General features: G+C 35.7%; 5 protein-coding genes and 1 pseudogene across 6 annotated transcripts; 2 read left to right on the top strand and 4 right to left on the bottom strand.

Annotated features, from left to right (window-relative positions):
• Positions 1 to 18,983: 18,983 nt before the first annotated feature.
• LOC146915487 (GPI-anchored adhesin-like protein) lies at positions 18,984 to 27,598 on the top strand. The gene is made up of 10 exons (XM_085717860.1): positions 18,984 to 19,278; positions 21,030 to 21,116; positions 21,236 to 22,224; positions 23,901 to 23,989; positions 24,106 to 24,209; positions 24,295 to 24,394; positions 24,623 to 24,698; positions 24,795 to 24,909; positions 25,071 to 25,602; positions 26,720 to 27,598. The coding sequence occupies exons 1-10, from the start codon at positions 19,008 to 19,010 to the stop codon at positions 27,222 to 27,224; spliced, it is 2,868 nt and encodes a 955-aa protein (XP_085573986.1). The 5' UTR covers positions 18,984 to 19,007; the 3' UTR covers positions 27,225 to 27,598.
• Positions 27,599 to 28,867: 1,269 nt separating this feature from the next.
• On the bottom strand, positions 28,868 to 31,301 carry LOC146915486 (large ribosomal subunit protein eL36x-like). The gene is made up of 3 exons (XM_085717859.1): positions 31,009 to 31,301; positions 29,292 to 29,491; positions 28,868 to 29,182 (listed from the first exon to the last, which is right to left on the bottom strand). The coding sequence occupies exons 1-3, from the start codon at positions 31,108 to 31,110 to the stop codon at positions 29,152 to 29,154; spliced, it is 333 nt and encodes a 110-aa protein (XP_085573985.1). The 5' UTR covers positions 31,111 to 31,301; the 3' UTR covers positions 28,868 to 29,151.
• Positions 31,302 to 32,417: 1,116 nt separating this feature from the next.
• On the bottom strand, positions 32,418 to 37,948 carry LOC146915485 (putative prolyl 4-hydroxylase 12). Of its 2 annotated transcripts, none has more exons than XM_085717857.1 (7): positions 37,793 to 37,948; positions 37,591 to 37,704; positions 35,629 to 35,686; positions 35,050 to 35,115; positions 33,632 to 33,689; positions 33,366 to 33,538; positions 32,418 to 32,985 (listed from the first exon to the last, which is right to left on the bottom strand). In XM_085717857.1, exons 1-7 carry the CDS (start codon positions 37,861 to 37,863, stop codon positions 32,632 to 32,634), a joined length of 894 nt encoding a protein of 297 aa, XP_085573983.1. In that variant the 5' UTR covers positions 37,864 to 37,948; the 3' UTR covers positions 32,418 to 32,631. The 2 variants fall into 2 exon arrangements, with proteins under 2 accessions (XP_085573983.1, XP_085573984.1); XM_085717858.1 differs by having other exon boundaries at positions 37,591 to 37,701.
• Positions 37,949 to 44,002: 6,054 nt separating this feature from the next.
• Positions 44,003 to 50,607, top strand: LOC146915484 (ATP binding microtubule motor family protein). The gene is made up of 20 exons (XM_085717854.1): positions 44,003 to 44,267; positions 45,426 to 45,582; positions 45,713 to 45,913; positions 46,008 to 46,194; positions 46,304 to 46,509; positions 46,615 to 47,381; positions 47,483 to 47,528; positions 47,843 to 47,899; positions 48,035 to 48,079; positions 48,170 to 48,226; positions 48,432 to 48,488; positions 48,631 to 48,700; positions 48,784 to 49,049; positions 49,135 to 49,242; positions 49,327 to 49,434; positions 49,517 to 49,563; positions 49,814 to 49,835; positions 49,918 to 49,986; positions 50,123 to 50,161; positions 50,280 to 50,607. Exons 1-20 carry the CDS (start codon positions 44,122 to 44,124, stop codon positions 50,322 to 50,324), a joined length of 2,700 nt encoding a protein of 899 aa, XP_085573980.1. The 5' UTR covers positions 44,003 to 44,121; the 3' UTR covers positions 50,325 to 50,607.
• Positions 50,366 to 52,922, bottom strand: LOC146915483 (uncharacterized; annotated as a pseudogene).
• A 5,441-nt stretch (positions 52,923 to 58,363) lies between these two features.
• LOC146915482 (uncharacterized) lies at positions 58,364 to 60,924 on the bottom strand. The gene is made up of 3 exons (XM_085717852.1): positions 60,651 to 60,924; positions 58,764 to 59,528; positions 58,364 to 58,656 (listed from the first exon to the last, which is right to left on the bottom strand). Exons 1-3 carry the CDS (start codon positions 60,658 to 60,660, stop codon positions 58,622 to 58,624), a joined length of 810 nt encoding a protein of 269 aa, XP_085573978.1. The 5' UTR covers positions 60,661 to 60,924; the 3' UTR covers positions 58,364 to 58,621.
• Positions 60,925 to 71,201: the final 10,277 nt, after the last annotated feature.

Raw genomic sequence — 71,201 nt, 5'->3', positions numbered from 1 at the left:
TTTGTGATGAAAATTAGTAATGGTATTAGATGATTGTATTTGTTATGAAATGAAAAATATGCTAATTGTTGATATGTTATTAATGTTTAAGTTATTAAATGCATTTTATTGGATTATATGCTTAATGTATTGATTATGAAATCTCACCCCTTCTGCGTATATGTTGCCTCGACCGTGGGTAATGTGCAGGTAATAAAGATTAGAGGCATTCGTGAGTGGACTTCTCACTTGGTGTCTAGGTGCTCTGATACGTAACGGGATGGGGGCTTGCTTTTACTTCTATTCCTTACGTGTCTCTTTTATGAACTAATTTATGAGATTTTCCAATAAGGCCTGCGTGCCAAGACTTTTAAATGTTGAACTATTTTCCGCTGCAACAGTTTTAAGATTTTCATGATGTTGAATTTGAAGGATAATTATTATTATCTGTTTGAGATGTTAAAGTAGTGTGTGACATTCCGTTATGAATTAAATACTCTGATTTTAAATGAAATTTTTATGTTGGGAAAATGGGGTGTTACAATTGGTATCAGAGCAGGTCGGTCCGTCCGGCCAAGTAGTAGAGTCGCGTTGTGTCGTATTACAATTTTGTACTGTATTTGAGTTGTCCTGTTTGTTGTTTGTTGTGTAATCCCTAGTATAAACTGGTTGGAGTACAACCATGTTCACATTAATTGTTTTAGTAAGTACGTGTATTTTTTCTTCTGCCGCAGAAGAAAGTGGGGCAGAGTTTTTGTCTACTAAGCAGCTGAAGCAGTTAGAACGCGATGGAATCTTGATGTTTTCGTTGATGGCGTCTTGTCCATTGAGAATCAAGCAGTGATTGATAGGTTGCAAGTGGTATACGATTTTCCTGAAGTTTTTCCCGATGAAATTCCTGATGTACCTCCAGAGAGAGAAGTTGAATTTTCGATTGATCTTATTCCGGAAACAAAGCCTGTGTCTATGACACCTTACCGTATGTCGGCATCTGAATTGGCTGAGTTGAAGAAACAATTAGAGGATTGTCTTGCAAGTGCTGAAAGAGAAGAAGTTATATGCTAAGTTATCTAAGTGTGAATTCTAGTTGAAAGAAGTAAGTTTTCTTGACCATGTTATTTCTGGCAATGGTATTGCACTAGATCCGTCTAAAGTTGAAGCGGTATCGCAATGGGAGACTCCTAAGTCGGTTACAGAGATTAGAAGTTTTTAGGGATTAGCAGGTTATTACCGCAGATTTATAGAAGGATTTCCTAAGTTGGCACTTCCGTTAACGCAATTGACTTGTAAAGGAAAAGCTTTTGTGAGGGATATTCAGTGTGAAAACAGTTCTAATGAATTGAAGAAGCAGTTGACGACGGCTCCAGTTTTGATATTGCCAAAGTCTGATAAACCTTTTACAGTATATTGTGATGCGTCCAAGTTGGGCTTAGGTGGTGTGCTTATGCAAGATGGTAAAGTGGTTGCTTATGCATCAAGACGGTTGAGAATTCATGAACGAAATTATCCTACTCATGATCTTGAATTAGCTGCAGTTGTATTTGTGCTTAAGATTTGGAGACATTACTTGTATGGTTCGAGATTTGAGGTGTTTAGTGATCACAAGAGCTTGAAGTATTTGTTCTATCAAAAGGAATTGAATATGAGACAGCGAAGGTGGCTCGAATTGTTGAAGGATTATGACTTTAGTTTGAATTACCACCCGGGTAAAGCTAATGTTGTTGCGGATGCCTTAAGTAGGAAGAGTTTACATATGTCTGCTATGATGGTGAAGGAATTTGAATTGCTTGAACAGTTTAGAGATATGAGCTTAGTTTGTGAAATGTCGTCTCGGAGCGTTAAGTTAGGAATGCTGAAAATTGATAATAATTTCTTAAAAGATATTAAGGATGCGCAGAAAGCTGATGTTAAGTTTGTGGACTTGTTGGTTGCTAGTAATCAAACTGAAGATGGTGACTTTAAGGTCGATGATCAGGGTGTGTTGAGGTTTCGAGGTAGGATTTGTATTCCAGACAATGATGAGATAAAGAAGATGATTCTTGAAGAGAGTCATAGGAGTAGCTTGAGTATCCATCCGGGAGCTACAAAGATGTATCATGATTTAAAGAAGTTGTTTTGGTTGTCTGGATTGAAACGTGATGTAGCACAATTTGTGTATTCTTGTTTAATTTGTCAAAAGTCGAAGGTGGAGCATCAGAAGCCTGCTGGATTGATGACACCGTTAGATGTACCAGAATGGAAATGGGATAGTATATCCATGGATTTTGTGACGAGTTTGCCGAATACTCCTAAGGGAAATGATGCTATTTGGGTGATTGTGGATAGATTGACGAAGTCGGCACACTTCCTCCCGATTAATATTAGTTTTCCTTTTCCTGTGGCTCAGTTGGCAGATATTTATATTCGAGACATAGTGAAATTGCATGGTGTTCCTTCAAGCATCGTGTCAGATAGAGATCCAAGATTTACTTCTAGATTTTGGAAGAGTTTGCAAGAGGCTTTAGGCTCTAAGTTGAGATTGAGTTCGGCTTATCATCCTCAAACAGATGGTCAGTCGGAAAGAACAATTCAGTCACTCGAAGACTTGTTGAGAGTTTGTGTACTTGGGCAAGGTGGAACTTGGGATAGTCATCTCCCGTTGATAGAGTTCACATATAATAATAGTCATCATTCAAGTATTGGGATGGCACCTTTCGAGGCCTTATATGGTCGGAAGTGTAGGACTCCGTTGTGTTCGTTTGAAACAGGTGAAAGTGTGGTTTTAGGTCCAGAAATTGTTCAGCAGACTACTGAGAAAGTGAAAATGATTCAAGAAAAGATGAAAGCGTCGCAGAGTTGACAAAAGAGTTACCATGATAAGCGTAGGAAAGACCTTGAGTTTCAAGAAGGAGAGCACGTGTTCTTGAGAGTTACTCCGATGACCGGTGTTGGTCGTGCATTGAAGTCCAAGAAGTTGACTCCGAAGTTTATTGGTCCTTATCAGATATCTGAGAGAATTGGCACGGTGGCTTATAGAGTTGGCTTACCACCGCATCTATCAAATTTGCATGATGTGTTTCATGTGTCGCAGTTGAGAGAGTATGTCCCAGACCCGTCCCATGTGATTCAGAATGATGATGTGCAAGTTAGAGACAACCTTACGGTGGAGACCTTACCTTTGAGAATTGGTGATCGCAAGGTGAAGACGTAGAGGGGCAAGGAGATACCTCTAGTGAGAGTTGTTTGGAGTGGAGCAACTGGTGAAACCTTGACATGGGAGCAAGAGAGTAAGATGGTAGAGTCTTATCCAGAGTTGTTTGCTTGAGGTAAATTTTCGAGGACGAAAATTCTATAAGTTGGGGAGAGTTGTAACGCCCGTCTTAATTATTTAACTAATTCGATGAAGTTTAGAATATATTTATAAATATATGCTTATATGATTTATGATTTAAGTAATTTATATGACTAAGATGTGTGAATTATATGATTCGTGAGGTTGAGTAGTTTATATGATTTATGAATAAATTATGTGGAGTATATGATGTTGTGAAGTTGTTATGTTGGTGTGATTTATTTTATTATTAAATAAATAAAATATGAGAAATAAAATAAAAATATTAGAAGTTGGGTTGTGAGGTGGAAATAGTAAGTTTATAGGTGAGATGAGCAATAAGGGTAAATAAATAAGACAAACATAAGTGGGAGACGTTTTTACGTGAAACGCTTTTGGAAAAGGGAGAAAAAGTCAGAAGAGGAGATCAAGAGGGAGAGAGAGCTGCGATTCTGCTATAATCAGGTAAGGGTGAGACTAATGTTCAATATTATTAAGGGTATAATTATGTAGAATGAATTTAGCATGATTAGGTTAAGTTTTGGTGAGAATTTAAGAATTAGGGTTTTGAGGATGTTATAGATTATTGATAGTATAGAAGTTGCTAAAACTATGTATAGATGATTTACAGTTCATAGATTAATCCTATAACAATGTTCTAATCAGTATTTTGGGATTTGGGTAGATGAATTCGGGATTTCCATGTGAAATATTGATGTTAAGCGTTTTTGAGAATAAGTGACTAAGTGGGGTTTTGGAAAACGATTTTTTTGAGTGGGTTAAACTTGAATTTTTCTATAGAATATGATAGAGCTTAGTGTCAGGAGCGCGTAGGCGAAAACGGCATCGAAAACGGATTAACGGTTTAGGTTTTATGCACGAAAACGTGAAAGGTAGAAAATCTGATGTTGTCTGTCGAACTAAGAACGTGCCACGATGGAGGTCCAACGTGCCACGATTTTTCCAGAAACAAAACCATTTTTAGACTGTCCAAACGTGCCACGATGGTACCTCAACGTGCCACGATGAAGTGTTGACTTAGACTATTTTTGATCTATTTTCATGTCTCTAAAGGGGTCCTAAGATGTATAGTAAGACCCCAAATCAATAACCTTAATGAGAGGGATTGTAATTAAGGGTTATAGTAGTAGTTTCTTTTGCCATAATGTGGTATTGTTATATGAGTATTATGTGGATTATATAAGACGTTTAAGATGTTTTTGATTATCATTGATACTGTTATATTGTGATGTGGTTTCTGTGCTGCCATGTTGATGTCACTTACTGAATTAAGCTGTATGAGTCTATCCAAGATGTTGTCCTAAATGTTGGTTATTAATGTCATGAGGTTTTATATGTTGGTCTAAGTTGTAAGTTGTAAGAAGTTGTCCATGATTATGAGTCGTATGAGTTGTTCATGTTGTTGTCTAAGTTGTTGGAAGTTTGAGTTCATTGCATGCTCATTAAAGTTGGGGGCTTTAGGCCCGGCAGCCTTTGTGCTCATTAAAGTTGGGGGCTTTAGGCCCGGCAGCCTTTGTGCTCACACGTTGAGGAGCCTATTATGCTCATTATATTGTTGATTGGTACCACATGCATTTGCATATCAAGAAGTTTCATGATGTTTAAGATTGTTAAGTTGTTGTTGAGTTGATAGAGTTGCATTGTCAAGATGAGTTGTGTTGTTAAGTCGTTGTTGAGTTGGTAAAGTTGCATTGTCAAGATGAGTTGTGTTGTCAAGTTGTTGTTGAGTTGATAGAGTTGCATGGTAAAAGGTGAGTTGTGTCGTCAAGTTGAGTGTTAAGTTGATTATGATTTGTGATGAAAATTAGTAATGGTATTAGATGATTGTATTTGTTATGAAATGAAAAATATGCTAATTGTTGATATGTTATTAATGTTTAAGTTATTAAATGCATTTTATTGGATTATATGCTTAATGTATTGATTATGAAATCTCACCCCTTCTGCGTATATGTTGCCTCGACCGTGGGTAATGTGCAGGTAATAAAGATTAGAGGCATTCGTGAGTGGACTTCTCACTTGGTGTCTAGGTGCTCTGATACGTAACGGGATGGGGGCTTGCTTTTACTTCTATTCCTTACGTGTCTCTTTTATGAACTAATTTATGAGATTTTCCAATAAGGCCTGCGTGCCAAGACTTTTAAATGTTGAACTATTTTCCGCTGCAACAGTTTTAAGATTTTCATGATGTTGAATTTGAAGGATAATTATTATTATCTGTTTGAGATGTTAAAGTAGTGTGTGACATTCCGTTATGAATTAAATACTCTGATTTTAAATGAAATTTTTATGTTGGGAAAATGGGGTGTTACAATTGGTATCAGAGCAGGTCGGTCCGTCCGGCCAAGTAGTAGAGTCGCGTTGTGTCGTATTACAATTTTGTACTGTATTTGAGTTGTCCTGTTTGTTGTTTGTTGTGTAATCCCTAGTATAAACTGGTTGGAGTACAACCATGTTCACATTAATTGTTTTAGTAAGTACGTGTATTTTTTCTTCTGCCGCAGAAGAAAGTGGGGCAGAGTTTTTGTCTACTAAGCAGCTGAAGCAGTTAGAACGCGATGGAATCTTGATGTTTTCGTTGATGGCGTCTTGTCCATTGAGAATCAAGCAGTGATTGATAGGTTGCAAGTGGTATACGATTTTCCTGAAGTTTTTCCCGATGAAATTCCTGATGTACCTCCAGAGAGAGAAGTTGAATTTTCGATTGATCTTATTCCGGAAACAAAGCCTGTGTCTATGACACCTTACCGTATGTCGGCATCTGAATTGGCTGAGTTGAAGAAACAATTAGAGGATTGTCTTGCAAGTGCTGAAAGAGAAGAAGTTATATGCTAAGTTATCTAAGTGTGAATTCTAGTTGAAAGAAGTAAGTTTTCTTGACCATGTTATTTCTGGCAATGGTATTGCACTAGATCCGTCTAAAGTTGAAGCGGTATCGCAATGGGAGACTCCTAAGTCGGTTACAGAGATTAGAAGTTTTTAGGGATTAGCAGGTTATTACCGCAGATTTATAGAAGGATTTCCTAAGTTGGCACTTCCGTTAACGCAATTGACTTGTAAAGGAAAAGCTTTTGTGAGGGATATTCAGTGTGAAAACAGTTCTAATGAATTGAAGAAGCAGTTGACGACGGCTCCAGTTTTGATATTGCCAAAGTCTGATAAACCTTTTACAGTATATTGTGATGCGTCCAAGTTGGGCTTAGGTGGTGTGCTTATGCAAGATGGTAAAGTGGTTGCTTATGCATCAAGACGGTTGAGAATTCATGAACGAAATTATCCTACTCATGATCTTGAATTAGCTGCAGTTGTATTTGTGCTTAAGATTTGGAGACATTACTTGTATGGTTCGAGATTTGAGGTGTTTAGTGATCACAAGAGCTTGAAGTATTTGTTCTATCAAAAGGAATTGAATATGAGACAGCGAAGGTGGCTCGAATTGTTGAAGGATTATGACTTTAGTTTGAATTACCACCCGGGTAAAGCTAATGTTGTTGCGGATGCCTTAAGTAGGAAGAGTTTACATATGTCTGCTATGATGGTGAAGAAATTTGAATTGCTTGAACAGTTTAGAGATATGAGCTTAGTTTGTGAAATGTCGTCTCGGAGCGTTAAGTTAGGAATGCTGAAAATTGATAATAATTTCTTAAAAGATATTAAGGATGCGCAGAAAGCTGATGTTAAGTTTGTGGACTTGTTGGTTGCTAGTAATCAAACTGAAGATGGTGACTTTAAGGTCGATGATCAGGGTGTGTTGAGGTTTCGAGGTAGGATTTGTATTCCAGACAATGATGAGATAAAGAAGATGATTCTTGAAGAGAGTCATAGGAGTAGCTTGAGTATCCATCCGGGAGCTACAAAGATGTATCATGATTTAAAGAAGTTGTTTTGGTTGTCTGGATTGAAACGTGATGTAGCACAATTTGTGTATTCTTGTTTAATTTGTCAGAAGTCGAAGGTGGAGCATCAGAAGCCTGCTGGATTGATGACACCGTTAGATGTACCAGAATGGAAATGGGATAGTATATCCATGGATTTTGTGACGAGTTTGCCGAATACTCCTAAGGGAAATGATGCTATTTGGGTGATTGTGGATAGATTGACGAAGTCGGCACACTTCCTCCCGATTAATATTAGTTTTCCTTTTCCTGTGGCTCAGTTGGCAGATATTTATATTCGAGACATAGTGAAATTGCATGGTGTTCCTTCAAGCATCGTGTCAGATAGAGATCCAAGATTTACTTCTAGATTTTGGAAGAGTTTGCAAGAGGCTTTAGGCTCTAAGTTGAGATTGAGTTCGGCTTATCATCCTCAAACAGATGGTCAGTCGGAAAGAACAATTCAGTCACTCGAAGACTTGTTGAGAGTTTGTGTACTTGGGCAAGGTGGAACTTGGGATAGTCATCTCCCGTTGATAGAGTTCACATATAATAATAGTCATCATTCAAGTATTGGGATGGCACCTTTCGAGGCCTTATATGGTCGGAAGTGTAGGACTCCGTTGTGTTCGTTTGAAACAGGTGAAAGTGTGGTTTTAGGTCCAGAAATTGTTCAGCAGACTACTGAGAAAGTGAAAATGATTCAAGAAAAGATGAAAGCGTCGCAGAGTTGACAAAAGAGTTACCATGATAAGCGTAGGAAAGACCTTGAGTTTCAAGAAGGAGAGCACGTGTTCTTGAGAGTTACTCCGATGACCGGTGTTGGTCGTGCATTGAAGTCCAAGAAGTTGACTCCGAAGTTTATTGGTCCTTATCAGATATCTGAGAGAATTGGCACGGTGGCTTATAGAGTTGGCTTACCACCGCATCTATCAAATTTGCATGATGTGTTTCATGTGTCGCAGTTGAGAGAGTATGTCCCAGACCCGTCCCATGTGATTCAGAATGATGATGTGTAAGTTAGAGACAACCTTACGGTGGAGACCTTACCTTTGAGAATTGGTGATCGCAAGGTGAAGACGTAGAGGGGCAAGGAGATACCTCTAGTGAGAGTTGTTTGGAGTGGAGCAACTGGTGAAACCTTGACATGGGAGCAAGAGAGTAAGATGGTAGAGTCTTATCCAGAGTTGTTTGCTTGAGGTAAATTTTCGAGGACGAAAATTCTATAAGTTGGGGAGAGTTGTAACGCCCGTCTTAATTATTTAACTAATTCGATGAAGTTTAGAATATATTTATAAATATATGCTTATATGATTTATGATTTAAGTAATTTATATGACTAAGATGTGTGAATTATATGATTCGTGAGGTTGAGTAGTTTATATGATTTATGAATAAATTATGTGGAGTATATGATGTTGTGAAGTTGTTATGTTGGTGTGATTTATTTTATTATTAAATAAATAAAATATGAGAAATAAAATAAAAATATTAGAAGTTGGGTTGTGAGGTGGAAATAGTAAGTTTATAGGTGAGATGAGCAATAAGGGTAAATAAATAAGACAAACATAAGTGGGAGACGTTTTTACGTGAAACGCTTTTGGAAAAGGGAGAAAAAGTCAGAAGAGGAGATCAAGAGGGAGAGAGAGCTGCGATTCTGCTATAATCAGGTAAGGGTGAGACTAATGTTCAATATTATTAAGGGTATAATTATGTAGAATGAATTTAGCATGATTAGGTTAAGTTTTGGTGAGAATTTAAGAATTAGGGTTTTGAGGATGTTATAGATTATTGATAGTATAGAAGTTGCTAAAACTATGTATAGATGATTTACAGTTCATAGATTAATCCTATAACAATGTTCTAATCAGTATTTTGGGATTTGGGTAGATGAATTCGGGATTTCCATGTGAAATATTGATGTTAAGCGTTTTTGAGAATAAGTGACTAAGTGGGGTTTTGGAAAACGATTTTTTTGAGTGGGTTAAACTTGAATTTTTCTATAGAATATGATAGAGCTTAGTGTCAGGAGCGCGTAGGCGAAAACGGCATCGAAAACGGATTAACGGTTTAGGTTTTATGCACGAAAACGTGAAAGGTAGAAAATCTGATGTTGTCTGTCGAACTAAGAACGTGCCACGATGGAGGTCCAACGTGCCACGATTTTTCCAGAAACAAAACCATTTTTAGACTGTCCAAACGTGTCACGATGGTACCTCAACGTGCCACGATGAAGTGTTGACTTAGACTATTTTTGATCTATTTTCATGTCTCTAAAGGGGTCCTAAGATGTATAGTAAGACCCCAAATCAATAACCTTAATGAGAGGGATTGTAATTAAGGGTTATAGTAGTAGTTTCTTTTGCCATAATGTGGTATTGTTATATGAGTATTATGTGGATTATATAAGACGTTTAAGATGTTTTTGATTATCATTGATACTGTTATATTGTGATGTGGTTTCTGTGCTGCCATGTTGATGTCACTTACTGAATTAAGCTGTATGAGTCTATCCAAGATGTTGTCCTAAATGTTGGTTATTAATGTCATGAGGTTTTATATGTTGGTCTAAGTTGTAAGTTGTAAGAAGTTGTCCATGATTATGAGTCGTATGAGTTGTTCATGTTGTTGTCTAAGTTGTTGGAAGTTTGAGTTCATTGCATGCTCATTAAAGTTGGGGGCTTTAGGCCCGGCAGCCTTTGTGCTCATTAAAGTTGGGGGCTTTAGGCCCGGCAGCCTTTGTGCTCACACGTTGAGGAGCCTATTATGCTCATTATATTGTTGATTGGTACCACATGCATTTGCATATCAAGAAGTTTCATGATGTTTAAGATTGTTAAGTTGTTGTTGAGTTGATAGAGTTGCATTGTCAAGATGAGTTGTGTTGTTAAGTCGTTGTTGAGTTGGTAAAGTTGCATTGTCAAGATGAGTTGTGTTGTCAAGTTGTTGTTGAGTTGATAGAGTTGCATGGTAAAAGGTGAGTTGTGTCGTCAAGTTGAGTGTTAAGTTGATTATGATTTGTGATGAAAATTAGTAATGGTATTAGATGATTGTATTTGTTATGAAATGAAAAATATGCTAATTGTTGATATGTTATTAATGTTTAAGTTATTAAATGCATTTTATTGGATTATATGCTTAATGTATTGATTATGAAATCTCACCCCTTCTGCGTATATGTTGCCTCGACCGTGGGTAATGTGCAGGTAATAAAGATTAGAGGCATTCGTGAGTCGACTTCTCACTTGGTGTCTAGGTGCTCTGATACGTAACGGGATGGGGGCTTGCTTTTACTTCTATTCCTTACGTGTCTCTTTTATGAACTAATTTATGAGATTTTCCAATAAGGCCTGCGTGCCAAGACTTTTAAATGTTGAACTATTTTCCGCTGCAACAGTTTTAAGATTTTCATGATGTTGAATTTGAAGGATAATTATTATTATCTGTTTGAGATGTTAAAGTAGTGTGTGACATTCCGTTATGAATTAAATACTCTGATTTTAAATGAAATTTTTATGTTGGGAAAATGGGGTGTTACAATTGGTATCAGAGCAGGTCGGTCCGTCCGGCCAAGTAGTAGAGTCGCGTTGTGTCGTATTACAATTTTGTACTGTATTTGAGTTGTCCTGTTTGTTGTTTGTTGTGTAATCCCTAGTATAAACTGGTTGGAGTACAACCATGTTCACATTAATTGTTTTAGTAAGTACGTGTATTTTTTCTTCTGCCGCAGAAGAAAGTGGGGCAGAGTTTTTGTCTACTAAGCAGCTGAAGCAGTTAGAACGCGATGGAATCTTGATGTTTTCGTTGATGGCGTCTTGTCCATTGAGAATCAAGCAGTGATTGATAGGTTGCAAGTGGTATACGATTTTCCTGAAGTTTTTCCCGATGAAATTCCTGATGTACCTCCAGAGAGAGAAGTTGAATTTTCGATTGATCTTATTCCGGAAACAAAGCCTGTGTCTATGACACCTTACCGTATGTCGGCATCTGAATTGGCTGAGTTGAAGAAACAATTAGAGGATTGTCTTGCAAGTGCTGAAAGAGAAGAAGTTATATGCTAAGTTATCTAAGTGTGAATTCTAGTTGAAAGAAGTAAGTTTTCTTGACCATGTTATTTCTGGCAATGGTATTGCACTAGATCCGTCTAAAGTTGAAGCGGTATCGCAATGGGAGACTCCTAAGTCGGTTACAAAGATTAGAAGTTTTTAGGGATTAGCAGGTTATTACCGCAGATTTATAGAAGGATTTCCTAAGTTGGCACTTCCGTTAACGCAATTGACTTGTAAAGGAAAAGCTTTTGTGAGGGATATTCAGTGTGAAAACAGTTCTAATGAATTGAAGAAGCAGTTGACGACGGCTCCAGTTTTGATATTGCCAAAGTCTGATAAACCTTTTACAGTATATTGTGATGCGTCCAAGTTGGGCTTAGGTGGTGTGCTTATGCAAGATGGTAAAGTGGTTGCTTATGCATCAAGACGGTTGAGAATTCATGAACGAAATTATCCTACTCATGATCTTGAATTAGCTGCAGTTGTATTTGTGCTTAAGATTTGGAGACATTACTTGTATGGTTCGAGATTTGAGGTGTTTAGTGATCACAAGAGCTTGAAGTATTTGTTCTATCAAAAGGAATTGAATATGAGACAGCGAAGGTGGCTCGAATTGTTGAAGGATTATGACTTTAGTTTGAATTACCACCCGGGTAAAGCTAATGTTGTTGCGGATGCCTTAAGTAGGAAGAGTTTACATATGTCTGCTATGATGGTGAAGGAATTTGAATTGCTTGAACAGTTTAGAGATATGAGCTTAGTTTGTGAAATGTCGTCTCGGAGCGTTAAGTTAGGAATGCTGAAAATTGATAATAATTTCTTAAAAGATATTAAGGATGCGCAGAAAGCTGATGTTAAGTTTGTGGACTTGTTGGTTGCTAGTAATCAAACTGAAGATGGTGACTTTAAGGTCGATGATCAGGGTGTGTTGAGGTTTCGAGGTAGGATTTGTATTCCAGACAATGATGAGATAAAGAAGATGATTCTTGAAGAGAGTCATAGGAGTAGCTTGAGTATCCATCCGGGAGCTACAAAGATGTATCATGATTTAAAGAAGTTGTTTTGGTTGTCTGGATTGAAACGTGATGTAGCACAATTTGTGTATTCTTGTTTAATTTGTCAGAAGTCGAAGGTGGAGCATCAGAAGCCTGCTGGATTGATGACACCGTTAGATGTACCAGAATGGAAATGGGATAGTATATCCATGGATTTTGTGACGAGTTTGCCGAATACTCCTAAGGGAAATGATGCTATTTGGGTGATTGTGGATAGATTGACGAAGTCGGCACACTTCCTCCCGATTAATATTAGTTTTCCTTTTCCTGTGGCTCAGTTGGCAGATATTTATATTCGAGACATAGTGAAATTGCATGGTGTTCCTTCAAGCATCGTGTCAGATAGAGATCCAAGATTTACTTCTAGATTTTGGAAGAGTTTGCAAGAGGCTTTAGGCTCTAAGTTGAGATTGAGTTCGGCTTATCATCCTCAAACAGATGGTCAGTCGGAAAGAACAATTCAGTCACTCGAAGACTTGTTGAGAGTTTGTGTACTTGGGCAAGGTGGAACTTGGGATAGTCATCTCCCGTTGATAGAGTTCACATATAATAATAGTCATCATTCAAGTATTGGGATGGCACCTTTCGAGGCCTTATATGGTCGGAAGTGTAGGACTCCGTTGTGTTCGTTTGAAACAGGTGAAAGTGTGGTTTTAGGTCCAGAAATTGTTCAGCAGACTACTGAGAAAGTGAAAATGATTCAAGAAAAGATGAAAGCGTCGCAGAGTTGACAAAAGAGTTACCATGATAAGCGTAGGAAAGACCTTGAGTTTCAAGAAGGAGAGCACGTGTTCTTGAGAGTTACTCCGATGACCGGTGTTGGTCGTGCATTGAAGTCCAAGAAGTTGACTCCGAAGTTTATTGGTCCTTATCAGATATCTGAGAGAATTGGCACGGTGGCTTATAGAGTTGGCTTACCACCGCATCTATCAAATTTGCATGATGTGTTTCATGTGTCGCAGTTGAGAGAGTATGTCCCAGACCCGTCCCATGTGATTCAGAATGATGATGTGCAAGTTAGAGACAACCTTACGGTGGAGACCTTACCTTTGAGAATTGGTGATCGCAAGGTGAAGACGTAGAGGGGCAAGGAGATACCTCTAGTGAGAGTTGTTTGGAGTGGAGCAACTGGTGAAACCTTGACATGGGAGCAAGAGAGTAAGATGGTAGAGTCTTATCCAGAGTTGTTTGCTTGAGGTAAATTTTCGAGGACGAAAATTCTATAAGTTGGGGAGAGTTGTAACGCCCGTCTTAATTATTTAACTAATTCGATGAAGTTTAGAATATATTTATAAATATATGCTTATATGATTTATGATTTAAGTAATTTATATGACTAAGATGTGTGAATTATATGATTCGTGAGGTTGAGTAGTTTATATGATTTATGAATAAATTATGTGGAGTATATGATGTTGTGAAGTTGTTATGTTGGTGTGATTTATTTTATTATTAAATAAATAAAATATGAGAAATAAAATAAAAATATTAGAAGTTGGGTTGTGAGGTGGAAATAGTAAGTTTATAGGTGAGATGAGCAATAAGGGTAAATAAATAAGACAAACATAAGTGGGAGACTTTTTACGTGAAACGCTTTTGGAAAAGGGAGAAAAAGTCAGAAGAGGAGATCAAGAGGGAGAGAGAGCTGCGATTCTGCTATAATCAGGTAAGGGTGAGACTAATGTTCAATATTATTAAGGATATAATTATGTAGAATGAATTTAGCATGATTAGGTTAAGTTTTGGTGAGAATTTAAGAATTAGGGTTTTGAGGATGTTATAGATTATTGATAGTATAGAAGTTGCTAAAACTATGTATAGATGATTTACAGTTCATAGATTAATCCTATAACAATGTTCTAATCAGTATTTTGGGATTTGGGTAGATGAATTCGGGATTTCCATGTGAAATATTGATGTTAAGCGTTTTTGAGAATAAGTGACTAAGTGGGGTTTTGGAAAACGATTTTTTTGAGTGGGTTAAACTTGAATTTTTCTATAGAATATGATAGAGCTTAGTGTCAGGAGCGCGTAGGCGAAAACGGCATCGAAAACGGATTAACGGTTTAGGTTTTATGCACGAAAACGTGAAAGGTAGAAAATCTGATGTTGTCTGTCGAACTAAGAACGTGCCACGATGGAGGTCCAACGTGCCACGATTTTTCCAGAAACAAAACCATTTTTAGACTGTCCAAACGTGCCACGATGGTACCTCAACGTGCCACGATGAAGTGTTGACTTAGACTATTTTTGATCTATTTTCATGTCTCTAAAGGGGTCCTAAGATGTATAGTAAGACCCCAAATCAATAACCTTAATGAGAGGGATTGTAATTAAGGGTTATAGTAGTAGTTTCTTTTGCCATAATGTGGTATTGTTATATGAGTATTATGTGGATTATATAAGACGTTTAAGATGTTTTTGATTATCATTGATACTGTTATATTGTGATGTGGTTTCTGTGCTGCCATGTTGATGTCACTTACTGAATTAAGCTGTATGAGTCTATCCAAGATGTTGTCCTAAATGTTGGTTATTAATGTCATGAGGTTTTATATGTTGGTCTAAGTTGTAAGTTGTAAGAAGTTGTCCATGATTATGAGTCGTATGAGTTGTTCATGTTGTTGTCTAAGTTGTTGGAAGTTTGAGTTCATTGCATGCTCATTAAAGTTGGGGGCTTTAGGCCCGGCAGCCTTTGTGCTCATTAAAGTTGGGGGCTTTAGGCCCGGCAGCCTTTGTGCTCACACGTTGAGGAGCCTATTATGCTCATTATATTGTTGATTGGTACCACATGCATTTGCATATCAAGAAGTTTCATGATGTTTAAGATTGTTAAGTTGTTGTTGAGTTGATAGAGTTGCATTGTCAAGATGAGTTGTGTTGTTAAGTCGTTGTTGAGTTGGTAAAGTTGCATTGTCAAGATGAGTTGTGTTGTCAAGTTGTTGTTGAGTTGATAGAGTTGCATGGTAAAAGGTGAGTTGTGTCGTCAAGTTGAGTGTTAAGTTGATTATGATTTGTGATGAAAATTAGTAATGGTATTAGATGATTGTATTTGTTATGAAATGAAAAATATGCTAATTGTTAATTGTTGATATGTTATTAATGTTTAAGTTGTTAAATGCATTTTATTGGATTATATGCTTAATGTATTGATTATGAAATCTCACCCCTTCTGCGTATATGTTGCCTCGACCGTGGGTAATGTCCAGGTAATAAAGATTAGAGGCGTTCGTGAGTGGACTCCTCACTTGGTGTCTAGGTGCTCTGATACGTAACGGGATGGGGGCTTGCTTTTACTTCTATTCCTTACGTGTCTCTTTTATGAACTAATTTATGAGATTTTCCAATAAGGCATGCGTGCCAAGACTTTTAAATGTTGAACTATTTTCCGCTGCAACAGTTTTAAGATTTTCATGATGTTGAATTTGAAGGATAATTATTATTATTTGTTTGAGATGTTAAAGTAGTGTGTGACATTCCGTTATGAATTAAATAGTCTGATTTTAAATGAAATTTTTATGTTGGGAAAATGGGGTGTTACAATTGGTATCAGAGTAGGTCGGTCCGTCACCCATGAGGTGACTTTACACTGACAGCCCGCAACGAACACAACAGGCAGTCACCCATGAGGGGCTGCCTTGCTGCGCTCAAGCGTGGAAAGCTGCGCCCAGGCGTGGGAAGGTAGTAGCCAGTGACCTGCGCTGCAGCTCTGTGCAGTCCTGGTTTTTCCCCGGTTTTACCGTTTCGTCCGTAAAAACCTAACTGTTACCCCGATTCCAATTTCATTTTCGCCTACGCGTTCTATTCGACAAATCCTATCATATTTTACTGAAAAATCATATTTTTAAATCTCCAAAACAGCTTATCCTAGAATCACTTATTTCTCAAAAACACTTAATCGCTTTTTCTCATAATCTCAATTTTCATCAACCCAACCCCAAAACTGGTTCTAATCATTGTACTATGAAAGTTCTAAGGTCTGAACACTATTTCCCTACATCAATTCAACAGGTTTCCGTCTTCTAATTAACAATCTACAACTTCTGACCTTAATTCCCAAATTCTTAAAAACTACAACAATTGATTAAATTTCATGAATTAAAACTTGATACTAATGAGAGTTAGTCTCACCCTTACCTTAGATTGTTTTTCTGAAATCAAAAGCAGCGTTTTTCGTTCCTAGGGTTCTCTCTCTCTGAGTTCTCCTCTTTCTCCTCTTTCTCCAAAAATCGGTTTAACGTAAAAACTCTTTCTAACCTAAGCTTCCTTATTTATAATACTAATCACTCTTCCTAAATCTATTTAGGCCCAATAACTTATTCTTATTTCTATTCTAACCTCCAATTCGACTTTACACTAATAATTCTCATATTCTAATAAATAATAGAATAATGCCACATAATAAAATACTAACACCTCATATATATATATATATAAATAAATCACATAAATAGATTCTAACTTAATAAAAAATAATTAAATAAAAGAGAGTGTGTTACAACTCACAACCTTGTTATTATATATTCCTTTTTTACATTCATGGATCATTAAAAATACAGAATCACTAGCAAGCTTCTCTCTCTAAAATTTCTCTGACTTCTCTCTAGACCAAACAAACCTCCTCCCCCTTGTATCCAAATCCGGATGATATCAATGTAGATCCCTGGCGGTGGTGGTGCGACGAGACCTCGTCTCCGCACCACCGTTCTCATCCCCTTGTTTGCCCTGTTTCGCGTCCATTTTTTCCATGTTCCTGTCCAGTTTGTTCCGCGTCTGATTTTTTTGTTTTTTTCCGGTTTAAGTCGCGATCTGTTACAGATCTAGGCGAAGATGTTTAGAAGGTCACATTTTTTGTGGTTTTGGAGGTGATGGGTTGCAGATCCGGTAGTGTGAGGCTTGGGTTCACCGTGCTTCAAACCTGGCTGGCTAACCACTAGTTTTTCCAAGCTACTACCATATGTTTCTGGTGCTGTGATTGTCTTCAACTGGCTGAAGATTTTTTCCTGGTCTGTGGTCACGTGAACTGCTCTCTCTACAAGGATGTGGTTTTGCTTGAAAACATTTAGGTGTGGTGGATCTGTCACGGATCCAATGGAAGTTTCTTTGTGAGACGATAGTGCAATAGCAGTTGGTGTTGTTTGATGGTGCTGTTTTTGGATTCTAGTGTCGTGACTGTTAGGGGAGAGGCCGAGCTTGGGCCTTCGTGGTGGTGATGCGTGGTGGGGGTGATTAGGTGGTGATGTAGGTGGTGACGGACGTGTGTGGAGGGGTGATGTGTGTTACTGGTTTGTGTGGTCCGTTTCCAACGGCTGCAGGTGTGGCAGCATGACGTCATCCATGATTAATCCTCCTTCAACGAACTTCCGGATCGTTTGTCGTCGTAAGGATCGTGGTGATTGTGGTTGTTCGCGCTGGTGGTCGTGTAGATTCAGATTTTGCTTGATTTGGTGGCAGACCCCCTCTGGGGTCACTGTGTGTCCGTTATTTTTAGTGTTTTTTGATGTTGTTTTCTGTAGTGGGTTGGTGTTGTGGTGGTGTTTCACTTTAGGTGGAGGTGGTAGATTTGAGTGGGGGTTCAGTCGTGGTGTTTTGGACTCGAATTTGGTATCTGAACGGTAGCCGGACGAGAGCTACATTTGGGGGTGGTTGGTGTTATTTAGGTCAGGAGCCAGGTGTTTGTTGGGGTGATTTCTTTTGGAGGCAGTCTCTGTTACACGGGTCCATGGTAGTCGTCGCTAGCTCTTGTTTGCATTTTTGGGTTGTTAAGGTGTTTAGGGTGTTTGGAGGGTGCATGTCTGTTGCGATGAGCCTTTTCCTTTTGATTTGCTTGTTGTTTGCACCTATCACATATCATGTCTATTGTCTTATATTTTGTGCGCTGGTGTCCGATGGGCCGGTTATTTTTGCTTCGAGATCGGAAGTTGGTGTCTAGCTGCATTCATGTTTTGACTTGATGTGGTGTTCTCTGGTGTTTCGGGGGCGAGGGGTGCCCTGCTGATTTGGTTCTAAAGTCTGATGGGCCGATCACTTTTGATTTGATATCGGGAGTCAGCTCTTTGGCTTAAGTTGGTTTTTGGGCTTTTGTTTTGTGCTCTTTCGGTAGATCGGAGGTTGAGAGGTTGTGGAACCTGCATGTTCATTCGGTTAGGAGCTTTTCGAACGTGGCTCTAATTGGGTGTTGAAATCTGGGAGTTTTATTTTGAGGGGTGTTTCTTTGGGGGTGAGTAGTGAGTGGATACTGTGTTTACAGTGTTTTGTTTATGTGAAGGTGTTCGTCTTAGGTGGTGATGTGTTTAGGTGGGTTTATCTTCAGGGTTTTGTTTGGTGGTTATGGTGTACCGTCTATATGCGGCTTATGGTGTACCGTCTATATACGACACCATTTGTATCTTGTTTCGTCCATACCTCGCATCTTGCGATGATGGCGTTTAATAATATTTGCTGATTCAAAAAAAAATGATACAAACATAAATAGTTATTTTGGGCATCAAATTTTAGAAGCAGCTTAGTAGAGTTGTTTGCACCCCAAAAGATGGTCCTGCTTAAGACGTATGATGTGTCAGTATCGTGTTCAATGTTTATCGTGTTCAATGTTTGTGTGTATGTGTCTCTCATAGCCACCGAACAAATATCTCTCTCTTGGACACACACTCGTGTAGTTATAACCTCCATTTATCCACACTTTTTAACTCTTATTCTTCTTCTTCCCTCTCTCTTCATGGCTTCAATTTCACCCACATGTTCACCAACATCTCTTCAACTCCGATTAGCCTTCAACCCCACCAAACCCCCTCTTTCTCATCACGTCAGACTTCGCAACATCAACCAACCTCGTCTTCCACCACTTCTTTGCTCCGTGCATAACGCCAAGGCCGGCTCTGAATGGGTCGGGTCTGATTCTAAGGGTGATGGGTTATCGGGTTGGTCCGATTCAGCAACTGGGTCACTGGATAATGATTCCCAGAAGAAGAAGAAGGAATCTTTTGGAGGTGTGTGTATGGTTCTTGAAATTCTGATTCATTTTGTTTATTTTTTGTTTTTTGTTTTTTAGTGATAAATTTGTGTTTTTTTATTGGAATTTTGTTAATGTGCAATAAAAAGTTGAAATTTTTCTAATTGTTGAGTTGAAGTTAAGTGCTTTGGTTGAATTGTATCATATCATATCATCATTATGATCCATGATACTGGATATGAAACTGACACTAACACGTGTACACAGACACTTCTGATAGAAGTTGTGTCTGTTGTCTGACATGAGAAACACCAACACATGTGATTACGCTCACTTATGTCACTTTTTTAAATTGTTAGTGGTGTTGACGTGTGTTCGTGTTGTGTTTGGTATTTTTGTTACTCTTGTATATTGGTGTTGTGTTGAACACTGACATGTGTCAGACACAGCTGCAATATGAAGTGATGGGTCTACATAGGTTATGCTAACAAGTGTATACATTAGATCAGGAATTAAGAAATGAAAAGTATTTATCCAAAGAGACGTTTGATATAGGATTTGTTTCAGACCCGTGCGTATGCAGTGTTTTCAATCGCATATCTCGGAAGAAAGAGGTTTTTTAAACGTTCTGCTATGCTACAGTGCTATAGCGCCACTATAACTGCTATTTGACAATACTTTGTACCAAATAGCTTATTGTGGAACAACGGCGGTTTGGTCAAATTCCGCTACACTATAGTGTTGTATTGCCACTGTTGCTTCTATTTGACAACACTTTGTACTAAATAGATATCACTGAACAATATTGCGTTGTTCAAACTCCGCTACACTACAGTGTTGTATTGCCACTATAGCTACTATTTGACATGTATATGGAAAAACCATATGTTCAAAGAGGTAAATTCTTTAAATGAGTCCTCATAATTTGAGGGATACCATGGGTTAACCAAAATATTAGGCATTTGAGGCCACACAGCATTTGCCTTATTATTGTATTGTCTAATAAATATTTTTTTATTTTTTTTAACTTCTTAAAGGCAATGAGGCCACAATTAGCATTTTCCTTATTATTATTAGTGCTGAGGAAACTTTTGTTTATAATTGAACTTGATTTTAACTTGGTTATTACTATTAGATTCAAGGGTTAAATATGTTTTTGGTCCCTATAAATATACCAACTTTTCATTTTAGTCCCTCTAAAATTTTCCTTCAACTTTTAGTCCCTATAAAATTTTCAATCACTACTTTTGGTCCCTATTTTAAAGTAAACTCATATGTAGAATTCATATTTTTTGAATAAAATTTTGCAGAAAAATTCATAATATTATAAGAATCTCTCCCAAAAAAATTTAGAATTTTTTAAAAAAACATGAATTTAATATGAATTTTTATATTTTTTATGGTTAAATATTCATATTAAATTTATGTTTTGTTAAAAAATTCTAATTTTTTTTGGGAAAGATTTTTAAAATATTCTACACATTTCTGCACAATTTCATTAAAAAATACAAAAATTAACTTTAAAATAGGGACCAAAAGTAGTGATTGAAAATTTTATAGGGACTAAAAGTTGAAGGAAAATTTTAGAGGGACTAAAACAAAAAGTTGGTATATTTATAGGGACTAAAAACATATTTAACCCTAGATTCAATATTATCAAATCAGCATGACCTGGCATAGTTGAGGATTTGAGAGAATGGATGAGAAGAGTTTGTGTTTTTTCTGTTAATTGTTAGTAGTAGCAATTCCACACTAATTAATAACACTTTTGAAGTAGTTTGCTTTCAGGAGTTGTGGGAGTAGGGGTTGCTGGAGTCCTTCTTTTTACCGGGCTTACCTATTTTGCCTTATCTCTTGGAAAACGAAATGGTTCCAGTAAGTAATCCTAGCTGGCTTCTCTCATGCGATTTTTCATCATGTTTTGTCAAATAGGGAGTTTGTTTGCGAGAACTGATTTTTCCATTGCATTTTTACATTTCTGTGGTTGGATACAGAAGAGGAGCAACAATTGAAGCCTTTGACAACACATCAGGAGGTGCTTTTGTCTTCTGATGCCGATATTACAGGACAAGTAAATGCTGAGAACAAGTTGGAGCAAGAAAATGGTAAATTGGAAGGTCAGATAGATACATCCCGGGATTATTCATCTCCTGAGTTCGATATCATTCAAGGTGACTATAGAACTATTGATGATTCTGATATAGGATCGGAGTTGGTATACGATAGCAAAAACACCTCCAATGGTATCAATGATGCCACTGAATATATATCTGTTCAAGAAGACTTGTTGCATGAGTCAGCTCGGGATGACGAGTTAATTGTTCCCAGTGAAAACCAAATACCACTTCAAACTGAAAATACTCTTGATTCTTTTAGTGATTTTGATAGCAATTCGGCTGTAGATAAAACAGAATCTACTGCCTATCTTAAAGAAAACCAATTTAATGCTGAACCAGAAAACATACCCAATTATGATGGTAAGCCAGTAGACCTTAATAATGAGCAGCAGGATGAAATAACCAGTTCAAGTGAGATTAGAAATTCTGATATTTCCAAAACCTCATCTGGTTTAGGTGCTGATAATAAGACTGAAACTGTTAGTACTGTGGTAAATCCTGAGTCAAACAACACAATTTCTGACCCTAAGATTTTAAGCGAAGATGATCAAGACAATATTGGCCTTAACAAAACTCAACAGGTCTTATATGAGGAACAGAGTATCCCTGGAAATGACCATTTAAGTAAATCAGTATTCTCACCATTGACCAATTCATCATTGGATGATCAGGTTAGAAATGAGAATAATGAGATTAATAAAGAAATTTCTGAATCTCCAAATTCTGGATCCCTTTTCTCTGCTCCTGGCATTCCTGCTCCATCAGTAGTTTCTGCAGCTTTACAGGTGCCTCCAGGAAAGGTTTTGATTCCTGCAGCTTTTGATCAGGTTCAGGGACATGCACTAGCTGCATTGCAAGTTTTAAAGGTAAATACTTCGTCTCATTCACATATTTCAAGTCAAGATGACTATGATGCTGTGTGCATTTACTATTATTTTTAACAGGTTTTTATATCTAGTCCTGTATTTCGAAATTTACACACAATGTATATATAAAATGAGCTGCAAAGTAGTTCTAATCCAAGTTTTCAATAGAACTTAAATAAGACCTCTTAAAATTTGGGTTATGCCAAACTCAACCCTACAAAACAGGCTTGTAAAGGGAAGGGTGCCACTCCTTATAAATTCCTTTCAGGCATTATCTATTTTCAATGTTAACTTCAATTTTTCCCAATACACCTTCTCACGTCCAACACTATTGGGCTGGATGCGTGGATAATATGGCAAGTGGACCGCATCAATGGACTCCGATACCATCTCTGTATTGAGTCTAACTCATCCTTACAAAATCAGCTTTTCAGGTGAATATAGCCACTCTTTATAAACTATTTTCAAACCTAATCTATTTTCAACGTGGTACTTGGATTTTCCCCAATAAGAACAAATGATACCCTCATAGAAACTGCCCAAAAATTTACTAAATATTGTGCTGACTTAAACTTGAGCTATATATTTGGTCCATTGTGTTGTGTTACTAAGCCATGCTCTATCTTATTGGTGATGCTGGAAAGAACAATCTATCTTTCTTTTGGGAAAAAAGACCTTGAAAACAACTGAAATTAATAATTCCATTTAGCTTTATTTTTATTTTTATTGAAGGAATAGTAGGTTTAGGATTATTTTTGTAGAGTAAAATGTGTGCAATTTAATTACTTACCGAAAGATGTGCATGTGTTGAAGTTATGAGTTATAGATAAAAGGAGGAGAAACATAATAAGAGCTTGAATGTTATTGAGTACTCCCTCCGGTCCTTTTATAAGAGACAAAATGAGTTTTTTTTTTTTTTTGTTGTCCTTTTATAAGAAACAATCTTCAAATTTAAACTCTATGAATTATCCAATACCATGTATACCCTTATTAAATAAAGTTAATGATAACAACAAATACCAACTTCCAATGCAAGTGCCTTGGATATATACATCTCCTTGCACGTTAATTGGCTTACCGGTGAAGTATTAATCATAGGAGTAATTCAATCCACCATTATATAAAAGATAATTTTTGTTAAAAAAAAAACTTTTAGAATCATTAATACAAAAAAGTGATTTCCCTGGTCCATGTGAATTTCTGGAATTGTCTCTTATAAAAAGGACCGGAGGGAGTATAACTTTGCTAATTGCTTGATACAAACGACTAACCACTAACCACTGTTTGTAGGGATATTCAACTTACAAGAGTCCTAATTCTAAATAAGGAGATTAGAAAACAAATCATAGTGATAAACTAAGAAAGTGTCTCATCTTCAATATTTCCGTCTCAAATTATGTCATTTAACAATACCAAGACAACCTCTATTAACATTTTCCAACAATCCCCTCACTTAATTATAAGTAGTCCGCCTAACTACTACACTGCTACTAATGTCATCCACTCTAATAAATTTTGAGTATTTTAGGCTATAGACACTATTTTTTGGTTGAATTCAACATAGCTAATGATTTTATTGAGAGGTGCGCATTACTTTAAAAAGACACATAATATGAGATGGAGTATTTTTGTTCACTCGGTTGTCATTATTCATTTAAAACCTGTTAATTCCTCAGGTCATTGAGCCTGATGTTCAACCTGGTGATTTATGCACACGTCGTGAATATGCTCGCTGGTTGGTATCTGCTAGCGGTGCTCTTTCAAGGTAGTAGTTTATTTCTTCTTTCTGGATGATATGAATGTCAAGATGTATACAACGGGTTACTATTTTCTACACATGTAATATTTGGCATTACACGTGCATTTGTGGTTACTTTTCAGGAATGCGGTTTCGAAAGTGTATCCTGCCATGTACATAGATAATGCTACTGAACTTGCATTTGATGACATCACCCCTGAGGACCCTGATTTTTCTTCCATTCAAGGTCAGAACTTGACATGATTATCATTTTTAGCAATACAACCACTTGGTCTATGCCATTATGTTATCTGAAGAATATTGTTTTCCAGGCTTGGCAGAAGCTGGACTTATTGAAAGCAGGCTCTCAAGACGTGATGCACAGTTGTCTGCTAATGAAGACAATAGCCCTTTTTACTTCTCCCCTGAAAGGTATGTTCTTGGTGAATCTGAATATCTGGTTTGCGGTTACTATTTCCCACCCTCAGTAGCAGTGCAGTCTTCAGAATTTTTTGCAGTTGTACTTTATATTTTTGGAGAAAAAACTTTTTTGTTTTTAGCTAGTGCATAGATGTATCTCATTCTGTTTCAGACATGCTTATAACTTTATGACACAGACTATAATTATGATCTCCCTATCTCATATGTTAATTTCTGCAGCCCTTTATCGCGCCAGGATCTTGTCAGCTGGAAAATGGCCCTAGAGAAAAGACAGCTTCCTGAAGCTGACAGAAAGGTTGCTCAACTCGCGGTTTAATCTTGTTATATTCTTAAGCCATCTTGATTCCATCTGCATTGAACTGATGAATATATTTATCGAATCTAATGGCAGATGCTGCACCGACTTTCTGGTTTTATAGACACTGATAAGATACATCCTAATGCATGCCCTGCACTAGTAGCTGATCTTTCTTCTGGGGAGCAGGGAATAATTGCTCTTGCATTTGGTAATTCATTCTCTTCGTAAATAATAAATATGTTTAAATGTTTGAGATCTGCTTCATAATAAAAGCTTATTTGATATTCGTTTTCTCCTATACTTGTTTTGAATCTGCTTTTAGTTGACTTGTTCATTTTTCCCCCTGGATGGGGGGGCTGTTTATTCAAGGTTATACACGATTGTTCCAACCAGATAAACCTGTGACAAAAGCCCAAGCCGCTATTGCCCTTGCTACTGGAGATGCTTCTGACATAGTTAGTGAAGAGCTTGCACGCATTGAAGCAGAATCTATTGCTGAAAATGCTGTTGCTGCACATAGTGCTTTAGTAGCTCAAGTTGAGAGAGATATTAATGCCAGTTATGAACAGGAGCTTTTGTTAGAGAGGGAAAAGATCAATGCAATTGAAAAAATGGCTGAAGAGGCAAAACATGAGTTGGAAACGTTAAGAGCTCAGAGAGAAGAAGACAGTGTTGCCTTGGAGAAAGAACGTGCGGCTATTGAATCAGAAATGGAGGTTTTTTCAAAGTTAAGGAATGAGGTTCAGGATCAATTACAAAGTCTAATGAGTAACAAGGTAGAAATAGCATATGAAAAAGAGAGGATCAAGAAGCTTCGGGAGCAGACAGAAATTGAAAACAACGAGATTACCCGTTTACAGTATGATCTAGAGGTTGAACGAAAAGCCTTGTCCATGGCCAGGTAAAATCATGAAACTTTTAAAGGCAACTAAAATATGTCTCATCAACTCTCAATTTTGGTTTGATATATCTTGGGTTGGTTCTAACTCAACATAAGTTGAAGACTGCCTCCCACGTAAAAACTCATTTTTTGGCCTTATCTCATCCAATGTGAGACTTTTAACACACCTCCCTCATGCCCAAGACTGGACATCTGGAGTTTGACCCAAGAGGCCTGATAGTGTGTGGCCAATAGATCTTGGATAGGCTTTGATACCATCTTAGAATTTGGGTGAGATGTCTCCCACTTATAGACTCATTTTCAGGCCATATCTAATTCAATGTGGGTCTCTTAACAATATTAATGCTAAAAAAGTGGTATCTAGAATTATTGGCAAATGTCTTTTATTCACCACTTTTTCCTTTGGTTTGGGATTGAATTAAACAAGTATTCCATACCATCCAATCAAGGTGTGAGGGAGGTGATAGTAGTACTAAGGAATATGAACTTCCAATTAGAGAAATAATAAAGTAACACTGAAATCCGAAAGGTTTAATATACGATTTCTCACAAATATCAAGTCAACTAGTGTACAGCCTCCCATGTCTGCTACTATGGTTGTTATTGCGATATGCTTCGGCACATTAGTGCTTGTGTCTCAAAAGAAAATGAGTGAATGAAATATGAAAAACAAAATAAGTGGTAACAATGGTTGTTATTGCGATATGCTTCGGCACATTAGTGCTTGTGTCTCAAGAATATGAGTGAATGAAATATGAAAAACAAAATAAGTGGTAACAACTCAAATTTTTTACATCTATACTATGTTAATTAAACAAACAATCACCATGTATGTGTTTATCTCTTGCCTGCATATTTGTTTTGCAGCCACCATATTATATAACAATTGCTTGCAATTGTATTTTCAGTGCACTTTTTTTTCTTGACCTACTTGAATTTGTGCACTGATGTTCGGCACTTCATAGTACTCTGAACAGTTGTTTCTTCACATAGATGAATTAGTTCAGAAAAAATAAGTTTTATGTGTCTTTTATTCTTGAGTCAAAATCATAGCTCTTCTAAGCTTATCAAAAACCAGAATAAATGTTTTAAATATATGTTAATTGTTTGGAATCAGGACTTGGGCAGAGGATGAAGCCAAACGAGTGAGAGAACAAGCAAGAGCATTAGAGGAGGCTAGAGATCGTTGGGAGAGACACGGAATCAAAGTGGTGGTTGACGAAGACCTCCGCAAGGAGGCTTCAGCCGAAGTTACATGGCTCAATGCTGGGGAGCAGTACTCAACTCAAGGGTCAGTTGACAGGGCTGAAAGATTATTGGAGAAGCTCAAACGAATGGGTGCAGATCTCAGAGGAAAATGCAGAGAAACAATTGACAAGATCATCCTCATGGTTTCCCAATTTATATCAAAATTGAAGGAATGGGCCTCCAAAACAAAATTACAGGCTGAAGAATTTGGAGAAGCTGCCATCTCAAAGGCAGGCAAGTCAGCCCACGAGTTACAGCATAGTGCCGTCGAATTTGGATTAACTGTAAAAGAAGGTACAAAGCGAGTTGCTGGTGATTGTAGGGAAGGAGTTGAGAAAATCACCCAAAAGTTCGCTCATAAGTTCAAGACTTGATTTCTCTCTCCCCCCCTACAGCATCTTTAATCTACTATTTTTGAAGCTGTTGATTGGCCAGAAATGTAGTTTACTGAGTTTCTTTTTCCTTGTCCTTCAATAGAGACACCAGACACAGAGGCTGTGTCATTGGCAGTTATAACTTTCCATAACTGTCTTTGGATGATCACAACATAATCATGTGAAGCTATGTTTTTTGTATAATTGAAACTGATAGCAATTGTAATTGAGGAATAAAACAACCTGCTGTAATTCAACATTTGCCGTTATTACTCAAATGTCAGCAGCTGATTTTGATTATGTAAACACAAAAACATCAAACAATAACAGATTTGATAGGTCAGTGAAATCCTTGAAGTACTTTCTCCTGTCAAGCTTGATAATTTTTTAATTGTTGGTTCTTGTTTGGCAAGTTATGTAATTACATGTTAGGAACCACGGTGGGAACATGTCGATCAAAAGCTTAGATTTGTTGTTGCCTCAGTGTTTCTACGGGTCAAATAGCTTTGGAAAGCGATAATTAGAAACCGAACAAACTTCCAAACACAAGCTAAACTCGCTCTAAGCAGAATTGGATAATCTTCCTCAAATAAAAAAATTAATTGGATATCTTCTTTTTTATGATGCAAATTTTAAATTGCTCTAACATGAATTAGATATCTTTTTTTATTGACCAAAAAAAATTAGATGTCTTTTAATGTCTTTTTTATTGTGAATTAGATATCTAAATTTATAAGCTCAAATGCGGTTGACTAGGAGCGTTTTCCCAAACATACCTATAACCACGTTATTGTGTATTCCATCAATCTCTTTTTATAAGCACATTTGACTTTTTCACACGTATTAAAACTCGGTCTTTTAATGTCTAACTTTAACTTTTTTCTCATTGATACTATAAATTTATTTTAAAACGAAAAAGTTAAAGTTAGACATTAAAAGACACCGTGTTCTAATACGAGTGAAAAAGTCAAATGTGCTTATAAAAAGAGATTGATGGAATACACAATAACGTAGACGGATCTCCTGCTATGAACATCGTGTGCAATGAAGTCTAAGTCACTTACCTCTACTCTACCACATGAGAAGAATATGATTGAATGGTAGATATTTCCACTGGACAGCCACCAATGAGGAGAATCACAATCTTCTAAGATGGTTCGTGTCAAAATAATGTGGGAAAAAATGACACAAAATCTTTGATGATCTTACTTCAATTGACAAATGAGTGCACCAGTGGTGGTAGGATACTAGGATGGTGAAGGGTTCTGACATTAATTGTAATCAAAGTTAAGATAAGATGCTAACTAGAGAATGCGTTTCCAAAACAATAATGAAAATAGTTCTTCAATAATTTATTTTCATTTTTTAGTTTTCCAAAAATACAAAATACAAGATAGCTGTTAACTTTAAGTACCTCTTTTCTTCTTATTCGCGAGTTAAACACAAATGTTAAAAATGAAAATAAAATCGAAATGTTTCAGACATGCAAACAGACCTAGATGTCATTATTATAGATTTTTATTAAGAAAATCCAATCACCCATTCTTAACATTACAACTACAGAGCAACAATTTGTCAAAAAAACTATATTGCAACAATTTGCACCGCCATATTGAGGCATAGGCCATATCACTACAAAAGCATTGAAACCATAAAAAATAAGGCTTTGTTTCATTATCATAAGCAATGTCAAGGTTGCAGACAAAGGAAAATATTGCGTTAACAACGCAAGAGCAATGTTGGATAGAAAGGGATTGAACCTCGTTTCTAGCATAAAACAGAATAATCCAATGGTACTTTTCATAAATCATATTGTCAAAACAGGAAATCTCTAGAAGTAAAAGCACACTACATAATTTAACAAAACAAAACTTGTCCTTCAAAACATGGGTACATCCAGTTAACATGGAATGAAATAAACGAAGACTTATTTCTTCTTGTCGCCTGCTCCACCAGCCCTGCGCAAAATTAAAAAGATAGCATAAGAACTCAAATTTCACCAAGTAACAAGTTTAATAATAAAACACCTGGGATGTATAATAAACAAAAAAAGAATGAAGAGCAAACCTCATCTTTCGGAGGACGTTGGACATCTCCTCACGCTTCTTCTTGGCACGTTTATGGGTTCCGAGCTTTCTCTTGGCAACTTTCAGTGCCCTCTTATCCTTTCCAACCTTCAGCAATTCAGTGATACGCTTCTCATAAGGTGCAAAGCCAGCTACCTCGCGGATGAGGTTCCTTACAAAGTGCACACGCTTGCTAGTTTTCTGTTCAAGGCACCGCATATTAGGACTAGGACCAAAGAACAGTATCAATGATAAGCAAGCCCAGAATATCAACAATTTCATTATTTTCTGTATTTTATATCTTTCATTAAGCGTCAATATCTATTCAACGTCATTTTTATTCAAATCAACAAACTTCAGCCATATTTTGACTCCAGATATATTACATAGTACTATAGTAGCAACCCAAATAATGTCTTTTAAATAAGAAAATTAACGAAAATATGGATTGTTATGAACCAAAGCTGTTGCATTTTCATATAGGAGTAACTCAAATACATTCAATGAGGCAGCATTTCACAAAATCTTTGCAACAACTAGCACTATAGTTTAACATATTACGTAAGCCATTCCAAAAATCACAAAATAGTTTCAATTGAAATCCAAAGGGCAAAAAATAAAGACTCCAAAATTCCATGTTATTGTAAAACAGTGCCTGCATTCTACAACTCAACTCACATCAAATCACATAACAAATGGCCTGTTTGGATGAGCTTATTTGATCTTATCTACTCAACAAGATCGTTTGTGAGACTGTTTGGGATAACTTATGAAAATAGTTAATGTCATGTTTATAAGCTGATAAGCTTATTCTCTTAAGTTCTCCAAAACAGCTCATGAAAACAGCTTATAGCTTTTACCAAAACAATTTAATTTTACTCTATCTCTTGCTATAGAAATAGCTTATGCAGAAGCACTTATGCTCGAAGCTGAAAATACCAAAGAGGGCCTAACTATAAAAAAAATTCCTCAATTGTTCATTTTTCATCTAATGGTAGTAAACCATTTGCATTGCAACGAAAATGATTTCAATCTCTAATTAACAAATCCAACAAAACTTAAAACTAAACTTCAAATAAATCTTCATACATAAACAAAATTTCCAACACAACGCAAAATCTAAACAGACAACAAAAATCACTATATTTGATTACCTTCACTATTACAATTAATAACATCACTCAAAATAATTAAAAATCTTAATAGAACCTGCAAATGCATCACTAATCTCTATACCCAAAAATTAACTAAACTTGAAATAAATTCTCAAATGTAAATCCAAATTCCAAACATTAACCAAAATCAAAACAAACAGTCACTAATATTTAAATACCTTGGCATTTTCAATAAAAAACATCACTAAAAAAATTCAAAATCTGAACAATACAAATGCATTACTAACCTCTGAACCCAAAAATTAGCTCAAAAGACGAAACAGACAATAAAATCACTTAAAAGATCAAAACAGAAAATAAAATCAACCATTAATTTACTCAGATTATTGCATTTGCTTATTGCAAATTCATCACTAATCTGATTATCCAAACACAAATGAAAATTAAAACAAACAATGAAAGCCATCACTATACCCAAAAATTAACTAAACCTAAAATAGATTCTCATTTATCCAAACACAAAATGAACAATAACATAACTAAAAAATCTAAACAATCCAAACGCATCACTAATATCTAAACCCTAAAAATAAAAAATCATACCCCTTTACGGCTAGAGGGTTTAGGAGCCAACTCCTTCTTAGTAACAACATGACCCTTGTTCAATCCAACAAAAAGACCCGTACTTGGCTGCTTCGGCGCCATTTTCCTGAAACCCAAAATCAAAAAATCCCAAATTCATAAATCAGTCAAAAAAAATCCCAAATTCATTGTTGAAAATGAATCTAAGAGAAAAATGGTAGAGGAATTGAATCGATGATGATGAAATTGATTGAAGGAATTGGAAGAGGAGAGAGAGAAAATTAGGGTTTGGTTTACCTGCGGTAGATTGAATTAGGGTTTTGAGAGTTTCAGCTTCGGTCTTTATATTGCAGAGAAAAGAAAGAGGAAAACCCGTTTATGTCGGGTCGGGTCAGATTTTTATTTTGAATCTTTACAGTTACGGGTTGCTTTTTGCACTTCCGTTTTTCTTATACCCCTCTCTACTACCAACATTTTTTAGAAGTTTCTTTTTAGTTGTTGTTTTTTTAACATATGGTTATTGAGTTTTATTTATCGATTTCAATTTAATATTAACCATTTTCGACAAGTTCTAGCTCAGCTGATAAAAACTGAAATTGCTAAACTGGACATCGTGTGATCCGGGCTTTAACTTTGGCTTTCATTTCGTCTGTCTACTAAAAAACTATTATTTTGTTGAAATAAATTTTGTTTTTGATAGTCGATAAATTTTAAAAAAAATGATGTTTTTTTAGTGTAATTTAAGATAAATGAATGAATTAGTATTTTGATTTGAAACAAAATTGAGAGCAAATAGTTAATATAAAGAGTTTTTGTGTTGTCCGGTCATCCAGTAAGGTGCATCAAACATGCATGATTGATTGGCAGGAGCCTCTGGAACATATGTTTAGATGGAAGCTCTCTAACGAACCTTTTGGAGTGTCCGGATTTGACGCGTGGAAAGAATACTTGATTTTAGCTTGGTGCTAAATCTAGTAACGAGTTAATGGTTTTGACTAATTGTTTTGTGTTTAATTCGATGATTGTGCTGTGATATATTACGAAATCATTGAAAATGGGTTGCTACCATTTTTTTTTCTTATAAGAAGAATATTTGACTTTAACATGTTTTGGTCGAACCAACAAGTCTCATCCTACGAGAGACAATTTTGTTGGTGTTATAGATTTGAACTTTAGTTCACCATATTGTGAGAGAATAACCGCTTTTGCTCTAAGGGAGAATGATCCAAAAGTAAATATGAACAACTCACCCGCCATAGATTCGATCTCTGGTTCACTATATTGTGAGGGAGTAACTCAATTTGCTAGACCTAAGCACTGTTACTCACACTTTTTTAGAAGAAAAAAAAATGCATCTAACACATTATTACAAAAATTACATGTCAATTGTAATACAATATTGAGTACCTTTTGATATGCAGCTCAGAATCTTGTGAAACAAAGTTTAAATAAAATGCACAACTCAACATGTACATTTCTCAAAAGCAAAGGCAAATAATATATTGCCTAGTTAATTGAGGAACATCATAGTTGCTCAAGAACATCCTGAGAATATCAGTTAATTCACTCTACTATATGTTCCTATTCTCCAATCAAATTAAAAAAGCAACCACGTAAAAAAATTTGTGCAAAACCAACTTCTCATCAGCATGCATTGCAGCTTTTCCGACAAGTACCATAGTAATCAGGAGATCCAACCATGTAGACAGGGTTCCGTTGACATTCTCCCGTTGCTGCCCAAGCTGGACAACTATCATCTTCATCAGTACAATCTTCATCTTCCAGCGTAGTTGAGACTTTCCCTCCACTGATCGATCTTGTATAGAAGAATTTAATTGCAGACCACATATCGCCTTTAAGGACAGGGCATCGAGCGTGTAAGCTACTCTTGTCAGGAGATGTATTTAGGTTAAGAGAGAAAAACAGAACTGCATTCCCTTTAACTGGTTGGAGAACCTCACTGTTATTTCTACAATTTGACCAGCTGCTACTCTTGGTCTGTGGAATACATTCAACATAATCAAAAAGAAAACAAAGGTCCAGAACAAGATATCCTAAATTACACTGTTATTTTTAGGTTTCACTTTGGTCCAAGTTTTTACGTTTCATTTTGGTCCCTTAAATTACAATCATTACACACTTTGGTCATTTTCTGCTAGTTTTTTGTTTGAGTTCGTCAAATGTTTCCTATGGACTCGAATGAAAAATGATAAAGAGAATCAAAGTAACATTTATAACTGAAGGGACTAAAATGAAACGGAAAAAAAAAAAATTAAGGGGCAATAGTGAAACCTAAAAATGACTTAAGGGACCAAAGGTTTAATTTAGCCTAAAAGATAAATAGTACGCAAAAGATAAACTCGAACTGCCGTACTCACCACTGATTCAGGAAAGAGGGTTTGACCCCCTTGAGTAGCATTCGAGAGATGTAGAATCACTGTTGCCATCAAAGGTCCGGTTGATCCCAATTTGGTTTTGTTTGTGAAATAATCTAAGTTCCGCCTATCTTTTTCAAGCCCATAATGCATGACCTGTAAAGGCTTGCTGTTCTCTAGTAGAAATGATAATCAACAAACAAGACAATTATAAGCTTTTAGAATTTGTATCACAGGCAAATACTGGTGTGGATTGATCAAATAGATACCTTTAGGAAGAAAAGTCCAAACCGAAAGTCTTTCTTCAATCCTCTTGACAATATCATCCTAAAACAGAACAGTGTAGAACCTCATCATAATAATGTCTACAATATCATGCCTATAACTTATAACACTAATGAATTGTTCATGGTCAAGGAGCGAGCTTAAAACAACAAGTAATTGCAACGTGTTGGCTATAGTGATAATGATGTCCAGGGGAGGTTTTAAACTGTGGTCGCGGTCCGGTTATGATATTTTAAATTACAGAAAATTATGGCCAAATATGGCTGATGCAACCACACTGACACAGTCACGGAAACATTAAAGCTTTGACACCGCAGCCACAATTGCGATTGCAGACCGTTTTTCAATATCTTTCTGCTGAGAGTCACAAACAGCAGAGCCGAGAGCAGGTTAGGACCTACAAATATATGAGTAGTTGCACTCTATAAGACATCTTTTACATTTTCAAAATTTGGAATTAACTAATTAGGTAATTAGTGTCCAAAGTTCAGGGTTTTTTCCCAATCCCATATTAAAGCCTGGCAATTTGCTTTTACAAGTAATCCTATATTAATTTTCGACAATAAAATTAAATTCAACATTTACTTGCAAAACACTTGGCTTACAAGTTATGGTTGATTGAGTGTTATAGGATAGAAATATTGAAGGAAAAGTCAACAAGAACATGTAAAATAATGGATGTGTTGATCAATAACTATTGACCGCTTGGTAGAAAAGGCTCTGGTATCCAATTAAGAACCAAGTCAACCTAAGACACAATCAGTACATGTTTAGTAACATATCATACATCATTATTTATAAAGAACAAGCTAAACCTATGAGGTGAAACGTAAGAGCCTGTTTACTTTGTGAAAACATATTCTATTTTTCGTTTTCTAAAATTTGTGTTAATTTTACTTGTTAACAAGCACAGGTAAGAGACTTTTGATGTGAATGATTATATGCATTTCCATAAACAATGAAAATGTCAAAAAAACTGTTTTCATTATTTCTGGAAATGCATCTTTAACTAACATTTCATCATCTCTCCATCACAATGATTCACTTCAAAAGTTCACATCACAGTAAAATGAACACACATTTTTTAAAATAAAAACACAATGTTTCACAAAGTAAACGGACCCTAAGAATGGTTTATATCTGACAGTGAAAATAAAGTGTATAACTAAATATCATTCAGAAATCCGTCACATTAACCTACATTGAGTTATTCTTGAAGTGACCTACACAAAGAATAAGCTAATAGACAAGATTTTCCCATCGGTGAAAACAATGAACAACGTTAGAACAACCGAAAATTTTCACAATGCAAACTATAACTATCAAGTGTGAACACTGAACATAACCTAATTTACTAGTGCCTAGTTCATCGAAATAAGTATAGAAAAAAGTTCAGGCTCACATCCATATCCAATGAAGTTTCCTCTTTCTTTGAATAGCCACCATTTCCAGATGATTTTTCTTGTGCCTTGGCAAAAACAATAGAGTAAAAATCAACGACAAAACAAGTTGAAAACAAATGAAAAACAAAAACATAACTACAAAAGTGACTTATTTGTTTGAGAATCTTTTTTATATTATTACCAAGAATTGCAAAAAAAACTCATTGTATTTTCTCTAGTTTACTAGTTTGAAAGTCTTAAATAGAAATGGCGAAGAGTCTTCAACTCCCCTCTACTTATAATATAATTAAAACCAAGTGATGAAGTGAATGATGTAAAGGAATGCAGTGTGACCATATATTAGTTTTACATTGATATACAATGAAAATCCTTTATTTTGCCACATCACCCCACATTTGTAACTGTATATTTAAAATGACGATATGGCATGGAAAAATGAAGGGCTTCCCTTGAATGTCCATTAAACTAATTTACACTGACAATGTATGTTCATTAAAGATATATCGGATGGAATAATTATAACTATTAGTGAAAAATATGAAGAAATAAGAATCCAAACCAATGAGACTGCAACATACCAAATAAATAAGGTAGTCACACTCCTTATCCGACAAAAAGCCTTTGTACAAAAAGACCCTACAGCAAAAGGAACAAGAAAACATCAAAGTCTGAAAATCTATAAGCAAGAAAAGAATCAACTAGCTGTAAAAAGGGTATCATAAAAAAAAGTCTGCTATCGCGATTTAACATACGACATTGAAGTTTTAAATGTCTATGCAACAACTACTATTAAGGTCATATTTAACTGCAATTGTCCCCACTATCAAGAATCACGAAGCGATTGTGGTCATTGCTGCAACCACAATTTGGAAGAACTTATGAATAAGGAATAAGTTGTTTTCAACTTATTTACATAGCTCTCAATGATAGCTTATGAAAACTATGTACGAATTTTTTTTTGACTTGATTTTATCTTTTGACATAGAAATAGATTATACATAAACACTTGCATGATAAGTGTTAAGAGTCCAACATTGGATAAAATATGGCCAAACAATGTGGTTATAAGTTGGGAAAACCTTCACCTCAAAGTCGGTTTTATAAGGCTGAGTAAGAGTTAGGCCCAACCCAAGTTTCTAATACCTAGATCTCAACCCAAAAATGTTTATCCAGAATCAGTTGGGCAACCTGCTATCAGGTCACCGCTATCAGACCACTCGGGCCATGCTCCAGATGGGCGTGAGGGGGTGTATTAGAGTCTGACATTTGATGAAAATATGGTTTGCGAATGTGTTTATAAATTAGGGCAATTCTCACGTCAAAAGCCAATTTTGTAAGTCAGAGTCAAATTCAACCCAAATTATAACCGAATTCTACTAATAAACAACTAGTTAAGTTGTTTATCCAAGCATGGCCTCGAATCATTGGTAATTTATAAGAAAAACAAGTTAAAAATGTATATAAAATTGAAAATTTGCATATGTAATGGACCATCTGCATTCCTAAAGGCACAGATGCCTCAAGAAGGCTCCCTGAAGCTCGGGTGTGTCCCTCCGAGAGGCACCGCCGCCTAGCAAGCATCTGAAAGCACGATAAAACTTGTATGAACAATCAACCTACTTATATGAACAATCAACCTTATAGATTCATCATTTTGCCTTGTCCCAAGACTCGTGCTTAGGGGGCTGTGGACCGTTAATATATTCCCAAGGGCCTGAAAGCCCTCCAGAAAGGCTCAGGCGCCCTCCAGAATGGCTCCAAAGGACTAGGCGCGCCCTTCCAGAGGCGCCGCCTTAGTCAGCTTCTAGAAGCATCTAGAAGCAGGTAAAAAGATCTAAAGCCCAGCTTGCATGGAGCTTAAGTCACGCTGTAACCAGCCCACAAAGGGCTATAAATACCACTCTTGGAATCATTCTCAAGGCACGACCAATATAGTACTAAACCCTAATATCTGATATTGTACTCACAGCAAGTACATGTAAAATGGATAATAATTAACCAAAAATCTATACCATATCATTGCATAAACCATTATATCAAGACAATCCAAAGTTAACCACCACCTAACTAACTACATTTTAGTTGGACATTTTTCTGAACAAAGCAATCCAATATTTTCTCAAATTTAAAACTAAATCTACGCCAAATGGAAATGAACATTTTTTTGTTACAAATTGCCCATAACAAACTAATAGAAAAATGTGACAAGACACGAGCACATATTGCCTACGCGTCCATCTTTCCGCTCATAATAATAATAATAATTAATACTGAGCTATGTTTTGGCTTTAAATGGACCCCTCAAGTGGACGGTGAGATTGAACATCAGATTAGTCGGTCTGCCGGATAATGCGGATGAGCGGGACACTTTGAAACGCAATTCATATTGAGTGGCGGGCTGCATTCCCAAACAAACCGACTTGCCCGACAGCGCCTCGTGGTGCGACAGGGTCCGAGCAAAACAGGGCTCTCACCCCTTTGAGTTTAAAAAAATAATAATAAAGGAATAAAGGGAAATAAAGTTGAAGAAAGTACCTGACCTTGGTTGCCAAGAGATTTGGACAACACGTGAAGGATCAATTCTGTTTGAATAATAAACAGAATTTCTTAACTGCTTTAACACATTTTCATTTTTGTTCCTTAATTCTTTCCTGCTGTTAATACAAACATTAACAACAAATTATTAAACACTAATGATAATTAGAGTGAAATTAGGGAAGGGTGTTTGTGTAATTTAATTACCTGTCGGAGAAAGAAGGTGTTAGAAGCGAGAGGGTGAAGAAGGTGATGAGGATAAAGGTAAGTAAAGACATTGAATTTTGAAGAAGAAGAATCACGGTGGAAAAAGTGATTATACGAATGAAAATTATTACGTGAATTTGATTGAATTTTCTGAGATTTAATTTTCTAGTGAGATGTGAATGTCATTGTATGCTTTCTTCTCTTTGTTCTTTTTTTTTTTTTTTCCGAAAACTTTTGCTTCTTGATTACACAATTTGTCTTTTAATTTAATTTTAATTTTAAATAACATTTTTGTTTTTTATCTTTTTTGTTTCGATTTTATTTTTCATGTTATAAAATGTCAACATATTATCTAAATCATCAAACTCATAAACAAACTCAAATATTCATCATATAACTCAGATTTCATTGAAAAATCTCATAAAAATGATAAGATATTGTCATTTTATAACATAAATGACTAAATCAGAAGAAAAATAAAATATAAAAGACGTTCTTTTGCTATTAAGTTAAGAGACGAATTATGTAATTTTAGCTTAAACACGTTTATTTATTTTGCCTAAATATTTTTTAGAAAATTAGTGCTAGTATGTTGGATTTATATTCATTAATATTGTTTTCCCAATTAATTCCCCGATTATCGGGAAAAGAATTTGTTAATTTGGAGTTCAATTGTGAGATAAAGATAACATGTCAAGAATTGTTTCACATAATAATCAAAATCGGATTCTCCTTAATAATCCGAAGTTCACACATGAAATAAGTCAAAATTCCCTAAAAAAAAGTCAAAATTTGTCAAGAATTGTTTCACTCATGAATCAAACTTAGATTTTCTGTACAATTTGTCATTTTGGTGGAGTTCATTAACTAATTGAGTCTAATTGCTTAGTTATTCACCTCTTTAAATAAGATTTTTTCGAACAAAAATAAAAGTATTTCGTAAAAAACAAAACCAAAATTCAATCTTTGAAAAAATTACTTGATTATTCACATCTTTAAATAAGATAAAGGCTAAACTATCTCAATCTATTAAAAATTACTTTTACTTTTTTGGCTTTCACACCGGTTTCCGACCCATCAAAGGTGGGCGACTAATCCGGCTCGTGGGTAGAGGCATGCGCACTGACCAAGCGTTGTTCTCCCTGGGAATCGAACCCAGTATTCCCCAGGTACGTCCTTGGAAGGAGCTTCTTACCACTGGAACCCAAGCAACTTAGTTTAAAATTACTTTTACTTTTGTAGATAACCACTTTAACTTTATAGAGATGGAACATAGTAAACTAATTTAGTTTTACAATAAACGATCATTAATTGAACATGCTTAATAAGGGTTTTGTCCAAATACGAACAATACCCAACAATGCCATCACATGGCAGAGAGACGGAGAAAAAGAGACTCAATGACCCCTAGTTAATTTGGGTCATATCTGGTCACAATCACATGGTTATTCGTATAACATGTTAGAAATGGCGCACTTTTTTTTTGGGTTAAATATGTTTTTGGTCCCTATAAATATGTCAACTTTTCGTTTTAGTCCTTCTAAAATTTTCCTTCAACTTTTAGTCCCTATAAAATTTTCAATCACTACTTTTGGTCCCTATTTTTAACTTAATTTATGCATTTTTTTTAATAAAATTGTGCAGAAATGTGTAAAATATTCTAAAAAAATTTCCTAAAAAAATTAGAATTTTTTAACAAAACACAAATTAAATATGAATTTTTAAACATAAAAACTATAAAATTCATATTAAATTCATGTTTTGTTAAAAAAATTATAAATTTTTTTTGAGTGATTCTTATAATATTTTGAATTTTTCTGGAAAATTTTATTTAAAAATATGAATTCTACATATGAGTTTACTTTAAAAGAGGGACCAAAAGTAAAGATTGAAAATTTTATAGGGACTAAAAGTTGAAGGAAAATTTTAGAGGGACTAAAATGAAAAGTTGACATATTTATAGGGACCAAAAACATATTTAACCCTTTTTTTTTACGGAGCGCAACCTCCTAACTACTTTACACTCACATGGCAACTTTAACTATCCATCAATCAAAGGAATCATCCACAATAAACAAAATATAAATACTCTCATTCTGGAAAAACCTCAAAGCGTGAACATGAATTGACTTGAGCAGTTGAGGGTTAGATATCTGTAGGTACACCACCCCGTTTTAGTGAACAACAACTGCATTCCACTGCACGACACCTATGTTGATAGTAACCACCGATCATAGACAAGTCATTGGCTCCATATGTAGCAAAAACGCTTGATCTTTTCATCAAACGATGGTTGGAAGAGTGCAAAATTATAGATAGTAGGGGAGAAAAGTGAATAGAAAAATTATAGATGTATTAATTAATATATAGTGTATTTGCAAGAGAAGTTCTCAGCAAATGAAATTAAACAAAGTCTGCACGCTGACACACTTATATTCTTAATAAATTGTTATCAATCTAATTGAAATAAGTGTAAATTATAGTTTCAAAATAATTTTTTTTGTAATTAAAAATAATTTTATTTTGAAGAAAGTTTTGAGACCAAAGAATATATGATAGTAGAAGATTGTGTGTTTGGACTACAAGTGTCAAGTGAAGCTTCCCTTGTCTTTGGAGAACAATGGATAGCACACTAGCTGCATTTGAAATCCTTTATCATATGAAATGCAAGACACGCGGTAAAGAAGGTCTTGTTGATACACAAGATGGGGTTTGCTAAGCAATGGATCAACTGGATGATGCTTTACGTTTCATCAATGACAGAGTTGGCTCTATCATTCAAGAGTGAGGCCTAAGGCAAGGCGACCCCTTATCATAGCTAAATACTTTCCCAAGTCTGGTTTCTTGGATGCAAGTCTAGGCCATAATCCAAGTTTTGTGTGGAGGAGTATATAGAGTTAATTTCCATTGGTATATAGTCTTATAGATGGAACATTGGCATAGGTACTCAAATCAATGTTTGGACTGAGCCTTGGATCCGATCAAATGTATCCCTGCGAGCTAGAACTCGTACTCTCCCTGGGTTCCAGGATCTAAAAGTCTCACATTTGTCTCTCAATTCCTGTTCGGACACCGACCAAGTGATGGCCAATGCCAACATTAGCATGAAAGTTATGCTAGAAAGCAAATCCCTAGCTCTTGAAGGTGATTGGAGGTTTATATGGCAGCTCAACGTTCCTCCAAAAGTTCGAAAATTTAACTTGGAGAGCAATCGAAGGGAGTCTAATGTCCTGGGTAGTAGTGTCCTATGTTCCAGTTCAATTGAAGATGTGTGGCATTTATTTGTTGGCTGTGAATATGCAATCAAATGTTGGTGAAAGCTAGAATTATGGAGGCATATCTCTTCTCATATTCAACAGGTTGATAATTTCAAGTGCCTTTTCTTTCTATTATGCTCTCAATTCAACATGCATCAGCTGGATTGTTTTGCTACTTCTCTTTGGTGCATATGGAAGATTAAGAGTTCTGTTCTGTCCTCGACACATTAAGAGACTACCAATGGATCCGAAACGCTTCACTACAGGATGGAATATGTCTCAAAGATATATCAGGCAACTTCATACAAGCGTAAACCTCGCATCATAACTCTTTACCAGCATTTCCTGAAGCATAAGCTGCAGCTATACTTACAGCCCTCGAACTAGCTCCTACTCAACATTTTGACAGGATAATTTTTGTATTGGACAGTCAAATAAATGTGAAGATTTACAACAATGTGCTGGGAGAAATTATCAACCAATGTAGGAAATTGTTACCTCTTCATGCAAATTATAAGCTATTATTCATAATATGAGGCAAACAAATAGGGTCGCTCATAGTCTAGGAGCGTCCATATTAAAGTCTAATGCCTACGATTACTTCATGATTCCTCAATGTGTTTCTCCTGCCTCAAAATTCTTTGAAGTATGCTGTCATAAATTAAGATGTTTTGATAAATTAATGCTACCTTAGCTGTAACATAATTACTAATTAGGCATAGAAAATTTGTTTAACCAAGAAACGAGTCATTTAAATTGTAAACTCAAGGAAACTTCATCATTAGCAAAATATTAAATGTAAATTACTACTTGTTTGGTAAAAATAAAAAAAAAATCACTACTTGTGTAAAGTTTTCTTTGTTACATGCAAATGGAATGAGAAGTATAGAGTTATGGCAAATTTAGTTGCAGCACTAGAAGGATTTATGGAAATAATGTAGCTTTAAGCGTATATTGTAAAAACACTTTTAAAGTATCAATATAAAATTATTTTAAACACTTTTATTGCATCCGTTTGTTACAGCTTTTTAAAAAAATCTGAATCTACAAATATCTAAAAACAACTTCAAATGAGAAGCGGTTAAGCTTCTCAAAAAATAGATTTTTTTTAGAGGAGAGAGAAAATATGGATCAAAATATTGAACTAATTTTGTAAAAAAAAAAAAACCGCTTTTATATAGATGTATTCAAACAAATTAAATTATTATTTTTTTTTTTAAAAAAGTGACTTTTATTAGGGTAAACAAACGCCAAATAGATTCTGATTTTTCATAAAATCTCTATAAAAAATTATTTTATGGCAAAAACACTTTTATTTTAATCCAGAACAAGCAGACCCTAAATTTTTAAAGCATCAAAAAACAAAAAAAAACCGGAAATCTCGAACCAAAAATTGAATTTTGAGATGATTGTTTGCAAAGACATCTAAAAAAATGCATGAAAAGCCCAAATAGGGTCAACCTTTTTCAAGGCTCTGACTTGGCTTTAAAAAGACTCGCCCAAACGATCAAAATTCTGAAAAGGAGTCAAGAATCATGGCGCTACTAAGCTTAAACGGCCGCTAGATCTAAATCTAACAAAAACGAAGATTTCAGTCATACCGTATAACAGTGAACTCGCCATAAGAATCATAAACAGTAGATGCCGCCCACGATTAAATGTCTAAAATAAACTTTTACGACTAACCACTTCGCCTTGTCCCAAGACTCGTGCTTGGGGGGTTGTGAACCATTAATGTACAATTAAAGGGGCTCAAACGCCCTCCAGAAGGGCCAAAAACGACCTTAGGCACGTCCCCTTAAGGGCACCACCTCAAAAGGCTTCTAGAACACTCTAAAGCATATTATACGATCGACCTTACAGATTCATCATTTCGCCTTGTCCCAAGACTCGTGCTTGGGCGGTTGTGGACCGTCAATATATTCCTAAGAGCTCGAATGCCCTCTAGAAAGGCTTAAGCGCCCTCCAGATGGGCTCATGAGCCTAGGCGTGCCCTTTCAGAGGCGCCGCTTCAACTAGCTTCTAGAAGCATCTAGAGCTTAGTAAAAAGACATACGACCCGACTTGCTTGGGGCTTAAGTCACGTAAAAACAAGCCCATAAAGGGCTATAAATACCACCCTTGAGATTATTCTCAAGGCATCTGAAAAATAGTCTAAACCTAGATTCTATTATTGTACTTTTCTACAAGTACGTTATTGAACTTCTTCTTTAAAATAATTATTGGTGAGACTGTACTTACGTCACGATCGAACTTCATTTTATCATATAATTTCAAATTACCAATACTTTTTTCCTCTAAAACTCGAGAGTTAGGATAGGGAAAATAACATTCACATTAAATAATATCATTTTTTAGGGGAAAATAACTTTTTTTACATAGAAAATAATATTTTTAGGTGGTGTCTGTGGTTCGAACCCCGAACTTTACATATATTATGCATTGTCACTGAGCACTAACTAAGTTTGAGCACTAACTAAGTTCACGAGGACATAGAAAATAATATCATTATCAATACACATTTTTCAAAAAAAATAAATTATTCATTTTTTTCTCCCTAAAAAAAACTATTTATTTTTTGGGTCATGTTGACACTGGTTAAGGAACCTAAACATAAGAAGTTTTAAAATGTATGTACCACTTTTTATGCTTTTGAAGAGTTGACAGCACAAATTCCAATGCAATACTTACTACATTTAATTCCTTAACCAGTGCCCCGGGGCACTGTTAACGCTTTTGAAGAGTTGACATCACAAATTTCAATGCAATACTTACTACATTTAATTCCTTAACCAGTGCCCCGGGACACTGGTTAACATTACCTTATTTTTTTTTTATCATGGACCCAGCGTACAAGAGAAGATTTGAATAAAATATCTTCCTGACCATATAATAAAATAATATAATTAAATTTGAATCCATATAAGATATGAAGGAGCGCGAGAAAGATTTCGAAATCCTTTTAACGGCTATTTCCTTCTTCTTCCTCTATTTTTCTTTCCTTCTATTTTCCTTCTCTTCTAATTCTCTTCAAATTCAACACTCTCTCAATTCACCAAACCCTAATTTTCAATGGCATCAAAGAAGGTTCGGGTCGTAGCCAAAATTCGCGGCTTTTCTGATCCAGATACTGAAAATTCAAGAACTGTGGATTGGGTTTCGGTGAAGACTCAAGATTCTGGAGATGTTACTATCTCCTTTAAAGAACAATCTTCTAGGTATGGTTCATTTGTTTTTGAATTGTTCAGTTTTCAGCTTCTTGATTTGTGAAATTGATTGAATTTTGTGAAATTGGAATAAATTGGGAAAATTTGAGTTTTAGGGTTTTTTAATTATGTCAAATTCCATTAAAAAAAATGAGTTTCAGCTTAGTGAAGTTGGGATATTAGTTAAATTTGAGTTCCAGGGTTTGTGAATTATGTGAAATGTGAAATTGTAGTAACGATAATTGGAATGAAATTGTGAAAATTTTGAGTTTTAGGGTTTGTGAATTATGTAGTTAGAATTGTGATTTTCATAATTAGATATGGTTAGTTTCTTGACTTGTGAAATTTGATTTGAATTATGTGAAATTGGAATGAGATCTAGAAAATAAGCTTAGTGAAATTGGGTTGTTAGTGAAATTTTAGTTTCAGAGTTTGTGAATTATGCAGTTTCAGCTTCGTGATTCGTGAAACTTTGAAGTATGCAGTTTCAGCATAGTGAAATTGAGTTTCAGGGTTTGTGAATTATGCAGTTTCTGCTTAGTGATTCGTGAAACTTTGAAGTAGGCAGTTTCAGCATAGTGAAATTTGAGTTTTAGGGTTTGTGAATTATGCAGTTTCTGTTTCGTGATTAGTGAAACTTTGAAGTATGCAGTTTCAGCATAGTGAAATCGAGTTTCAGGGTTTTGAATTAGGTGCAATTAGTTTCTGAATTATGTAGTTTCAGCTTAGTGAAAATCAGTTGAAGAATGAGATATTATTGTAATTGGAAAAAATTGAGGAATGGTAATTGGAAAAAGGGTTGTGGTCTTGAATTTTGTGATGTTGGTAGCATTGTAATTTTCATAATTCATAGCTATTAGATTAGTTTCTGATCTGTTAAATATTTGTTAGTTTAATTGCTTCTATAGAGTTTATATCTCTCAACTACTCTTCAAGCATTTGTTCTTTTCTCTTAGTTGATTTATTTAACTACCATGTTTTCATCATGATGTTTCAGATCTTTCTTTCAGGTTTGAATAGTTTTCTTGTGGGGATAAATTTCATGAAAGCTTATAGTTTGAACTTGTAGCAAATCCATGAAATTATTTGTATTTTTTTCTTCTCTTGCACCTGTTGTTTTAAATAGGGTTACGGCACTTAATTGAGTTAATGTTAATCCTTGTGGTGCAGTCGGTATTCAGTGGACTATTGCTATAACCAACATGATGATAATGAAATGATCTATTCAAGGGAGGTGAAGCCTCTTGTTTCGGCAGCTTTTGAAGGTTTTAACAGTACTGTTATTGCTCATGGAGCTAGAGGCAGTGGAAAAACTCACTTAATTCAGGTTTGAATCAATTCAATTCAATTCAATTAGTTGTGTTATATTAATTTTTTTTGTTGGCGGAGGTGAAGCCTCTTGTGAAAAACATTTCTATAAAACTCTTTTTATCATGACAATTATTTTGTTCTGAAAGGGCTCTTTGGAGAGACCGGGTTTGGCAGCGCTGGCTACGTCTGAGTTTCTCTCCATGGCTGAGAAAAATGGAAAATCTATAGCAGTTTCTTTCTACGAGGTTGATCATCAGGACCATGCTGTCGATTTATTAAATCCAGAACAACCACATATTTTGGTGCTTGAAGATCACGGAAGAATCCAGTTTAAAGGACTCAGTCAGGTAAAAATTATTGTAGTTGGTTTTCTAAGTTAAAAGAATTGAAAATTTTAAAGTTGATAGTAGACAAGTAATGTCGTTGCATTTTTGCTTGCAGGCTCCTGTTAAATCCATTTCTGAGTTCCAGAATTTATACATCGCTGCATGTTCTGCAAACAAGGCTGCACCCAAAAAAGGCATTGAGCGTGCTCATAGAAGCCACATGGGTTTGATTGTGCATGTCTTTTCCCAAAATGAAAGCATGAATGGTCTTGTGAGCAAAATGAATTTTGTGGATATGGCAGGTAACTCCTGCTCAACCGAAGATGTCAAGTCATCGCTATTATTATTTTTTTCCTGGCTTTTGTTGAAGTATTTAAGATTTGAATAACAGTATTGCACTTTTATTATCAGGTTACGAAGATGCTAGAAGGAAAAGTAGTGATGCCTCTGGTCATGTTGAGAATAACAAACTTAACAAGTCAATTTACGCCTTACTGAATGTTTGTCAGGCGTTGAGTACAAATGAAAGCCGTGTTCCCTTCCGGGAAAGTAAACTTACACGCATATTGCAGGACTCCTTGAGGGGAACTAGCAAAGTTTTGTTGGTTTCATGCTTGGTACGTGACTCTGATTTCTTGTTCAAATATATATTTTATATCTTCATTTTGCAATTCGTTATTAAATTTTAATTTTGGTCATTTTCTTTCATAATGTAAACTTAGAATCCATCGTTTTGCCAAGACACTGTTTACATGGTAAGCTTAGCATCACGGTCATGTCAATCGATTCATCAAACCCCCTTAGACTCCATGAAGAAAACTGCAAGTTCAACTAGACAGATAGCGACCTTGGATTCCACAAAGAAAAGTGCAAGTTCTGCAAGAGAGATAGCAACCTTAGATTCCACAAAGAAAAATGCAAGTTCAGCAAGAAAAATAGTGACCTTAGATTCCACAAAGAACAATGCAAGCTCAGTAAGACAGAACGTAGCCACAGATTCGTCAAACAAAATATCAAGCTCAGTAAGACAGACAGTAACCTTAGATTCCACAAAGAAAAGTGCAAGTTCAGTAAGACAGAACGTGGCCTCAGATTCTTCAAAGAAAATATCAAGTTCAGTAAGACAGACAGTAACCTTTGCTTCCACAAAGAAAAGTGCAAGTTCAGCAATACAGACAGTGACCTCAGATTCCACAAAGAAAACTGCAAGTTCAGCAAGACAGACAGTGGCCTCAGATTCAACAAAAAAAACTGCAAGTTCAGCAATACATACAGTGGCCTCAGATTCCACCAAGAAAAGTGCAAGTTCAGCTATACAGATAGTAGCTGATTCAACAAAGAAAAGCGGAAATTCAGCAATACTGACAGTGACTTATCGCAAAAAAAAGATACCCCAAAGTGTATCAGCGTCAACAACGAAATTACCAGGCTCCATATCTCATATAAAGGAAAATGGTGTTATTGCAACAAATTCTGCAATAAAAGGAAGGTTTGTATTGAGCTTTGTATATATTTTATTAGGTTAAACTCTTAATAGTTTTTATACTGGTATCTGGTTATGGATATTGACCTTTTTCCTTTGGGTTGAAGGAAATTATTTGATGAAGCCAGCCACTCTGCTGTTAAAGCTGAGAAGGTATGCTTTTTTTTTCCTCAAAATACTCACTCTACTGTTTTTTTTTTTTTCTGTCTGTTTTAATGAGGACAAGAAAATTATGCAGCCATAAATACTAGTCCAGCTCAGTTTGTACTCAAACTAGGTAGAGATGTCTCAAATAGATAATCAAATATAATGGCAATCAATCTTATCTGTATCTGTAAATATGTATGTGTGTACTGTTTGGCATATTACTTGTGAGGAATAAAAACTAAGTCATTTATATTTTTGTTTCTTATGTTGTTATTGAGAAACAAATTGTAAAGCTTAATCAACTGGTGTATCAAATGCAGGACAATTCAATATCAAAAGATGGAAATGACGCCCAAGTAAACTCTAGAGTAAATAAGGTAAATAATCACCTAAAATCCTAACATGACTAAACGTAGACATGGTTCATTTTCTCATTTTATCTACCTGACATGGACAACTGTGAGAGGTCATGTTATTATTAATTATTAATGAATATATTTATTTTTTTGCAGGAAATTCCCATTGCTGATATTAGTAGAGCATCGGAGTCTTTATTGGTAATGCATAATTTATATTTTTGCCACTTATGATTTTTAATGACAAACAAGTTAGAAAGCTCAATACATGAATCGGTATATCAAATGCAGGACAATTCGTTATCAGAAGATGGAAATCACGATGAACTAAACTCTAGAGTTGAAAAGGTAATAAATTCTAAAATCAAATCCCAAGATGAACACAACCTGGACAAAAAAAAATGTCTTCATTTTATATACATGAAACAAAATGTAATGATCTGATCTTGTAGAATATAAATTTTTCAGGACCTTCTTTTCAACAAAAAATATTTGCCAAGTTAAAACATTTTGTCTGATCAGTTAGGAAACTAATAAATATTTGTGTACGCAGGATAACTCATCTTTGAATGCTAGCAGTGAAGTGGAATTTGATCCCACAGTGGAAAAGGTAATTCATTTCTATTAATTTCGTCACTTTTCATTTTCAATTTTCCTTTTACTCTGAAAACTTCTAGCAAAACTTTAGCATGTTATATTGGTAACGTTAGTAAGTATGAAATTCTAACCAACTATTTTTATTGTGTCTCCAGGTTATTTCGTTTGAGGATAAACACCCATATGTCATTAATTACTCCAAAGATTTGTCGATAGCAGATGAAGGTATGTGACTAAATAAATGTTGAGATAAATTGTTTAGCAAATCACATGATGCGTATTTATATAGGTGTCTTTTGTCATTACAGGTCATAACATGAACAAGGAGAACAACAACTTAATGGAAAATGAAGATTTTTCACCACCCATTAGTTCTCAATTGCGTGAACTTCAATCTCTCGTTTCGTCAACTCCATTGTGTATGCAGTTACCAGAGAACGGATGCATTTCACATGACGATGAGCAGATTTCTGCTAAAATTGCAGAACAAACAACTCTTGATACCAAAAGACGAGATGTAATAAATACCAAAAGTCCTTGGGAAACATTCAACAAGCACGGTTCTGAAATGGAGGTTTGATCTATTCATAATATTGTTAATGGACCTTCTTCTAACGTTTACTTTCATTGTTTTAACTCAGAACTTTGTTTAATTGCAGAATTCAACTGAAATTACAGAACCAAGAACTCCTGATGCTGGAAGAGGAGATGTAATGAATACCAAAAGTCCTTGGGAAACATTCAACATGAATGGTTCTGGAATGAAGGTTTGATCTATTCATAATATTGTTAATGGACCTTTTAACCTATATACTTTTATTGATTTAACTCAGAATTTTGTTTAATTGCAGAAATCCACTGAAATTACAGAACCAAGAACTCCTGATACTGGAAGACGAGATGTAATGAATACCAAAAGTCCTTGGGAAACATTCAATTTGCATGGTTCTGGAATGAAGGTTTGATATATTCATAATATTGTTAATGGACCTTCTAACGTATACTTTTATTGTTTTAACTCAGAATTTTGTTTAATTGCAGAATTCTCTTGTTAAGGACTACCTTAGAATTTTAAACACAGCTGAAAAGTAAGTGGACACTGTCTGTAAACATGTTCAATTTTGATTAGAATAATAAGTAAAAACTGAATGGTTATAATGATCACAACTTGACCATGTAGTTAACATGAAAGCAATTCATATGCACATAAGTATAACAACTGCAATTAATATTTTATTTTATACTGCTTAAATGATTCATAGTTTCATACCTCCTATGAGAAATCTCACTTCTTTACTTTCTGTTTTCTTCTTTATTTTTTTTCTTGAAAATTGACAGGGATGAATTAAAGAAGTTAAAGGTGAGAAATGTTTCACCTTTTAATATTAAGTTGACTCTTCTAATATATCTTGTGCTTTAATTGACTGAACTTTTTATTTTAGGGAATTGGAGAGAAGAGAGCAACCTATATACTTGAGCTTCGTGAAGAATCTCCAGAACCTTTCAAGAGTGTATGTCTAAAAATAAGTTTTTTTTTTTTCCGTTCAAGATTACACTATTTTTTTTCTAATAATAATTAATTGTGAGGTAGATGTATTTATATATCTGACTTAATTTTGGTATTGTGAACAAATTTTTCATTAACAGCTTGATGATTTGAAGGACATTGGACTTTCTGAAAAACAGGTATCATTGTTCTTCTCATAGTATTATCATATTCTGTTTGAGTTTGCATGTTTGATTGTCCATGAGTAAATCCAATAATAAATGATGTGTAACTTTTTTTTTTTTTATTCTTATGCAGATCAAGGGAATGATGAAGAAGGAAGTTGGAGAGCTTTTCAATTAGTTTTAATGGCATTATCAAGTGCTTGTATGTATAATTGATATTTATGCTGGCAACCTACAGTTGCCACTGCGTTGTATGTCATTTCCATATGTATCTGTAATTCATTAAGTAAAGAAAAAATGTATTAGTAATTCTTTTATCTAGATTCATTATATGTATGATGAAATTCATATATTGGACACATGACAAAGAACACAAAATGTGGGACAAGAGAGAAACAAATAAGGTACTACTATTTATAAGCAATTGGAAATTGTGAAACTTATTTTTCCCTTGCCTCAAATTTGTCTTCTATTAAAGAAAGAGTTTGCAATATAATTTTACAGAGTTTGCCAAAGTAGTTTTAACTTATTAGAGCACAAAGGAAGTCGGGACGATTTCCTTCCATTGATTGAATTTAATTACAACAATTTTGCCTCAAGCATAGGAATGATACCATGCAAAGCTCTATATGGACGAAAGTGTCGCACACCATTGTGTTGGTATGAAACAAGAGAAACTCAGATTATTGGATAAGAATTGGTGCAACAAACCACAAAACATGTGAAATTCACGAGACAATGGAGAACGAGACGACATGTTCTTGAGAGACCACAAAACATGAGAAACTCAGTGCTAGATTCCGTTCCAAATTTTTTGTTGAGTTAGACCAGATGCATATCACCTGGCTTTACAACCAAATACTTTCAACTAGCATGATGTTTTCCATGTATCTCAGATTCATTGATAAAGATAGAATGTTGGTTGACTCTTACGCTCTTGATTTAGCCAGGGATCTCATGGGGAAGAAAGTGAAAAATATCAACGACGTCGATCGCCAACTACCTCTAGATGCCTGATGACAAATTTGATAAGTGAACCAAATCATTTCAAGTAATAAAAGTAAGTTATCGTCTCCACATGGAGTTTTGTTTTTCGACACAACAATTACCCTAAACTTAATTAAAAGGAAAAATTACATTCACCTCCCTTGAGGTCTATTGAAATGACATTGACATCCTCTGTAGTTTTAAAACCTGCAGTAACCCCCATAAGTTTTCATCAAATAGATAAAGATCTCCTTTTCTTATTAACATCGTTAATTTACTTTTTTTTGATGACGAACATCGATAATTTACCGTTATCTTTTTATTTTATTTTTCAAGTCCACCATTGATAGGTATTGTCATCAATCAAAACCAAATACTCCGTATGAGAATAACAGAATTCAAATTAAGATTCAATAAAATCCAGGAACTTAGAAGAAACTCATTTGACCCGTTAGCCATAAAATCACAACCCAATTCTTGAATTCCTCCAAACCAAAACATGAAGAATGAAGATTAAAGGAAAAGTTTCTTTAATCCAATTCAGAAAGATGGAAGGGTTGTGAGAGAATTTGTATGGTTGGAAATTGCGAAGTCAAAACAATTCAGAACTAAATCTGAATTGATACACGTAAGAGTGTCACAAGGCAGAGACAAAACACAAGTTTCTGCAATTTAAAGATTTTAAGGGAAAAATGATTCACCACATGATCTAAATTTAAGGATCAAACAAAGATTTTCATTGAATACAACAAACAAATATTTTCATACAATACACGAACTAAACAATGCACCTGTTTGTTCGTTAACTATTAGTTAATATAGCGGTAAAGTTATGATTGCAGTGTGTACATGTAACCTTCCATGAGAGTTAACTTAAGAATTTACCCATATACTTCCTCAATCTGCTAAACTGTACAATCAGCACAACAGGCTTAGTGTTATCATGGGTTGAAAAGTAGTTCCCAATGTCAGTTGCAAATTCACCCCAAAGAGAGCAACAAATCCTTGTGTGTCTGAAACAGTATACAACCTAATTTAATTGACCGTGAAAACAAAGCAAATATACAAAAAACAGATAAGTTCCTTTCAAAAATGCATAGCTTAGATCACTTAATTTTATTTCTTAGAAAAAAATGTAATAGTAAAAATAAACCGATGAATTGATTCTATATTGCATAACTTACTCCAAATCCTTCAGTGTAAGATCAATGACTTTGCTTTTTCTTCCATTCTTCTAGGGTTCTCTTACACTATCTTTCTCGACTACATGACCTATGACATCTACAACACAAAAATTTGCATTATAATTTACCAAAACAGCTAAAAATAAATGTTCCGAGGCATGTTGCTAGCATTCACCTTAGTAAATCTCGAATTTCCCATCATGGTAAGCTTGTGCTTGTGTGGCAAGAGTTTGTAATTCCCCTCGTTGAATCCGACCAGGACATTCTCAAGCTTATATGTTCCTCCTTCTTCAACCATATTTTGCATCGTTGGCACCAAGAATTTACGAACCGTAGCATGGATCCGTCCTAGCTAAACAAAAATAACATGTCATTAACATAAATCAGAATAAACCTAATAGCAGTGACAACCTAAAATATTGTATATGGTAAGACATTAGATTCATATAAAATACCTTCTCATCAACCAATATCATGTTCATGAAGATGATGTCATATGGATTCTCCTTATCATGGATGAGCCAGATATGGGCCACATGCACAAGCAACTTCAAATCCTTCTTCCCACCTTTGATGGCTGAAATGGGGGTGAAAATGTTGGCCATCTTAAAGAGAAAAACAAATATTTTTGCTTACAAACAGAATAGATTTAATCTCACAACTAAGTGGTATTTAAACAGGTGATTGGCAAGCTCAAGTTGAAAGTTTTAAATGTCGATTCTACTGATACTAATTATTATTCATTGCAGCCATAAAATGCAATTACTGCGATACCTGAATTTTCGAGTAGCAATTACTGTATTTTTAATAGTAAAGGAATAACATATTGGCATATTCACTCGTGTGTATACATAGGAAATTTATACATAGAAATTTTTTCTATTAAAAGTAACTCTTATTAAATGCAATTACTACATATTTATTGGCGTCATAAAAGCAATTAGTTCAAATTAAATGTATTCTTCTAAGAAAGTTATTTTGTTAATATGATCATTAATTGCAGTCATGAATGCATTCAATACGCACTAATTGGCAGAGCAATTAGTGCATACTGCATAAAAGAGTTTACGATTAGATCAAACATGTTGCATAAAAGAGTTTAAATGCATTCAATCCTGTTAATATTTTTTATTCGAACTCTTTTGACAATTTGTACACTTTTTTTGTTGCCGGTATGATTTGTTAAATGAACACATAAAAGTTTACGGAATCCGTTTAAATAGGAAAAAAGTTTACGGAATATCATATCATACCTAACCAAATTATAGACAGCATAGAAAAACTTTACTAATTCTATATAACAGTATAGAAAAAGTTTACGGAATCCTTTTAAATAGAAAAATGGACTATCTTTTATATATTGCAGGTATTATTCGCTAAATGAATACATACGATTTGATTGGCATTAACTACGATTTTATTCACGAAATGAATACATACGATATGATTCCCTAAATAGAAAAGTTTACTAATCGTTGGGAGTTATGATGATTTGATTGACATTAACTACGATTTTAATGGACATTATGATGCATCTGTATGAGATAGGAAATGAGTAGTTTGAAACATAGCCTTTGAATCAACGACTGAGATTAGAATAGCAATGAATTCACATCAACGGCTGAGATCATATAAATGCTTAGGAGGGAAAAATAGGGAGTGATTAGGGCAAACATGATAGCTTGACAACTCTAACTTTTATAATAAAGGATGATGGATTAAACAATGGTTGACTCAAAAAAAGTTAACGGAATATTTAACAGTGTTAAGGGAAGGGGATTTTGTCTATTTCATGAGAATTTAAGGGAGGTTAGTATATGTTTTGAAACTAGAGGGGGTGTTAATGGCATTTTAGCAAACCTCAAGGGAGGTGAGTGTAATTTTCCCCAATTAAAATCATGTTTCGCGTGAAAGAGAGGTTCCAAGTGACAATGTATTAAAGAAGTTGGATCAACTCTCATATATAAATGTTATTACTGCTCCAAGAATTCAAATGCTACAACTTCCAAAAATTACCACTTGAATATTGCTCAAAAAGTTTTAAGAGAAACAGTTGCTTATTCTAAAGCGCCAATGATTCAAATTCAAAAGGAAGAAACTTACGAAAGGAAATTCATGGGAGTTAGAAGACACTTGGCGTACATGCATTGCAATAGTTAGTTATTTTATTTTCTATGTAATTTAATATTAAACTTTATGCAGAGGAGTTTATTTACGTTCAACAAAATTACACCTACTATAAACACATATGCCCTCACATGAAAATACTCTCCTCCTCCTCCTCCTCCTCCTCCTCCTCCTCCTCCTCCTCCTCCTCCTCCTCCTCCTCCTCCTCCTCCTCCTCCTCCTTCTTCTTCTTCTTCTTCTTCTTCTTCTTCAACATTAACTACACGTTTAAATCAGTAAGCGGAAGCAGAATAAGAGCATTTACCTCCAGCCATTGCTTGATGAAAAAGACCTCACTTCTTATGCTTGCTGCTATCACGGACTGATTTCACTGCTGTTCCAAACCTTCACTTTGCTCAAACTCGATGGTGCAGTATTATGAAGAGAGAAAGTAGGTTCAGTGACTATGAAGTTGTGAATATGTCCTGGCTTTATAGTACCTTACCCATCATAAGGTCTACAGACATGTAACACAATATGAGGGAGTACTCAATTGAATATGGGATAAGTGGGAACAAAAGTTGCACAAATTCAGCAAACTTTTTCCCATAAAAACAGGATTCAAGTGGACCAATATAGCAAACTTTTTCCCATAAAAACAGGATTCAAGTGGACCACTTCAGCAAACTTTTTCCCTGAAAAACAGGATCCACAACAACCAACTTTTGACTTAATATTGGTACATGTGGAACAGTAAAAACAGGGAAAAATCTAACATTCTCCCACTTGGTCCATTTGCCCCATAATCAATCTTTAACAGAAAACTAAACATAAGAATCATGGCGATATGTCCTCTTATTATGAGTAGTATCTTCCATGTATTACAATATATCAAGTCTCTCATATCAATCCTCAACTGAATGAAATAACCACATGTTTATTTCTAGTCTAAATGAAGTGAATTTTTCTCAAAATAAATAAAATATGTGCACATAAAATGAGGAAAATTCAATTGAATAAGAGTTTCATCAAAATAACAAAGGTTTAATGAAATTTACATCATGGAACCAAGTCCCATCCGTACTACATGATCCTTAAAATTCATTGGTGGCATGCCTTTAGTCAAAGGATCAGCAATCATCAACTCTGTGTAATGTGTTCAATGACCACTTTATTTTCCTTAACACGTTCTCTTACAGCTAAGTATTTAATGTCGATGTGTTTATTTCGACTTCCACTTTTGTTGTTCTTAGCCATAAAAACTGCAGCAGAGTTGTCACAATACATCTTTAATGGTCTCGAAATGGAGTCGACAACTTTAAGACCAGATATGAAACTCTTCAACCACACACCATGCGAGGTAGCCTCAAAACATGAAACAAACTCAGCTTCCATAGTGGAAGTAGCAGTCAAGGTCTGCTTTGCACTTCTCCAAGATACAGCTCCACTGGCTAGCATAAAAACATAACCCGATGTAGATTTTCGGGTATCAATGCAACCAGCGAAGTCTGAGTCAGAGTAGCCAATTACTTCCAAGTTATCTGTTCGTTTGTACATGAGCATGAAATTCTTTGTTCCTTGAAGATATCTCATTACCTTCTTTGCAGCTCTCCAGTGGTCAACACCTGGATTACTCTGATATCTTCCCAAAACTCCAACAACATATGAAATGTCAGGTCTGGTACAAACCTGAGCATACATAAGACTTCCTACAGCTGAAGCATATGGGATTTTCTTCATGTGTTCCCGTTCAAAATCATTTTGTGGGCATTGACTTAATTCAAATTTATCACCCTTCACGATGGGAGCCACACTTGGTGAACAATTTTTCATATTAAATCTCTCAAGAACTTTGTTGATATAGGCCTCTTGGGACAAACCCAAAATGCCTCGATTTCTATCTCTATGGATCTTAATGCCAATGACATAAGATGCCTCTCCCATATCTTTCATATCAAAGTTTCTTGAGAGAAATTGTTTCACGTCATATAGCATACCCTTATCATTTGTCGCAAGCAAAATATCATCAACATATAACACAAGGAAACAAATATGGCTCCCACTGACCTTCTGGTATATACATTGATCCATGATATTCTCTTCAAAACCGAATGAAGTGATTACCTCATGAAATTTTAAATACCATTGGCGGGAGGCTTGTTTCAATCCGTAAATGGATTTATTAAGCTTGCAGACTAAGTTCTCACCTTCACTAGAGTAGAATCCTTCAGGTTGTTTCATGTAAACCTCTTCCTCTAGTGAGCCGTTTAGGAATGCTGTTTTCACATCCATTTGATGCAACTCAAAATTAAAATGAGCTACCAATGCCATAATTACTCGAAAAGAATCTTTCTTAGACACAGGAGAAAAAGTCTCTGTGTAGTCGATTCCCTCTCTTTGAGTGAATCCTTTGGCAACAAGTCTTGCTTTATATCTCTCAATGTTGCCTTGTGAGTCTCGTTTGGTTTTAAAGACCCACTTACATCCAATGGCTTTTACACCACCAGGCAACTTGACAAGATCCCAGACTTTGTTTGATGCCATTGAATTCATCTCTTCTTTCATAGCATCGTGCCACAAGTTTGATTCCTTAGAACTCATGGCTTGTGAAAATGTTTCAGGGTCATTATCGGCTTCTATGTTGTAGTCTGATTCTTGTAGATACACTATAAATTCATCAGGAATTGCTGACTTTCTGACTCTAGTAGATCTTCTTAATGTTATCTCATTATCTTCTTGAGGATCTTGTTGTTCAACCGGTTCAATAACAGGTTGGTCAACATTTTCTTGATGCTCCTCATTAATAACTTGATCTACATGATCATTTTCAACAGTTTGTGGAATTTCAGTTACTGGTTGTCTAGCACCTCTTTGTACTTGAGGGGTGTGTATGACAATCAGTCTGTCACTTGATGTAGAAGGTTCAGCCTCATAGTGATCTTTCTCAAAATTTATATCTTTGAACTGATCACTCCCACTAATCAAGTCATTTTCAAGAATATTTGCATTTCTTGATTCCACAATCCTAGTTCTAAGTGATGGGCAATAAAATCTATAACCTTTAGACTTTTCAGCATATCCAATGAAATGCCCGCTAATAGTCCTTGGGTCTAGTTTCTTTTCTTGTGGGTTATAAATTCTCACTTCAGACGGGCAACCCCATACACGTATATGTTGCAAACTCAGTTTCCAACCCTTGAATAATTCAAATGGTGTCTTTGAGACAGCCTTGGTTGGAACTCGATTTAATATATACGCAGCCGTCTTTAGTGCTTCAGTCCACAAAAATCGAGGAAGATTAACATTACTCCTCATACTTCTAACCATGTCCATTAATGTTCGGTTTCTTCTTTCTGCTACACCATTCTGGTCAGGAGAACCAGGCATAGTGTATTGGGCAACAATCCCATGCTCTTGAAGAAACTTCGCAAATGGACCGGCTACTTGTCCACTCTCAGTGTATCTACCGTAGTACTCTCCACCTCTATCAGATCTCACGATTTTAATCTGTTTTTCACATTGTTTCTCTACTTCAGCCTTGAAAACTTTAAAGGCATCTAAAGCTTCATCCTTGGAATGAAGTAAGTAGAGATGCATATACCGTGAATAATCATCTATAAAGGTGATAAAGTATTTTGGACTACTTGCGTCCATGTCTGGACAACAAATATCTGTATGTATGATTTCTAATAAGTTAGAACTCCGTTGTGCACCCTTTTTGAACTTGTTAGATTGCTTACCCTTAATGCAATTTACACAAGTCTCGAAATCAGCAAAATCTAGGGAACTAAGTACCCCTTCATTTACTAATCTCTTAATTCTATCGATTGAGATGTGTCCCAATCTTCGGTGCCATAACATTGAGGATTTTTCATTCATAACACATCGTTTTAAACCAGCAGTAACATGCATTGAATTATAAGCAGCATTATTTTGTAAATTAATAGAATAAAGACCATCACGCAATTCACCATAACCAACAATTCCAGATTTATTACACAAAGTAAAACCAGAATCCTTGAAATTAACTGAAAAACCCAAAGGCGATAGTTTTGAAACAGAAATTAAATTCTTCGAAAAACAAGGAACATAAAAGGTCTTTTCTAAAATTAAAATAAAATTGCTGCTTAAAATCAACTTGCACATTCCAATGGCTTCCACATGTGAACGCATCCGCCCTCCTGAATAGATGAATTGTTCACTTCCCACCGGTTTCCTTAGGTTTTCCATACCCTGCAAGGTATTAGAAACATGGATTGTAGAACCAGAGTCAATCCACCATGTGTTATGATTTATATTAACCATATTAGATTCATAACAAACAAAGGTAAATGGAGTACCTTTCTTGTCCATCCAACTCTTAAACTTCAGACAGTCTTTCTTTAGGTGTCCTTTCTTTTTGCAAAAGAAACACTTAGACTCTTTCTTAATGGTTGGCTGAGGAGGAATGTTGCTCTTATTCTTTGCAGCTTCCTTCCTTTTCTTTCCTTGAACAGTCAGATTAACCTTCTCACCTTCCTCCATCAACAGCCTTTCCTCTTCCTGCACACACATGGTCAATAATTCATTGATTGACCACTTATCCTTATGTGTGTTATAGGATATCTTAAAAGGACCATACTGATGAGGTAGAGTGGTTAAAATGTAGTGAACAAGGAAAGAGTCAGACATTGTCACCTCCAAATCCTTAAGTTGAGCCGATATATCCCTCATGCGCATGATGTGATCACGCACTCCTCTCACCCCAGTGAGCTTCATGGTGGAGAACTTAATGATCAGAGTGCTGGCAAGGGCCTTATCAGATGTAGCAAACTGCTCATCAATAGCCTTAATAAGATCCTTGACATTTTCATATTGCTCGATGGAACCACGGATGCCAGCAGATATTTTGGTCTTTATGAACATAACGGAGAGACGGTTAGATCTCTCCCACTTTTCATAAAGATCCACTTCAGTGATGGCAGATGGTTCATCTTTCCTGATAGCAAAATCAATATCCATCCAGCCCAAATGAAGGAGAATTCTCTCCTTCCAGATTTTGTAATTGTCTCCATTCAACTCAGGAATGTCACACTTAAAGTCAGAAAAATTCGCAGATTGAACAACTGCAAAAATTCAGCAAACATGCTCATTTAACCAAAATTGAGACAAATTAAATAAATTTCATGGTTTACCAATGCAAATCATGCTTAAATATATAAATCTAGTGACATAACACCTGCCTGTGGGCTAAGGTTTTACTCAATTAGATTTATATTATAACTTTATGATTAAACTATCAAATTATGTTCCTTTTCTTAATTCCTGTGGGTAAATCAAGAAATATAATCTGATATTTTATCCTAATTAAACACACAGTCATAACAAAATTCCTGTGGGTAGATTTTATTATACAAGCATGTTTAACTACAACTAATTCTTTGAATGTGATTCTAAATTCTTTATATAAAAATTCTAATTAATCAAAGATGCTGTGGCTATTCCTTAATTAATCACAATTTTATTAATCACTTAACATTAATATTAATTAAGGCTTAAAGCTGAGCAATGCATTCAGCAAAGTAAACAGCAACTATACATAATACAGAAGCAGTAAAATTAAAACAATTGAATACTGCAGCACGTTTGGTTACAGACTTCTTATGCATCCAGAAGGACACAGGTTTGTTCGATTCCCCTTGGAAAAGTAAAACGCGCACCTTTTTTTTTTTTTTTAAAACTAAAGGTAAAAAGAAAACTAGAATTGTGGGAATTGAACTCGCGACCAAAAGCAGTTGATGACTGAAACAAACCGCTGCGCCACATGCATTCATGTTGCTAAAATTCACGTTGTTTAATATAAATACAAAACGTGCACTAATTAAAAACTATATATTCATCGTCTTCAACCTTCAGCCGGGTCGATTTGACCCGGTTCAGACCCGCGGTACCCGAATAAAAACCCGACGGTTTTAGATGCATTTCGACGTCAAAAAACGATGAATTATTATCCAGAAACACTTTATAAATCATTTCCAATACGTTTATGATTTTATTTTTGACTAAAAAAGGGTCATAAATGAAATACCCAAAAATTGAAATTTTCAAAAACATAATGGAAACGATTTAGCAAGACAGAGGCATGAAGGCTCTGATACCAAATGTAAACTTTATTATCGATTTAAACATGTAAACAACATTAACTACACGTTTAAATCAGTAAGCGGAAGCAGAATAAGAGCATTTACCTCCAGCCATTGCTTGATGAAAAAGACCTCACTTCTTATGCTTGCTGCTATCACGGACTGATTTCACTGCTGTTCCAAACCTTCACTTTGCTCAAACTCGATGGTGCAGTATTATGAAGAGAGAAAGTAGGTTCAGTGACTATGAAGTTGTGAATATGTCCTGGCTTTATAGTACCTTACCCATCATAAGGTCTACAGACATGTAACACAATATGAGGGAGTACTCAATTGAATATGGGATAAGTGGGAACAAAAGTTGCACAAATTCAGCAAACTTTTTCCCATAAAAACAGGATTCAAGTGGACCAATATAGCAAACTTTTTCCCATAAAAACAGGATTCAAGTGGACCACTTCAGCAAACTTTTTCCCTGAAAAACAGGATCCACAACAACCAACTTTTGACTTAATATTGGTACATGTGGAACAGTAAAAACAGGGAAAAATCTAACAAGAAGAACTTATATCCTTCTTAAAGACCCTGCTCAAGTAGGAAAGCTTTCATTCGACCATCCATCCCTCAGACCATGGCAACTTCTTTAGTGAACCTGTAAATGTATTTCATGAGGCCCTATTTGCGATTTTGGACGAAAGGGGAGAGGTATGAATAACAGGAAGAACGAAAGGGACATTGAAGAAAAAATGATCTCCCAACCCCTCAAACTGGGGGAACTTAAAATTATAGTGAAGTGAGGGTTTTGGAGGGTTTTTAAGAGTTTGGATAAATTCTTCAAATCTAATATATGTTACATTAATACTTTATTAATAAAATTATGACTTAATTACATAAATGGTCCCTTAACTTATTTGTTGTTTTCGATTTGGTCCCTTATCTTTAAAATTTTCCAATTCGGTACCACATGTACACCTCCGTTACTACTCTTGGTCCTTTCTGTCAGTTGCTTGTTAGTGAATGCACACATGGCCAATCCCACGTGGCACATATATAAGGGAAATTTTTTGGAGATTACAGATCTAGGTTTTTTTCCTTCTTCCTCCTTCTCTCATCTTCTTCCATCGTTTTATCCTCCTTCACTCCTCCTTCTTGCATCGTTTTCTAGATTCAAATCCAACACAACACAAAGTCGAATTCAAATATGAGAGATTCGAAATCGAAATCGTTCTTTCCTTTGATAACTTTGAACAGTTTCGATTTTGAATCTCATGATGTTAAAACCTAACACAAATTCGTGGCAAATGGGTCAATCTTCAAATGGGTCGATTGGTTCGAATCTAAGGAGAAGAGCAATAACAGAGTGCATGTGTGGGGATGAAAGTGTGATTCGCACTGTTATGGATAGTGTAAACCCAAATTGTGGTAGGAAATTTTGGGGGTGCAGAAATTACAAGAATTATTGGATAAAGGCTGCAACTTTTTTAAGCTAATTGATGAAGATTGTAATGAAGACAGTGATAACAAGAATGGAAAGCTCCAGAAGAAAAAAATTGAAGTTTAAGAATCAGTTGGAAAAGACAAGATCATGGTTGAAGCTTTCTTTGATTTTCGGATTAACATCTTTTGGGCTATGTCTTGTGTTAGGGACAACACTAATCTTCAAAATGAGTGGCACATGGAGTTTGATGTATTTGAAATAGTATGTCAGGATTGTAATAGATGAAATTGTAATGTGATGAATGAAAAATGTGTTATGTATTAGGAAGACTTTCTAGTATGAAAGTGATAATGAAAGTGATGTATATTATGATTATTATATCAATGAAAAGATGTTATTGCATATTTAGAATTGATGAATGTTTGTTTCCTTTTGGTATATTGTTAAGTAAAGAATTGATGAATGAACTAGAGGTTTAGGCAAATGCATCCAACGATCATTTAAGTTTTGTGTTCTTCCCGAGTATCAAATGAGTTTAATCCAAGTTTTATAAGTAAAAGGACTTTTAAGTAAAAAGGCTAAAGTTGCAAACGTTCAAAAACTAAAAGGACTTATTTGAAACTTATAAAATTTAAAGGACTAACTCAAGAAAAACACAAAACATAAAGGATCCTCAGATGCATTTGGCCTAATGATTAATATTCATTTATCTTTTTCTATAAAAACATTCCTTTGAAAACCTTTCCTTTCATTCCTATTCAAACACGTGAATAGAGCCTCAACACTCATCCCTTGCTTGAACGAAGGTCACTAGAGATACAACCAACTTTTGTTGTTTGCGGTATGTGATAAAATTTGTAGTGAATTATTTTCGAATGTCTTCCATGAGTCGATAGAGTGACGTGGGACACTCTTGAACCAGGCCATAACTCCATTCTTTAGGGTGAGCACAAACAAATTGACATATCACTATTGGAGGTCCCTTAAAATCTTAGGATGATGTCTATGTTCACCTAGAGACCGCCAAGACTCTTTTGACCTTTGTGTGAATTCATTGGAGGTTGTTTTAGAATTTCAAGGTAACAACTTCCTTGTGATATTTTGAGAAAACGAACTCCATTCTTTAGGGTGAGCACAAACAAATTGACATATCACTATTGGATGTCCCTCAAAATCTTAGGATGATGTCTATGTTCACCTAGAGACCGCCAAGACTCTTTTGACCTTTGTGTGAGTCCATTGGAGGTTGTTTTAGAATTTTAAGGTAACAACTTCCTTGTGATATTTTGAGTAAACGACCGGTTTTGAACAAATTTTCCTCGTGATTCAAACATTATGGAGATCGAGGTGAACCTCAATGTCTTCTCTTCATGGAGGAATGATGGTGAGTTTGTCTATTAGATTGTGGAGGAAGGGAGTAACTCCATTTACTCCCTCTCCCCTACCGCAACAGGGAGGAAATTTTCATTTCAATCCCTATTACCTTGCCTTGAGTGACGGATGGGGGACAACAACTGTGTTGGGCGGAGTTTCAGATATCGTATCTTCTAGAGTCTTTATGTCTTTTGTTTTTTGATTCATGTGGCGATCAACATGTTGAGGAGGACTATGGAATTTATCCTGTTTCAAGCTACTCTTAGCATGGACGAATTTAGCAGTTTCTTCAACCATGACTAGTTCCCGAAGTAGAAAGACACAAGCAATTATATAGGTTCCTTCCACAATCCAGAAGTAGTCATGTCCCCCTTGCACTTCCAAGGAGAGTTCACTAAAATCAGAATCTGACTATATTATATTCAAGCACATAAGCAAGAGACTTCAAATACTCAAGCACACAAGCAAGATATTTCCTATGCTCAAGCACAAAAGCAAGAGACTTCTAAACAAACAAAATTACACAGAAAGATGTTTGGTTTGAACACTTGATATACAATCAGTGGTGTTCACAATACAAATCAGGTACAGACTCTTAAGACTCTAGAATTTCTAAGATATGAAAGTTTATAAGAAATTCTAAGTGAACTGATGTGCAACAATTTCAGCAGAGTTTTGACACAAGTAAATTGTTGTTAAGTCTCTACAAATCTTCAAGTTTTCATTCCTTTATATAGAGGTTTGAGAGATACATTGTAGAAGTTCCAGAACATCAAAAGAGTCGTTGTAGAAGCTTGATCATCACCAATGATCTGTTGCTTGATTTGGTTAATGTCTTAGGAGGGAACAATTTGAAATCCATTCCTTGTTTGGAGAATTAACCAGCGTAGACACAACTGTAGTTTGTACTATGTGCAGAAAAGAGTGGAGTGGTGATTGTACAATTGTACTATTGTCATTTTCCTGCGCTCTTCAGTGGATAAGCATCCAATGCCTTCTAATTCCTCTGAAATAGTCGTTGCTAGAGGCTTCTATTCCTTCTGCAAACTTGTGTTTTCAAATAACCAAATTTAACTAACTCCAGGTTCTTGACTTCAGACTCTGACAAACTTCAGACTTTGGTGACTTTAGACTCTAGCAGTCAGCTTCTGATTGTTCTTCTGACTCTGATGATCTTCAAACTTAGACTTACAACAAGCTTCCTTTGTAAATTCCATTGCTCTCATTTCTTCTTCCCGAACCAATACCTTGTTTTAATACTTATAAATTTTAGTATATCCTGCATGAAGGTGAGAAAAACACAAGAAGGGGGGGTTGAATTGTGTTTTGAAAAATTCTTCGTTTCTCCTAAAAACTGAACACACTGATCAGAAGCTAAGTGAGACAGCTTCTGAAGTGATAATCAGAATCTAAATGCAGCGGAATAAAACAGAGAGAGAGAAGAAGAACGACACAAAGCAATTATACTGGTTCCTTCCACAATCCGGAAGTAGTCCAGTCCCCCTTGCACTTCCAAGGAGATGTCACTAAGAGTAATATCTGATTACAATTGCTCAAGCACACAAGCAAGAGACTTCCTTTGTTCAAGAACACAATCAAGAGACTTCCTGCTCAAGCACAACTGCAAGAGACTTCCTAACTAAACAAAATTACACAGAAAATTGTTTAAGGTTGAACACTTGATATACAATCAGAGGTGCTCACAATACAAATCAGATACAGACTCAATGGACTTAAGAATTTCTAAGATATGACTTTGAGACACAGAAATTCTAAGTGAATGCAGAACAATTTCAGCAGAGGTTTGACACTTATAAAAATGTTGAGAGTCTGTCGTTCAGCATTAGCGTTCTTGCATTACCAAAACTCTAAGTCTTCACTCCTTTATATAGAGGTGTGAAAGAGACGTTGTGAAATTGCCAGCACACCAAAGAGTCGTTGTTTGAAGCTTGATCTTTCACCAATGATCTTTTGCCTGATTTGGTTGTTGTCCTATGAAGAACCAATTTGAAATCCATTCCTTATCCAAAGGAACATCTATGCAGGCGAAGCCGTATTCTGGAGCTGTTTTCTTGTCTTGTAGCGTGGACACAAAACAGAGTAGTGGAGAAGGTGGTTGTACAGTTCGTACAATAGTACAATGTCAACGCTTTCGTCCAAATTGCAAGCACATGCCTTCAAACACCTTTGAAATGACCGTTGCAATGTTCCACTAATTTTCTGCTATGTTTTCGAATCCAATAGACAGGTTTTGCAATGTAGATTCTTCAATCTTTGAATCTTTTGCAAATTCAGTTGATCTTTAGCTTCTGGTGAAATGACTTCTGATGAGGCAGCTTCTGATGATGCAGCTTCTGCAGCTTCTGATGGTGCAACTTCTTCAGCTTCTGATGATGCAGCTTCTGATAATATGGCTTCTGGACCTCTTGTCTTCAGGAGCACTATTTCTTCAGGAGCGCTTTTACTATCTTCAGGAGCAGCTTGACTTCAGGAGCGCTTTCCACTTTCAGGAGCGTATTGCCTTCAGAATCGTCTAAGCTTCATTTTCTTTTGCCCTTTATTTGCTCATTCAAGACCAATTAATGATGTAACTTTTTAACTGTGGTCCTGTACACTTGAACAAATATTAGCTAGTCCAATTTACAATTTTTAATACCTTTTTATCATCAAAACTCTTTGAGGTTCATTGTTAAACACATTTTGTTCCAACAATCTCCCCCTTTTTGATGATGACAAACAATAGTATTTAAAATTTGTCATTTGTTGTTAATCTAATTAACGAGTTGACTTTGGGGTTTCTGAGGTTTGTAAGCTCAGAGTCTGAGATTTGTAAGCTCTAACTCCCCCTGAGTCTGATAGTCTTTAAGGTGAGGTTTGTAAGCTCCCCCTATGTTCTATCCAGGTTAATTAAATTCATTTTTCGCACAATAATATCAGAGCTTAAAAAAATTAAAAGAATTGACTTATAGATAAGAAGAATGGTTCAATTAATTTTTATTTGAAATTTGATACTCCCCCTTTTTGATACACCGTTTTAAGGTTAAAAAAAAGGATAGAAATTTTCAAAATTTTCAAATATTAATTAATGGGGCTCAGAGCCTTTAAATACTATCACATATACTCCCCCTTTTGTCATTAGCAAAAAGACATAAACAAAAAGAAGAGATGAGAAAAACATAAGATTAAAGGTTCAGAGCATAATTCAAATAAATTTAAAGCATTTTAACCATCTTCAAAAATTAAATAAACAGGTCATAGCAAGCATTATTATCAAAGAAAATAACAACACACATGATATAAACAGTTAATGATATTCAGAAGCAAGAAGAATTCAGAAGCTTATAATATCAGAAGTGAAAAGAACTAAATCAGAAGCAAAGATGAACCAAGAATATCAAAAGCTTAAAAAGACAGAGAAAAAATAAGCAAAAAAAAGTGTGACTATGGGTTTGGCTTATTTCTCTAAGATCTTTTTCAGAAGCTCTTGAACATCAGCATACTTCTTGTCCATCTCCTTTTTGTAGTTGTCTTCTCTGATCTTGGCTTCTTGCATATCAGTTTCCAATTTAGAGATCTTCAGCTTCTGCTCTAGTAGCTCTGTTTCAAGCCTTTCATTTTCTTCTTTGAGCTTCTTGTTCTCCTGAGCTAGAGCCAGGTTAGGTGCATCATTCTTCTCCAGGATCTCAGAAGGAATAATCAGATGCAGCTCCTTAGGCAGGAATTCATCAGGTTCTCTGCCTCTGTTATTGAGTGGATTCTTCACCCAAGTACCAAGAACTTCAACATCTCCAGTATTCTCTTCTATTCCATTCAACCAATCTTCCAGCTTCTGCTTGGCTTGCTCTTGAGCCTCAATGCAGGAATCATGCAAAGCTGAAATCAGGTTGACGACCCTTTCTTTTATCCTCTTCCATTGCTTCTGATAGCTTATTGTATGACCCAAGTCATTTCTACCTGCTATCAGTCTGAGAACTTCAGAAGCAATATCTTCCCACACATCTTGTAGTACTTGAGAATCCAGGAAAATGGTGGGAGGTGAAGGTTGTTTAGAGGGATTTGGAGGGGCTAAGTGTATAATGGGTAGGTTTGATGATGATTGGTCATTTGTAGTTAAGGATTGGCTAGTTGATGGTTGGTCAGGAGTGGGGTCAACTACCATATCAGAGGCATGATCATCTTGATCATCCTCAGAGTCTGTGTCCATATCACATACACCAGTATGATGGGTGATCTTGATAACTTGTACTGGTGAAGGAGTTATGGAAGCAGAGGTTGGCTCAGGAACAATGTGTTTAGGAGCAGCAGTTTCAGATGCAGGTTCAGGAATGGGTTTAGTAACTGGTTGTTCAGGAACAATATGTTCAGGAACGGTCTTTTGAGGAGTGACTTGTTTAAGAACAGATGGTTCAGGAACAGTTGGGGGTGATGAAGTTGTAGGGGGTGAAAAGGCTTTTTCCGGTGAAGGTTTTTGTTGTGGGGGGGTCTTCTGAAACAACTTTATCAGAAGCAACTGCTTCTGGAGTTGTCTCAGAGGCTTTTTCTGAGGTTGAGTTAAAGCTAGATTGGGGTAGTTCACCTAGATAATGACTTTCTAGGTGGTCTAAAAAAGAAGTGTCTTCAGAAGGAATAAAGGATGTGGTACAAAATGTGCGAGAAACTTGAGGTACCTTAGATAACATTGCTGAGTTATCTACTGCTTCTGAAGTTCCAAGATTCTGAACTTGCTCTACATTTTCAGCATCAGCTTCATCCACGATTAGCATCCTTTCTCCTTCCTCTTCTCTTTCAAGTTCTTTCATGGCTTTCACTTCTCGCCTATTTGCTAAAAAGTCATCAGAATGTTCCTTAGCCATTCTCTTCATGGCTAGAGTCACTTGAACCATGGAGCTTTTCTTGTCAAGTGGAGCCTTCTTTCTTTTCAGCTTAGGCTCTGCCTCTTCTTCCTCTATCTCATCCAAAGCTTCATCCAGTTTTTCCTTGTAGTAAACTGTTTCAGCTTTCCCTCTCTTTCTCTTAGCATCCTTCTTTTGCTTGGGCTTATTATCAGTGGCTTCTGACGCAGTAACTCCTTTAACTTTCATCCCTTTGGTCTTAATAGGAGTAGTTACCTCCTGAGAGCTTGCATCTTCCTCCAAGACATACTCAACTACAGATTTAGCTAAAATCTCAGGATTGCTCTTCTTAACGATGGAAGGAAAATCCCTGATAATTTCAGATTCAGCTGTAGTCATTTCCAACCATTTTTCATCTTTAGGGGCTGTCTTAAAATAATGCATGGAATGCAAGGTCCTGCTACTTATAGTCTTCTCAGCAGTAGAGGCCTTGAAGCATTTATCAGATGCATCCCTTGATTTCTTCAGAACCTTCAGTACTCCTCCTTGGTGGAAGATTTCAGACAATAATCTTCCATAGGGTACTTGTTTTCTTCCTTTGATAGTGCCTTCATTAATTGCCCAACAGAGATGATCCAAGACATATCTTGGGAAGTTGATCTTGTTCTGAGTTGCCATGAAGTAAATAGCTAGCTTCTGTTGGAAATTTGGTTGATCAGATCCTCCACCTCTCTGAAAGAAACAATCAGTGCAGAACTTCACCAACATTCTGTGGTGAATCTTCATTTCTGATGTCTTGGCTTTTGTATACCCACCCAGAAGCAAGTTGCAGTAGCTTTGCAGAAGGATATCTTCCGTCTTTACTATTTCTTGGAATCTTCCTTCTGCATCCACTCTGCATGCTTTAGCAATTATCTCCTCTGTGATGGTTACAGGAATACCCATCACTTCAGACCTTATCTCAAGGCTACTGAAGGAAGTGGGATTCAACTCTATCTCCATATTTTTCTTCTTCGACCCAGCTTGTTTCCCTACTACCTTCACAGGCTTTCCATTGACGATTTCAGCTCTTAACCAGAAATCTTTGACCAAGTTCACATAAGTTGGCCCATTTAGCATCTTGAAGTATACGGACAGCTTCTGAGTTTCTACATATCCTTCCATGTCCACTTCGTACTTCTTAAGTGAAGCGAAGTCCACTGGCGATTCTACTTGGACGATTAAGGATTTCCATGGAATATCCATAGTCTTTTCTTTGTAGACTGACCCAGATCCTGATGCGCCTTGCTTGCTTGAAGTAGATTCTGAAACTTCTTGTTGCGAGCTTGATGATGCCATTTGATGATGATTGAAGAAGATTTAGAGAATTTAGGGTTCTAAGGTTTTTGCGCTTACTTCGCAGGAGGTTTGAGAGCAAATGTGTTTGTTGTGAGTGAGTAGTGTGTGAATTGAAAAAGTGTTTAAGAGTAAAAACGTTTGCAATTCAAAAGAGACAAACAAACATAACATTAATGACAAATTGGGGGCGCGTGAAAAGTATTTTCAAAGCTATTAAATCATCACTGCCCTTTTAGTTATACACCAACACATACAGGCCACGTCAGAAGTTCACAGAGTAACTACCAAGTTAGTGGGCCAGAAGTTACTTTTAAAAAGTAACTCCCAATGTTTCCACTAATTCAACTATTCAGAAGCAATAAATCCAGCTTCTGGACTTCAGATGCTGACGTCATCATTATCAGAAGCGAGTTTTCCTCAGAACCTCAATAAAGAGCTTCTGATGGACTACTGCTTCTGAACTAACTTCAGAACCTAAAATCCTATTCAGGAGCAAGCAAGCATTTAATCAGATACAAAGTGCATGTTCAAATTTTTCTTTAAAAAATCAAATCTTTCAATAGTTAGAGGCTTAGTAAATATGTCAGCCCATTGATTTTTAGTATCAATGAATTGTATATCTAAAATTCCTTTTTGAACATAATCTCTGATAAAATGGTGTTTGATTTCAATGTGCTTAGCTCTTGAATGCAAAATTGGATTTTTAGACAAACAAATAGCAGTAGTATTATCACAATAAATGGGAATACTGTTAGCAATTATCTAATAGTCTTCCAACTGATGTTTCATCCAAAGTAGTTGTGTACAACAACTTGCAGCTGAAATGTATTCTGCTTCTGCTGTAGACATAGCAATAGTTGTTTGTCTTTTGCTAGCCCAGGATATAAGATTATCACCCAGAAATTGACAATTGCCACTGGTTGACTTTCTTTCAATCCTATCACCAGCATAATCAGCATCACAGAATCCAATTAGCTTATAATCTAAGGATTTCTTATGAAGGAGTCCAAGATTAGTTGTTCCTTTCAAATACCTGAAGATTCTCTTGACAGCAGTCATATGAGATTCTCTAGGATCTGATTGGAATCTTGCACACAAGCATACACTGAATAAAATATCTGGCCTAGATGCAGTGAGGTATAACAAAGAACCAATCATACCTCTATACAGCTTCTGGTCAACTTTAGCTCCTTCAACTTCTTTGCTTAAGGTGCACGTAGGGTGCATTGGAGTGTTCATCACTTTACAATCTTCAAGCTTGAACTTCTTCAGAAGCTCCTTTGTATACTTAGATTGATGAACATAGACTCCATCTTTGCATTGATATTTGAATGCCCAGGAAGAACTTCAGCTCTCCCATCATGCTCATTTCAAATTCATCCTGCATTAACTCAGAAAATTCCTTGCAAAGAGATGCATTAGTAGAACCAAATATTATATCATCAACATATATTTGCACAACAAGAATATCTTTCCCAAGGGTCCTTCTGAAGAGTGTTGTATCAACCTGTCCTCTTTTAAAATCATTCTTGATTAAGAAATTACTTAGTCTATCATACCAAGCTCTGGGAGCTTGTTTCAAGCCATATAGTGATTTCTTCAGTTTAAAAACATGGTCAGGATATTTAATATCCTCAAATCCAGGAGGTTGCTTGACATACACTTCTTCTTCTA

Source organism: Medicago sativa, chromosome 6, assembly GCF_051527215.1.
Source record: "Medicago sativa cultivar Bolivia chromosome 6, Bolivia_mono, whole genome shotgun sequence".
In the NCBI taxonomy this organism is placed as follows: domain Eukaryota; kingdom Viridiplantae; phylum Streptophyta; class Magnoliopsida; order Fabales; family Fabaceae; genus Medicago; species Medicago sativa.
This window is presented reverse-complemented; position numbering and strand designations above follow the sequence as displayed.

Coding starts and splice junctions, on each gene's coding strand:
- LOC146915484 (XM_085717854.1), top strand. CDS start 44,122: ATGGCATCAAAGAAGGTTCGGGTCGTAGCCAAAATTCGCGGCTTTTCT. Junction 48,701..48,783: donor TTTGTCGATAGCAGATGAAG/GTATGTGACTAA, acceptor TTGTCATTACAG/GTCATAACATGAACAAGGAG. Junction 49,564..49,813: donor ATTTTAAACACAGCTGAAAA/GTAAGTGGACAC, acceptor GAAAATTGACAG/GGATGAATTAAAGAAGTTAA.
- LOC146915487 (XM_085717860.1), top strand. CDS start 19,008: ATGGCTTCAATTTCACCCACATGTTCACCAACATCTCTTCAACTCCGA. Junction 21,117..21,235: donor TGGAAAACGAAATGGTTCCA/GTAAGTAATCCT, acceptor GGTTGGATACAG/AAGAGGAGCAACAATTGAAG. Junction 24,910..25,070: donor AATAATTGCTCTTGCATTTG/GTAATTCATTCT, acceptor TGTTTATTCAAG/GTTATACACGATTGTTCCAA.
- LOC146915486 (XM_085717859.1), bottom strand. CDS start 31,110: ATGGCGCCGAAGCAGCCAAGTACGGGTCTTTTTGTTGGATTGAACAAG. Junction 29,492..31,008: donor AACCCTCTAGCCGTAAAGGG/GTATGATTTTTT, acceptor TGCCTTGAACAG/AAAACTAGCAAGCGTGTGCA. Junction 29,183..29,291: donor AACGTCCTCCGAAAGATGAG/GTTTGCTCTTCA, acceptor AATTTTGCGCAG/GGCTGGTGGAGCAGGCGACA.
- LOC146915482 (XM_085717852.1), bottom strand. Junction 58,657..58,763: donor GAGTTGGATGGACAAGAAAG/GTACTCCATTTA, acceptor AATACCTTGCAG/GGTATGGAAAACCTAAGGAA.
- LOC146915485 (XM_085717857.1), bottom strand. CDS start 37,863: ATGTCTTTACTTACCTTTATCCTCATCACCTTCTTCACCCTCTCGCTT. Junction 35,687..37,590: donor CAAATCTCTTGGCAACCAAG/GTCAGGTACTTT, acceptor CTTTTGCTGTAG/GGTCTTTTTGTACAAAGGCT. Junction 33,690..35,049: donor AAACTTCATTGGATATGGAT/GTGAGCCTGAAC, acceptor GTTCTGTTTTAG/GATGATATTGTCAAGAGGAT.